This window comes from Oncorhynchus tshawytscha, linkage group LG30 (assembly GCF_018296145.1).
Source record: "Oncorhynchus tshawytscha isolate Ot180627B linkage group LG30, Otsh_v2.0, whole genome shotgun sequence".
NCBI lineage: Eukaryota > Metazoa > Chordata > Actinopteri > Salmoniformes > Salmonidae > Oncorhynchus > Oncorhynchus tshawytscha.
In genome coordinates, this window is record NC_056458.1 from 4,178,367 (window position 1) to 4,249,815 (window position 71,449).

General features: G+C 41.1%; 5 protein-coding genes across 7 annotated transcripts in view; 3 read left to right on the forward strand and 2 right to left on the reverse strand.

Moving 5' to 3' along the window:
- Nucleotides 1-2,087: 2,087 nt before the first annotated feature.
- Nucleotides 2,088-4,735, forward strand: atp5l (ATP synthase, H+ transporting, mitochondrial F0 complex, subunit g). Its single transcript, XM_024394812.2, has 3 exons — nt 2,088-2,243; nt 4,126-4,286; nt 4,553-4,735. The coding sequence occupies exons 1-3, from the start codon at nt 2,192-2,194 to the stop codon at nt 4,649-4,651; spliced, it is 312 nt and encodes a 103-aa protein (XP_024250580.1). The 5' UTR covers nt 2,088-2,191; the 3' UTR covers nt 4,652-4,735.
- Nucleotides 4,736-5,587: 852 nt separating this feature from the next.
- Nucleotides 5,588-13,631, reverse strand: ift22 (intraflagellar transport 22 homolog (Chlamydomonas)). Of its 2 annotated transcripts, none has more exons than XM_024394810.2 (5): nt 13,310-13,631; nt 7,346-7,428; nt 7,131-7,220; nt 6,710-6,912; nt 5,588-6,078 (listed from the first exon to the last, which is right to left on the reverse strand). In XM_024394810.2, the coding sequence occupies exons 1-5, from the start codon at nt 13,325-13,327 to the stop codon at nt 5,930-5,932; spliced, it is 543 nt and encodes a 180-aa protein (XP_024250578.1). In that variant the 5' UTR covers nt 13,328-13,631; the 3' UTR covers nt 5,588-5,929. The 2 variants fall into 2 exon arrangements, with proteins under 2 accessions (XP_024250578.1, XP_024250577.1); XM_024394809.2 differs by lacking the exon at nt 13,310-13,631 and adding an exon at nt 7,725-8,375.
- A 4,866-nt stretch (nt 13,632-18,497) lies between these two features.
- ftr82 (finTRIM family, member 82) lies at nt 18,498-24,232 on the reverse strand. Its single transcript, XM_024394808.2, has 7 exons — nt 23,393-24,232; nt 21,131-21,226; nt 20,591-20,824; nt 20,167-20,326; nt 19,900-19,950; nt 19,658-19,726; nt 18,498-19,420 (listed from the first exon to the last, which is right to left on the reverse strand). The coding sequence occupies exons 1-7, from the start codon at nt 23,984-23,986 to the stop codon at nt 18,900-18,902; spliced, it is 1,725 nt and encodes a 574-aa protein (XP_024250576.1). The 5' UTR covers nt 23,987-24,232; the 3' UTR covers nt 18,498-18,899.
- A 9,401-nt stretch (nt 24,233-33,633) lies between these two features.
- ftr83 (finTRIM family, member 83) lies at nt 33,634-45,373 on the forward strand. The gene is made up of 7 exons (XM_024394807.2): nt 33,634-34,364; nt 34,967-35,062; nt 35,349-35,582; nt 36,474-36,633; nt 36,826-36,882; nt 37,499-37,567; nt 41,974-45,373. The coding sequence occupies exons 1-7, from the start codon at nt 33,774-33,776 to the stop codon at nt 42,501-42,503; spliced, it is 1,737 nt and encodes a 578-aa protein (XP_024250575.1). The 5' UTR covers nt 33,634-33,773; the 3' UTR covers nt 42,504-45,373.
- An 18,155-nt stretch (nt 45,374-63,528) lies between these two features.
- Nucleotides 63,529-71,449, forward strand: part of ruvbl2 (RuvB-like AAA ATPase 2) — a 19,332-nt gene continuing 11,411 nt past the window's right edge. The window contains exons 1-5 of one of the 2 annotated variants that reach the window (XM_042309515.1): nt 63,599-63,616; nt 68,468-68,540; nt 69,081-69,135; nt 69,296-69,351; nt 69,485-69,626. In XM_042309515.1, the coding sequence (XP_042165449.1) occupies nt 68,529-68,540; nt 69,081-69,135; nt 69,296-69,351; nt 69,485-69,626 (265 nt within the window). In that variant the 5' untranslated portion in view covers nt 63,599-63,616; nt 68,468-68,528. Of the gene's footprint in view, nt 63,617-68,467; nt 68,541-69,080; nt 69,136-69,295; nt 69,352-69,484; nt 69,627-71,449 lie in introns of both variants that reach the window. The other variant, XM_024394806.2, reaches the window with a different exon arrangement.

Sequence of the window (71,449 nt, forward strand, 5' to 3'; positions counted from 1 at the left end):
TGACGGTAGATTGTTATCATATTAGATTATTGTTGTTTGATGAATGCATTTAAACTTGAATATGTTGATGCAATTTGGCCTCAACTTGGAACTTTTGTATTTTAGAACATTGAACATGGATGTTCTATATGATGCTACTTGAAACTGCTAATTAATAATGACTGCAAAATTGGAAGTGATGCTTTTATCCCCCACTATTATTTGTATTTCTCACCAAGAATGGAAATTGGCATAATACAGTGTCTTCAGAAAGTATTCACACCCCTTGACTTTTTCCACATTTTGTTGTGTTACAGCCTGAATTATCTAGATTTTTTTTGTCACTGGCCTACACACAATTCCCCATAATGTCAAAGTGGAATTATATATTTTTTTACATTTTACAAATGAATTAAACATGAAAAGATGAAATGTCTTGAGTAAATCAGTATTCAACCCCTTTGTTATGGCAAGTCTAATTAAGTTCAGGATCAAAGATTAGCTTAACAAGTTGCATAGACTCAGTCTGTGTGCAATAACTGTTCTTAACATGATTTTTGAACTTCAACTTGAATGACTTCCTCATCTCTGTACTCCACACATACAATTATCTGTAAGGTCCTTCAGTTGAGCAGTGGATTTCAAACACAGATTCAACCACAAAGACCTGGGAGATGTTCCAATGCCTCGCAAAGAAGGGCACCTATTGGTAAATAAAAAAGCAGACATTAAATGTCCATTTTGAGCATGATGAAGGTTTTCATTACACTTTGGATGGTGTATCAATACACCTAATCACTGCAAAGATACATGCGTCCTTCGTAAATCAGTTGCCGAAAAGGAAGGAAACCACTTAGGGATTTCATCAATTTGTGACTTTAAAATAGTTACAGAATTGAATGGCTGTGATAGGAGAAAACTGAGGATGGATCAACAATGTTGTAGTTACTCCACAATACTAACCTAATTGAGAGGGAAAATAAGGAAGCCTTTACAGAAAACAGAATCTCATGAAGACAAAGTGTTATGTTTGGGGCAAATCAAATACAACACAACAATAATTACAACAATTACTGAGTACTACATATTTTCAAGCATAGTGGTGGCTGCATCATGTTATGGTTATGCTTGTAATCGTTAAGGACTGGGGAGTTTTTCAGGATAAAAAATAAACGGAATGGAGCTAAGCACAGGTGGTTTTCCTAGAGGAAAACCTGGTTCAGTCTGCTTTCCACCAGAGTTACAGTTTTGACGTAAATCTGCTTGAAAACCTATGGCAAGACTTGAAAATTGTTATCTAGCCATGATCACCAGCACAGTTGACAGAGCTTTAAAGAATTTTGAAAAGAACAATGTGCAAATATTGTACATTCCAGGTTTGCAAAGCTCTTAGAGACTTACCCGGAAAGACTCACAGATGTAATCTTTGCCAAAGGTGATTCTAACCTTCACAATTTCGCAGTGGTGTGAATACTTATGTAAATGACATATTTCTGTATTTCATTTTCAATAAATGTGCAAACATAAAATTTAAAAAATGTGTTCACTTTGTCATTAAGTTGTATTGTGTGTAAAAAAAATGTAATCCATTTTGAATTCAGTCTTTAACAACAAAATGTGGAATAAATCAAGGTCTATGCATACTTTCTGAAGGAACTGTAACATAATACATAGGCCTGTATATAAATGCAAAAAACCCAAAACAATAAGCATCATTTTTTAAAATTTGGACATACAAATAATATAAGGCCAATATGCCTCACAATTGATGAATATTTCAGCTCCCCAAGCCCTGAGTGCATCCTTTCCCCCAGCTGCTCTGATATAACAAATTAAATCGGTGAAAGCAATATGGCAGAAGTCTGCTATAGTGATGTGTACCTATCCAGTGCTTTTTCAGATCAGATATAGTGGAAAGAAAGTGTGGAGATTTACCGACACTTGGTTCAATTTGTTACAGTCTGTTGTTGCCATGAAAAACAGATTGTTCACATTTGAGAAGGATTACGTGGGGGGAAAGAATAACAAGCACACACTAATTTACATCCATTCAGTGTCCATGCGTTACATGAGGCAGTGCTGCAGCTATTTATGTTCAGGCAATTCATAAGGCAGCCCCACTTGAAGGGTCCTTCTAGCTGGAGGTGACATTCGCAGTTGCAGCAGACAAGCCGGTAAGAGAAGTCGTGAAAATTACTCAAAATAAAGCATCATGGCACAGGCAGTCCAGAAACTGGTGGCCAAAGTACCTACTTTGATCGGAGGTAAGTCTAGTTATTTCGTTTGGACATTAGCTAAACCTTGACGCTTTTAAACATGCATGTTATTGCAGTCCAACTGACAGTCAAGCTTGCATGGCCTGGTTCTGCTGTCAATGTTAACTACGTTAGCACATTCTCCCGACTGCAACTAACTACTCAAACTTGATAACTAACTAGCTAACTAACAAGCCGTCCCCCCTTAATCATGAATAAAAATGTCTCAAAATGAACATTAACTATATGAGGTTACTAATTTTAGTACTGTAGTTAGTTACTAAGTTAGCTTTATCTAGCTGGCTAACGGTATAGTAAATAACTTAAGTTACCTAATGATGTAGCCTCAGATTTAATATTTGATGTAGGCAGTTAGCTAAATGTCAACCTCAGGTGTTCTGACAATCTGAGTCACCTAGCTCTCAACTGTAGTCTGATTTAATCATGCTTTAATACCAAATTTAATTGGTATATACAGCCATAAGCTAATGCCTGTAAAATTCGTGTAAATGGACGGCAGGTAGCCAAGAGGTTAGTGTTGGGCCAGTATCCGAAAGGTCGCTGTTTCGAACACCCTAACCGACAAGGTAAAAAAGGTGTTGCTATGCCCTTCAGCTCCACGGGCGCCATACTATGGATGACTCTGTAAAAGAACACATTTTACTGGATGGTGTATGTGACAGTCAAAATACTTATACCAGGGTTTTAATTGATAAAAAAAAAAACTTTTCTACTTTGTAGAATAATAGTGAAGAAATCAATTGAAATAACACATGCTCATGTCGTAACCAAAAGTGTACAACAAATCCAAATATATTTTATATTCTTCAAAGTAGCCTCCTTTACCTTGACAGCTTGGTTCATTCTTGGCATTCTCTCAACCAGCTTCACCTGGAATGCTTTTCCAAAAGTCTTGAAGGAGTTCCCACATGCTGAGTACTTGTTGGCTGCATTTCTGCATTTCCTTCACTCTGCGGTCTAACTCAACGCAAACCATCTCAATTGGATTGAGGTCTGGTGATTGTGTCGGCCAGGTCATCTGATGCAGCACTCCATCACTCTCCTTCTTGGTCAAATAGCCCTTACACAGCCTGGAGATGTGTTGGGTCATTGTTCTGTTGAAAAACAAATGATAGCCCCACTAAGAGCAAACCAGATGGGATGGTGTATCACTGCAGAATATATGCCTGGAATTCTAAATAAAACCCTTGACTGAGTAGCCCTAATAAATGCTAAACTATTCCTTACAAGCACAGGTTGTCTGTGTGGTTTGTCCTTCAACAGCTCGAAATTTGGTTTGTCACTGAGGTAAAGTTAGTTTTGATTCTCTTGTCAATAGCTATTGAACAAAGCATGCCATGAAATTGTATTTTGAATCGGGAGGATGGTGAACAATCAACACTTTTTGTTACCTTTTTTTATTCTGATTTCAATCTTCAATCTAAAATGTTTTTGAAATGTGGATTGTTCTCCACTGATTCAGAATATACAATTGTCATGGCATACTTGGTTCAATAACTATTGATGAGAACCAAATGTCCAGTAAGACGTACTTTACCCTGTAAAACCGACCCATATACCTACCGGCTCTCTAAAAGGTTGGGTAAACGATACTTTCCTGTGGATATTTTGTCCAGCAGCTGATGGACAAACCGCACAGACAACCAGTAGAGTACTTTTGTCTTTTAATTTATTTTTACATGTAATTTTATCCAACATTCTGTGTTGTAAGGAATATTTACACATTTTTGCAGGCATTAGCTTCAGGTTGTATATACCAATTTGTGTATCTCACCTGTAAAACTCTTATGCTAGCTATGTTTCTTGTCTAGCTTGACCCAAGTGTTCAGCAGAGGACACATTTCATGACATGTATATTATGTTCTTTCAGCCGCTGCTACCTACTCCAAGCCCCGTCTAGCAACCTTCTGGCACTATGCTAAAGTCGAGCTCGTGCCCCCTTCCCCTGCCGAGATTCCCCAGGCCATTATTGGGATCAAAAACATTGTCACCGGTGTCAACAGTGGACGCCTTGGACAGACCACAGTGAAGGTGAAAACTGGGAAGATTGTTTGAATAATTGCAATACTGTATAAGTAGCTAGCTATTTCTTTGTTACCCATTGGATTCTGACTGTGGGTGTTTAACAAGTAGTCCCTTCATAAACAAAATAAATGCTTCTTAAGATTGACGTAAGCCACAATCCACGAGTAGACATTAGGTCTACACCGTAACCATTTGGGAAATATGGAATTGTCTCTGAATAGATTCACGTTGTTTTAAGGTGTGACTTGCATCTCAATATGCTTTTGTTACAGGATGCATTCAGAAATGGATTGGTGTGCACTGAAGTGTTGATGTGGTTCTACATTGGAGAGTGCATCGGGAAAGGAGGCATTGTTGGATACGCTGTATAAATCGGACTGTCTTGTTGCTCTGCTCTTAACTTCCACCTCAACTGGAAATCCAATTAATAAATGTATATTGTTTAAAGAACTTTAGCACTGTAACTTGGAACATTTATAACTATCATGACACTACAGGACTGCTATCAAATATATTGAAGTTGCCAACTTTCTTCTGAAACATTTTAGTAGGAAATATACTGAACAAAAATAGAAACTCATAAGATTTGACTGAGTTTGAGGAAATCAGTTAATTTAAATGTGTTAGGCCCTAATCTATGATTTCACATGACTGGGAATACAGGTATGCATCTGTTCAGATACCTTAAAATGGGCCTCACGATCTTGTCATGTTATTTGTGTATTCAAGTTGCCAATGGATAAAATGCAACTGTTCGTTGTCTGTAATTTATGCCTGCCATAACCTCACCATGGGCCACTTTTAAATAAGTTGACAGCTCAACCGTCGGATGGACTGCCATATTCTAAAACTAGTTTCCTCTAACTTATGGCAGGGAAATGAACATTAAATTCTCTGCCAACAGCTCGTGGACATTTCTGCAGTCAGCATGCCAATTGCATGCTCTCAACATCTGTGGCATTGAGACAACTGCACATTGGAGTGGCCTTATTGTCCCCAGCACAATGATGGCCTAGCAACCTGTTTTTATTTAACCTTAACTAGGGAAGTCTTAAGAATTTGTTCTTAATGATGGCCTAGGAACAGTGGGTTAACTGCCTTGTTCAGGGGCAGAACAGATTTTTACCTTGTCAGCTTGGGGATTTGATCTAGTCGGCTACCTGCCGGCCCAGGTGTAATGTAATGGTTGTGCTGTTTAGTCAGCTTCTTGATATGCCACACCTGGATGGTGGATGGATTTTCTTGGCAAAGGAGAAATGCTCAATAACAGGGATATAAACATGAGAGCAATAAGCTTTGTGCATATGGAACATTTCTGGGATATTTTATTTCAGCTCATGAAACATGACCAACACATTACATGTTGCATTTTTCAGAATTTATAAAAGACAATTTTAAGCATTTGTCTGCACACATAATATCCAAGTGCAGTTGGTTGAAAGATTTCATTTCTGGTTACTTTTGCCACCAACTTTGGAAATAGGGTGGAATTATGTTTTGGAAAAGCACAAGTGCAGCTGATTCATTAAAGTTAGAAATACCTGTGTGTGTAAAAAAAAAAAAGTCTGGTTGCAGAGCCTTTGACTGCAGAGTATCTAGTGGAGTCTAAATCCAACCTTCGATAGATGAAGCTTTGGTTCGGGATGATCTTAAGTAATGATAGACATCTCCTCTCGCTCCCGGCTCTCTGACAGTGTTTGCACAATGTTCTCCAAGTACCTGCGGAACCCCTGCCGCACATCTTCAGGATCTTCCTCCAGGTTAGAGTGACTCAATGGTAACCTGTTCAAATGCGAAGCTACACACACGACAAAACATGTCAAAGAAATGCAACTGATAATTGTCCTCATTAGGTATGAATTGAAAAGCAGTGGTGTATGGCCTGTCTGAAGGCCCAGTGCAGTCAAATGTGATTGGGTTGGAAAAACTGAAACATTTAGTTTTAGTGTAAGGGCTGTTTGAAAAGAGCCTGAAATGTCCACCTGTTTTGGTGGGATGGAGTTTTGGCCTTCCTGGTAACATCACCAGGTGGTATAAGTTAATATACCAATAGGATTTTCAAACCTCTCAATAACAGCTAGTTCAGGTTACATATCACTCCCATTAGGCTCATCCAATTAGGTCCCTCAGACCACTCCTACACAGCCCTAGCAAATGTATTGCTTGAGCATTAGCTATTTGCTAAGAAGCTACTTTTACCATTTTATTTGGAAAAACAGTAAGGTACTTAATTGTTACCTATACATGATTTGATAGAGAACTGCTACATTGGGCCTTAAGTGGCATGATGACAAATGGCATGTACTCGCATAAGGTTGCTTTAGCAGCGGGGGCATTGGAAATATTGAAATGTCATTCAAAGGAAAGATGCTCCTACAGTGCACTAGAAAAAGATACAATGTAACAAGCTTGTTGATAATTAGTCCTACCTAGGTTGGGTCTTCCATTATCTACTCCACTGCCAGGCTTGTGGTGGGCCATCAATAGACACTGCCTGTCCTGTAGCCCCTGTGAGGAGATGAACATGGAGTACCATGTCTCTACTTCTGTTAGGTGGTGTGGCATGGCTGGGTTGAACACTATCACCACACCATTGGAGTCTTTCATCAATGCTGGCCAGCACGACTCAAACCTGCATCGGAAATGACAATTTGGAAGAATTGTAGCTTTGATTAGATTGACATAACTGCAATGCAGTACTCTTTGCTGTGAATGGTGATGGACAGAAAAGTAAATTACACTACTGAAATGGTTATTTGACTAATTCTGTTGAGCGAATCTGTGTTAGGTGTACAGTTCAGCTGTGAAATGAGTTTGAAACGTGTTTGAAAAAGCACTATTGGTCCTTACTTGAAATCTCCAGCACAGTCCCAAAGTTCCACCTCACATGTCAAGGATTTGTCCCCACTTCCCTCATACTGAGATTCAAACTCCAGTATCCTTGGAACAACACAATGGTTAAATGGTGCACAAGCCATCATTTGGAGTTGTAGACATCCGCTACCAAGCTTTTGCTGATTGACAAATCTGATGCTGGAACTGGGCGATATGAGTCCTCAATTTACCTGACACCTTGAGTAGGACAGTATTCCCCTCCTACTGCATCCACGGTGTCAGAGAGAAAGTTGGCTAGAACTGTTTTTCCAGACTGAAACACAACGGAAGATCTGTTTCATCAATTTTCACTGGAGAGATAAATGCCAATATCTTTCATTTACAACCCACCTAACCTAGCCTGGTCTCACATCTGTTTGTACTCTTGCCAACTCCATTGCTGTAATTGTCAAGTGAGTGTTTGGAATGCAAATTCCATAAGGAGTAGTCAAAGAGAGCAGAAACAGACTGGCACCCATGATACATCGTACCCAATGAATCCAAACAATTCATCATTGCTAGCCCGCCGCAAAATAAATACCTAATGTGTAAATAGCTCTTTCGTCTTACCTCACTTGGTCCAATTAAAAGCAGTTTTGCTTTGAACATCTCCCCTTCACTTGTGTTGATAGCTTGTCCAGATTAACGTTAGCTAGCTGCTAGGCGTTGCTAGCTGAACAAATCTGCTAACGTTAGCTAATTATTAGTACCAAGCTGCTAAATGCAAGCTACTCGACAATGAAAAAGGTAGATAACTATATTTTAAAACAATATGCAAACTTTCTTCTGATTCCAATACTTTATTGTTCTAGCACAATATATAGCTAACACATGCAACGTAAAACATCCCTTGCTAAATAGCTAGTGATGACGTATGTAAACATATTCGTCATCTCTATGGTTTCCAAGGCAGACGGGTGGCCCCAGGGTTGCCAGGTAATAATCAACGACCACTCAAAACCAGCCAACAAATCCTGTGAACTAGCACTTTTTTCTGAAGCAAGAGTAGATGCCACATTTTTCCAATAAACCCTTTTCCATAACGTTATCGAGCGACGTAATATCGACGTAATTTGTAACGACGTCTCCATCAAATAATTATTATTGCCAGTTTAACATGAAATTAAAGGAATTTGTCTATTTATTTACCTTTATTTAACCAGGTAGGCAAGTTGAGAACAAGTTCTCATTTACAATTGCGACCTGGCCAAGATAAAGCAAAGCAGTTCGACAGATACAACGACACAGAGTTACACATGGAGTAAAACAAACATACAGTCAATAATACAGTATAAACAAGTCTATATACAATGTGAGCAAATGAGGTGAGAAGGGAGGTAAAGGCAAAAAAGGCCATGGTGGCAAAGTAAATACAATATAGCAAGTAAAACACTGGAATGGTAGTTTTGCAGTGGAAGAATGTGCAAAGTAGAAATAAAAATAATGGGGTGCAAAGGAGCAAAATAAATAAATGAATTAAAATTAAATACAGTTGGGAAAGAGGTAGTTGTTTGGGCTAAATTATAGGTGGGCTATGTCTATGCCACGAGAATAAGATCATTCAACCTTATTACTCCCCAGACCATTTTCCATTAATGGATGTCGATTTAAAGTGGAATTGACAGCGTTTCAGCACATGAAATCTGACCATATACACCCCCGGGAATAATATGCCACTTTTCTTTTTCTATTTTTCTGACAAGTGGTCTTTTTTATTGTCATAAATTCATAGAATCAAATCAAATGGTATTTTTCTAATGTGCCGAATACAACAGGTGTAGGCTTTACAGTGAAATGCTTACTTAAAATCCATTAACTAGCAATGCAGTTTTAAGAAAAAAAAGTATTAAGAATGTATTTACTAAATAAACAATAAATAAACACAAATACAATTTAAAAGAAGAAAATAGAATGTTTGGGAATTACGTATTCTATTTTAGAACCACTTCATATAGGGTCTATGTTTTGTTTTTTTTGTCTTTAAAAAAAATTCAAAATACAGATCAACATTTTACATTCTTACATCATACAAAACAGAATGCAGGTATTAACGAGAAAATACTGGAAAAATATATATATATATATATTCTCGTGCAATTGTAATCACTCTGAAAAAATATTATTGTCGTGATTTAGGAAAATGTTATTCTTGCTATTGTTCACTAATGTTTTAATAAAATAGTTAAATTACATTTTTTTCAATTGTAATTTTGGTATAGAATTTTGGAATTTTTGTTTGTGTATGAAGTATTTGGCAAGAAGAATAAAAAAATTCACAATTTCAGTGGTCTTGTTATCATTGCAATAGTAACATATTATATATTTTTATATCTTACAAGCATTTCACTACACTCGCATTAACATCTGCTAACCATGTGTGTGTGACAAATAAAATTTGATTTGATTTTTGATTTGATGTCAAAAACATAGGTAGTGTTCATAATGGTAAATAAGTACTTTGCAAGGTTTCCCCAAAATCCTGACACAAATTTACATTCAAAGAACAAGTGAGACAAATTCTCACCTTCTTTTTCACAGAAAATGCAGATATCATTAATAGGCACAAATTTGGAAATCATAGAATTACATGGATATATCTTATGTAAAATTTTGAAACTTTGTTTGGTATACAATATTTGAAAGGCCTTAACCATGCATTTTTCCAGAATAATAATAAGTAATAAGCATGTTCCAGAAAAACTTTCTTCTCGGTGTAAGTTGGTTTTGTGAATGAAGAATTTGTCTTATATATTTATTACAACAAGATTTCTCAAGTAAGTCTATGCCTTCTGATCTGAGTTCTGGATAAAATTTGTGATCATTACCAAAGCTAAGATGAGTTTTCATTAGTGTAGTTAGAACACTGGGTACGGCTTTGATCACAGAAATAAACTCTCTGAAAGGTATTGGAAACTCTTTCAAAGTTATAAATTGTTCATATGTGAGAATATTACCTTTGTTGTCGAAAACATCAAGAACAAAGTCAATATTCCTCTCATGCCAGCTGTGGTAGAACAATGACTTATTCCTTACAGTTATGTCTGAATTATTCCACAAAAGAGCTTTAAGAATTTTGCAGGAAACTTTAATGGCCTGAAAATTTTCCAGGCCATTAAAGCTTGTTGGTGAAACCTAGCCAATTTAGCAGGTAATCGTTCAGGAATATAATTACATTCCAGTAAAAATGTAAGACCTCCCAACTTATTAAACACATTATTTGTAATGAAATACCATATTGAATCAGTATTGATCAAACATCTTTTCAACCTTTATCTTGAAAGTGTTATGTATGTCAACAAAATCCAACACTTCTAGACCGCCTTCAGCTCTTTTGTTAGAAATGACTGACTTTTCAGTTTGTGAGACTTATTTTTCAAAATGAAGTCAAGAAAGGTCTTATTGATCTTTTTACAAGTAGCAGGATTTACACATACCGATAATGAGGGGTACACAAAACGAGACAGTCCCTCTGCCTTGGACAGAAGTACTCTCCCAAGTGTAGAAAGATCTCTTTGTAGCCAATTATTGAAAATATTTTTGGTTTTCTTAATTTTAGGAGAAAAATTCAAATATTGTCTGATTAAGTGTTTTTTTTGACAGATATATTCCTAAATATTTAACAGTCCTTTACAGGAATATTTTCTATTTCTTTATCATCAGAGTCAAATAAACATAAGATTTCACATTTAGAAACATTCAGTTTTAATCCTGATGCAATAGAAAATGCAGTTATAGCATTAAGGGCATGGGCGACCTGGGCTTTGTCTCTTAAGAAAAGAGTAGTATCATCAGCCAGTTTCTTTGTTAAAAATGGTTAAGCCATACAGATTTCATTATTCAGAATATCTAGAGATAGAAGTTCCACAACCAAAATTAATAAAAATGGCGAAATTGGGCATCCCTGTCGTACACTTCTGTTGATACTGAATATTTTGGAAGTATTAAGGTTTAGTAACACAGAACTATTTATATCTTTGTAAAAACATGCAAATTTCTTTGATAAAATTTTCACCAAATCCAAAAAGTTTGAGACCTAAAGAGAAATTCATGTTCAATTGTGTCAAAGGCTTTACAGAAGTCCAAAAATAAGACAACCACATCTGAGTCAATTGCATCTGAATAATCTATAAGGTCCAAGACTAAACGAATGTTTGAGCTTATGTGACGGCCCTTCATAAATCCTGTTTGAGTCTAATTTATAATGGTATCTATTTCTTTCTTTAATCTTTTGGCATAAACCAGAGCAATCAATGTGTAATCAATATGTAATAAAGTAATTGGTCTTCAATTGTCAATGAGAGAAGGGTCTTTATTGGGCTTCAGAATCAATTAAATAAGGCCCTGTTTCATAGTGGAGACAATGACAAGCTTTTAATGCAATCTTGAAACATATTAAAAATCGGGTCTTCTAGTAACTTTTTTTTCACCTTTATTTAACCAGGTAGGCTAGTTGAGAACAAGTTCTCATTTGCAACTGCGACCTGCCCAAGATAAAGCAAAGCAGTTCGACACATACAAAAACACATGGAATAAACAAACATACAATCAATAACACAGTAGAAAAATCTAGTCAAATATACAGCATGTGCCAATGAGGTAGGATAAGATACAATGGATAAGATGCAATAGAACTCCCAAAACTGTCCATAGAATTCAGAGCCTCTCTAATTTCTTCAATTGACACAGGTGAATCGCAAACTGAGTGGAAATCATCCTCAATTAAAGGGACATAATTCTGAATGTGGCAAATGTAGCTTTCACAACCATCTTCCTGAAATTGAGAGCTGTAAAGATTTTTATAAAAGGAATTGACAAATTATGATATTGTAATGGGATCTTTGCATAAAACATTGTTAATTTTGAGTGCAGTTATAGATTTTCTTTTGTAGTTTCTCTTTTCAAGTGCAAAAAAGTAACTAGTGTTTCACAATTCATGTTCAATTGTGTCAAAGGCTTTACAGAAGTCCAAAAATAAGACAACCCCTTTTCAGTCCATTTAGTGTGTTGTTTAATTTCCAATATCCTCGAGTACCTTTTGATTTTTTTGTATCTTGTAAATTCTAGGAAATCAAGTGATGATCAGAAAAGGGAGCCAACTGATGAGCTACATCTATAACAAATTGTAACAAAAAAGGGAAAATTAGGAATAAATCTTTTCTAGATTTCTGTCACATAGATTTGTTGGTCCAGGTATAACCCTGTGCATCTGGATTAAAATAATGCCAGGCATCCTTAACACAGAGATCCTTGCATGATGTAGTGATAATATTGCTATTCTGAGGGCTTTGACTCGTTCTAGGAGGAAAACGATCAGCATATGCATCAGGTGTTTCATTAAAATCCCCTGAAATAATTAGAAAAGCCTCTGAGTATTTGTTGCTTAAATCCTGTACTTTCTTGGTAAAATGGGTCTTATTATGAGCATGTGAGCTATGTCCGTATACATTACAAATGATAAAAACAGCATTGTCAAGTTTAACAGTTACTATGACCAATCTCCGGTCTTGTGAAGATGTGGATTCTAGAAAGTCACCATTAAATGTGTGAATAAGTATCAAAACACCAGCAGATTTTTTAAATTTTAAGAACAAATTCTTATTTTCAATGACGACCTAGGAACAGTGGGTTAACTGCCTATTCAGGAGCAGAAAGACAGATTTGTACCTTGTCAGCTTGGGGATTTGAACTTACAACCTTTCGGTTACTAGTCCAACGCTCTAGGCTACCCTGCCGACCCAGAATGATTTGATCCATGACTGAAATAGACCATATCTTCCCATGTAAGGTCTGTGTTTCGTGTAGACTTACCCTAGTGTGACGTTTTGATAACAGCGCAAATCTATCTCGGACAAATTAACTTGTGTCAACATATTTGCCTATAAAATAACGTTAGTCTTTAGTGAGCTAGCCAGCTCCCCTTTCACGTGGTGACATGCTAGCTAGCATTAGCCCACCAGAGAAGCTATATTTAGCTAGCTAAATAACTCACCGTTCGTGTAGTCAGACTTTGTTCTTAACTGACTTGCCCAGTTAAATAAAGATACAATAAAAAATGGCCTGTGAAGTCAGTTAGAAATGTCAGCAGGGATGGAAATTAAGCTAGCCCAAGGCTAGTACTTTTCAGATTCTGCTAGTAGACAATGTGACACACCAACCTGACACAGCAGTGACATTTTGCCTTTACAAACCACAGATTAGGACCTGAATGTAGAAATCGTTGTCTGCTGGCCAGTGTCCAAAATCCTTGTTTACTACATCCCTGCATGTCGATTGCTTTCAGACGATCCCCGTTCTTAACTGACTTGCCTAGTTACGTAGTTTTGTAAGCTAGCTAGCCAACTTTAGCCAATAAAGGTAAGATAAACTGTTGATCTCCTAAATGACCTTAAGGCTGAGGGTTTTAACTTTCGTCTTGAGAATTAGAATCAGAAGTACAGTCATATAGCTCATGTAGAGAAATGCTATTTCTTATGCAGGTGACCAAACTATTGTTAATACAGGGCTACAACTCAAAGTAAAGCCTGTGGGGTCCCCTACAGGATAGCTCCCGCATTACACTAATTGCCAAAACCAGCGCACACACACATAATCTCCTTTGTAGCTGAACATTGTGTGCCCGAAGAGGATTCTACGATGACGGACAGACAACTGAGCCAATGGCGGAAGACTACAGACTACACCCCAGCTGAACCAATCCAAAGATCCGATCTTCCAGAATCAACCTACTTTCTGTTCTATATATAAGTGGTGTACTGATTGTAACGGTCTCTTTGCCTGCAGTTCCGTACGAACCAGCGGAGGAGCCGTAATTACGCTGTTCTAGATATCTTCACTCTGAATAAACTGTCGCTTGTCATACAATTTACCACCTTGTCTGAATCGATCCTTGACCGACTCGCCCGTCTACATATCTAATTTCTAACACTCATCACAATACTTTGCCTCTTCAGACAAATAGTACCCTAGACTGTCCTGATCTAGTTGATCATCCCAGATAATTCCTCCAGCCCAGTAGAAATGTCCCATCCACATAGTAGGATTTTAGATCTGCAGATAGACAAAAGCCCAGTCTATTTTACCCTTAGTATAGGCAACTCTGTGGGTTATGGTATTTTAATATAGATGTTACCATTTAGGTAATCAACTTTTGCTAGCAAAGTTTTTTTTTTCTTCTGTCTTTCAGATGGGAAGACCGGAAACCCAGTGACAACACTCGGGTCTGGCCCTGTATTTTCTAGAAAATGTAGCTCATCCACCATGGCAGAAGAGGAAGATTCAGACTGTCGATTTGGAAAACAAGAACAGACGATGAAAGTTGAGTGTTGAGGGACCACTTGAATTTTTAGATGCATCGACATTTTGACTTTGTCCTTTTCCCATGTTTTAGACATGAGGTGTGACATGCAGAACAGGCTCACCCCACGAGAAGCTGTGCATGATTAATTCCACCCTCAGCAAGGAGACCTGAGGGTACTCTCACTCTGGGGGTAAGACAACATTTAAGCATCACAGATATACATTTCCACTGTGCCCATGATGAAATGCACTGTGAATTGTGTTGTACTACTGAATGAAACTGAGGAGATGCACTCAAACCAGACTTTGTGATTGAACTTACGTTAACTACATTTCTTTAGTTGGCTGCTTTGAGTAACAATCTTCATTCATTATTGACTTGTTTTTCAACAATGTCAGGTACAGGCAGGGGTGACTGGGTCCTTAAGCAAGTAACACACGGGTAATAAATAATTTGAACATCACAGATATAAATGTCCACTGTGCCCAAGATCAAGTTAACTACATTACTTTAATTGGCTGCTTTGTGCAAAATGTGTTTGTAATATAACCTATTCTGTGAGCCTAGTGTGTGTATATGAACTATGTGGAATATTTTTGGACCATTAAAAACAGGTACTGTCAGGAGGAGGAGTCTGTCAGAGGTTGTCACGCTGGATGGGGATGAGAAGAAGCAGACACAAATAGGTGTTGTCAGCCACAAAACTTTAAAAAAGAAGAAGAAGCCTATTTTTTTATTTATTTTTTATTTCACCTTTATTTAACCAGGTAGGCTAGTTGAGAACGTTCTCATTTGCAACTGCGACCTGGCCAAGATAAAGCATAGCAGTGTGAACAGACAACACAGAGTTACACATGGAGTAAACAATTAACAAGTCAATAATACAGTAGAAAAAAGGAGAGTCTATATACATTGTGTGCAAAAGGCATGAGGAGGTAGGCAAATAATTACAATTTTGCAGATTAACACTGGAGTGAAAAAAGATCAGATGGTCATGTACAGGTAGAGATATTGGTGTGCAAAAGAGCAGAAAATAAAATAAATAAAAACAGTATGGGGATGAGGTAGGTAAAAATGGTTGGGCTATTTACCGATAGACTATGAACAGTGGCAGCGATCGGTTAGCTGCTCAGATAGCAGATGTTTGAAGTTGGTGAGGGAGATAAAAGTCTCCAACTTCAGCGATTTTTGCAATTCGTTCCAGTTACAGGCAGCAGAGAATTGGAACGAAAGGCGGCCAAATGAGGTGTTGGCTTTAGGGAGATACACCTGTTGGAGCGCGTGTTACGGGTGGGTGTTGCCATCGTGACCAGTGAACTGAGATAAGGCAGGGCTTTACCTAGCATGGACTTGTAGATGACCTGGAGCCAGTGGGTCTGGCGACGAATATGTAGCGAGGGCCAGCCGACTAGAGCATACAGGTCGCAGTGGTGGGTGGTATAAGGTGCTTTAGTGACAAAACGGATGGCACTGTGATAAACTGCATCCAGTTTGCTGAGTAGAGTGTTGGAAGCAATTTTGTAGATGACATCGCCGAAGTCGAGGATCGGTAGGATAGTCAGTTTTACTAGGGTAAGTTTGGCGGCGTGAGTGAAGGAGGCTTTGTTGCGGAATAGAAAGCCGACTCTTGATTTGATTTTCGATTGGAGATGTTTGATATGAGTCTGGAAGGAGAGTTTACAGTCTAGCCAGACACCTAGGTACTTATAGATGTCCACATATTCAAGGTTGGAACCATCCAGGGTGGTGATGCTGGTCAGGCGTGCGGGTGCAGGCAGCGAACGGTTGAAAAGCATGCATTTGGTTTTCCTAGCGTTTAAGAGCAGTTGGAGGCCACGGAAGGAGTGTTGTATGGCATTGAAGCTCGTTTGGAGGTTAGATAGCACAGTGTCCAAGGACGGGCCGGAAGTATATAGAATGGTGTCGTCTGCGTAGAGGTGGATCTATGAGCAGAGAACAGTTGACAAACATTTGTCTTGAAGTAGAATTACAGAAATCATTGTGGTGTTAAAACTAAACTTGAAGCTGCTTCATTGGGCATGTTGTTTATATGGATTAAACATATGTTTGAGTTGATAAATACACAGGAATATAAATTAATTTAGCGAAAAGACATGCAAGACTACTGTAACAGCAATCCTTTCAAACATGTTTTTATTATTGTAGGCTAAATAATTAATATTAGTGACTATCACTAACACTCACTCAGAATCACAGTGTTTTGTCATGTAGGACTGTTCACAGCACAAGGCCCAAATAAATCATTGTTGTGATTATTTAGGCTGTTCATGTCTCACACTAAACACTATTGAGGCCATTGTAAAAATCCGTGGGGCTTGCCTTCACTGATATTCAGCATCAAACAGCCACTGGAATGAAGCAAATAATAATCTCCTATTTGACTTAAACAGGCCATGTTAGCATTAAGTCCTTAAACAGCTTATGTAACTTTAACATCAAACAGATTCTCCTCAAGAAAAATGCCTCATTTGATTTGACAGCTCACAAACTAATCAGTCATTTAATGTAAAATAATGATGATGATAATATAAACAATTTGTACTATAATTAGCCACAACTGAAGTTCCCCTTGGGGAAAAAAATACAATTATTCTATTAAATAAAAAATTAAGGGTACACTCAGCCTTGGGTTTGCCTTGACAATAAATTGCCAGTTGATTACATGTTAGACAGATTAGGTCAAAGGCACACAAATATCAAGTCAAAGTTTATTGGTCATGTACACACATTTACAGATGTTATCGCAGGAACAGCGAAATGTTTCTAGCTTTAACAGTGCAGTAATACCCACATCAATACATTTTTTAAACCCAATGCACACATAATCATGAAAAATAATATAGAAATTAAGAAATATTAGAATGAGCAATGTCAGAGGCCGGAATATACTATATATATATATATATATATATATATATATAAAATAATCATGAGCGTCATCCCCATCGAACACCTTTGGGATGAATTGGAATGCAGCAATATTCCAACATCTAGTGGAAAGCCTTCCCAGAAGAGTGGAGGCTGTTAAAGCATCAACTACATATTAATACCCATGATTTTGGAATGAGATGTTCGACGAGCAGGTGTCCACATACTATTGGTCAGCTCTGTGCAGGCCAGTGAAGTTCTTCCACACCGATCTCGACAAACCATTTCTGTATGGACCTTGCTTTGTGCACGGAGGGCATTGTCATCCTGAAACAGGAAAGGGCCTTCTCCAAACTGTTGCTACAAAGTTGGAAGCACAGAATCATCTAGAATGTCATTGTTTGCTTTAGCTTTAAGATTTCCCTTCACTGGAACGAAAGGGCCTAGCCCCAACCATGAAAAACAGCCCCAGACCATTATTCCTCCTCCACCAAACTTTACAGCTGGCACTATGACTTGGGGCAGGTACCGTTCTCCTGGCATCCGCCAAACCCAAATTCGTCTGTTGGACTGCCAGATGGTGAAGCGTGATTCATCACTCCAGAGAACGCGTTTCCACTGCTCCAAAGTCCAATGGCGGCGAGCTTTACACCACTCCAGCTGATGCTTGGCATTGCGCATCATGATTTTAAGCTGCTTGGCCGTGAAAACCAATTCACGAAGCTCCCGACAAACAGTTATTGTGCTGACTTTGCTTCCAGAGGCAGTTTGGAACTTCAGTAATTGAGTGTTGCAACTGAGGACGGACGATTTTTACGCACTACGCGCTTCAGCACTCGGTCCCATTCTGTGAGCTTGTGTGGCCTACCACTTTTCGGCTGAGCCCTTGTTGCTTCTAGATGTTTCCACTTCACAATAGCAGCACTTAGCGTTGACCGGGGCAGCTCTAGCAGTGCATACATTTGACGAACTGACTTACAAAGGTGTCATCCTTTGACAGTGCCACGTTGAAAGTCACTGAGCTCTTCAGTTCTATTCTACTGCCAATGTTTGTTTATGGAGAATGCATGGCTGTGTGCTCAATTTTATACACCTGTCAGCAACAAGTGTGGCTGAAATAGCCAAATCCACAAATGTTGAACTTTTGTGTGTGTGTGTATATGTATGTGTGTGTGTGTGTGTATATATATGAGTAGTCATTTCATCTTTAGTGAAAATAGTTATTGTCATAAAAAGCTAACTGTTACATACAGTACAAACACATTTATTTGGCCATGTAGATACTAGTTTTTCCAAAATACCATTAGATAAAGAATACTTGGTCAGATAAAGGTTATATGTTTACATACAATGTAATTATTAGGACCTCTGCTCATTCAAATGTTTAGAAAATTCATAAAATAGAACTCTTGGATAGAGCAATGTGGCACAGTCAGTCTCAAAGAAAAACAAAACAAATGACAAATGATGCTTAGTGAACCGTGTGAAAAATAAACCAAAACGTCCTTTAAAAAACTGATTATATTTTTCACCAAGGAATAAGAGGCACATGTTAGTGTTCATTTGAGTTGACAGATCTTGACCGAGGTTCCAACTCCAAAGCCGGGATAGAGGGGCTCCACAAACATGGTTTCGAACCTGTGCAGGAGAGTCATGTGGTTGCCTATACTGAAGAAGGCCAGGACCCCTGCCGAGTGGTCTAGGTAGACCCCTATCCTCGGTGAATGGGGCGCATTGATGGCTTTATCTGCCCTGTTGTGCCAGGCTGAGTACCCTGTATCAGAACACAGCAGGCTCCAAGACTTATCATTATAGCCCAGCAGACACAGTGATCCTTTCCCCTTGCGGCTGATTCCCTTATAGGCCACCCCCATGGAGAACTCCCCGCTCCACTCGATCTCCCAGTAGAAGCGGCCACCAGACAGGGCCTCGCGGCACAGCACTTGCGCAAAGCTGTCAAACCTTTCCGGGGTGTCAGAGTAGGGCTGGAGGTCCCTGGTTCGGATCACCTTTCTGCTGCTCTCCGACAGGTGTAGCTCCTTGTAGGCTGTGCTGGGGTCCAGTCTCAGCTGGCAGAAGTCTGGGGGAGGGATGTGAAATGGGTCAACATTAGTATTATTCTGTGATACAGGTTTGAGTCAACAGGCTTATGAAGAGATAATAAGCCTGGTCTCAGATCTGGTTTGTACCATCTTGCCAACTCCTATGGTCATTGTTTGGCATGACAATGACTATAGGCATTGGTAAGAAAGCACAAACAGATCTGGAACCAGGTTTGAGAGTAGGTGCTATTTGAACATACTGTATATGTACTTACATTTCAGAAACTCTGATCTGGTCTTGGGCTCTGGTGGAGGAGGGCTGTCCACTGTCATGACTTCTATGACTAGAAGGTGAAAATAGAAGACAATGTCTCAATGTCTATTCAAATCCACAGCACTGAATTTCTTCATAGGCCTTCACCTCCCAAACCATTACATTTTTTGTTTGCTAGTGTGTTATCTAACTTTACACAACGAACAAACATCATATATACAGTACACTGATCACAAGACTCACCTCTGCTGCTTTTCTCTCTCTTTTCTGTCGTATAAACAGGGACCTCGTTCACTGTGAGGGGCAATATAAAAGGTAGTCAGCAAAACATTGTGTCTTGGCTACTGTTAACAGAATTTCAGATATACTGTGTATTGTTTTTAAGATATAAAACAAATGATGGTCAGTTAGACACTGGTTGTATATGTTCTAGTCTCACAGGTCAGACAAATGCTTCTGAAATAGGACAAGGGAAAGACTGGAAACGGAGGCAATGTATGTTGTTTTGACCTGACTTGGAGATCTTCACAAGTTCCTCTCTACCCAGCTCCTCCAGACGATCCTTGATCTCTGCCACGGCTTTCCTGGCTGCGCTGAACGAGAAGTCTGGGTTCACCGACACTCTGGGGATAAAGCCATCATCCGTGGGAGTACACAGATAGTTGAAGTTCTGTATAAAAATAATCATGAGTGTCATCAAATAAGCATGTTCAAGGACCAACAATGAACGAGCAGCAGAGGAACATATTGTAGAGATCCATGACTTTGATTGCTGCTTAATATCATTGCAATATTGAACCTTTTATAGATCCAATTTTCTTGCACTTTACAATTTAGTGGACATCCACTGACCACTATAAGTGAATGTACTGTATGTACTACAGAATATTCAGAACATACAGTATGTAATTGTATGTAGTCCTCTCAGTCTCACCTGTAGGAAGTGGATGTGGTCCTCAGTGCTGTACAGCTGTTTGAGTCCCGTCTCCTTCTTCTTCAGCTCATCTATCTCCTGCTCCAGCCTCTCCACCAGCCCCTCAGCCTGGTTGAATGCAGCCTTCTCGTTGATGCCAATCATCTTTGTCACCTCTGACCTCATTCTCTCGATGGAGCGGATCATATCCTCAAACATCTTCTCACTCTCCGCCATGGCCCTCCGGGCTGAGCTCTGGACAACACAGTTAATGATTAATTTATCTCAGGTCAAGAGGCCTATACACATAAGCTAGTTGTATATTTCTAGACAAGACACAGTCATCATTGATACATTGTGAGTTACAGGCTGCCATGCAGAAGGTCATCACACATTAATTTGATCTACATTTCTCTGATTTAATTGGGAATCAGGAATGTAGTTTAGTTTAGAAAATTATATCTACTGTTTTTTTAAACATTGAACATGACAGAGCAGTTATGAGTTAGTGTATGAAATAGACAATCATCAGACAATGTTTTCAATACATTTTCTCCTTACCTTTAGTGAGTCCACTGCTGTTCTCAGTTCTTCCAGCTCCTTCACCCTGTCCTGACATTTCTGTCTGATCTCAGCTTGAGCAACTCCCAGGAGTTTCTGTTGAGGTGACACCACAGAATCATCAACACAATACCTCTTACAAGTGAGTCACAGGCGGCACCTTAATTGCGGAGGACGGGCTCATAGTAATGGCTGGAACGGAATCAATGGAATGGTATCGAACACACACGTTTTTCATGTGTTTGTTACCATTCCATTTACTCCATTCCAGGCATCATGATGAGCCATCCTCCATTCAGCAGCCTCCTGTGAGTGAATATTTAAGGGCTGCATGTCATTCAGTTCACGATTAGTATCATTAGATTTGTTATGCCTTCCAACTTGGCCTTGATTATGTAATGTCACTGAATGGTTTATTTGTGGTTAACAGTGACAGTGTACAGCGTTATCTTGAGGGGCATTGCATGTGTTTATGTTATACTCTGCAATTAAGATCGAATGCTTATTTCTCATACTGTTATTAGTTAATAGGTCGTTTGTGTTTCTTTATGAAGTTAAAAAACATATCTTATGTGACAAAGATGTGATTATACTATGAGAGTAATAGTGTGTTTTTCCCATAACAAGCTTAGCTCTAAAGATCTACTTAGAATGGGCGGCTTTACCTCCGAAGGAGGGGGGAAAAAATAACCTCATGGAATCCTGACCATGCCAGGAATGTGAAACTACTGCTGTATGCCTGAGCCTGACTTCTAAAGAGATGTTTAAGGTGCACACATACTGGCCTATACAGTATAGAGAGGAGAGGGAGAGCTAATTCAGCCTTTACTCAAAACCTACCAGCCCATTCTTCAAGATAAGCTCAAGGAATGTGGGGAATCTGGGGAGAGGGGATAGGGGGAAGAGAGGGAGGGGAGTGTGAAAGAGAAGGAGTGAAGCCATGGGAGAGGAGAGTTAGGTTGTAAATCTGGGGATGAGAGTAACCAGTCTCCCCATTTAGCAAACAGAAAGGCTGAATTATCGCCTTTGTAAAAAGTTTTTCTTCACAGTATTACGATGATGTCATATAAATGTCCTTGATATATATTAATGTCATAGATATTGGTGATACTAATGTAAAAGTAACATACTGTATATTAGTGTGATGTGGCCCAACTGTGGCTGCTTTAAAAACTGTAGCTTTTGATTGCCAATTCTGGCAGTCCATTTGAATGGAGACTGATTTGGACGCAGTGGCTGGTCATGGTCAGGTCAATGGTTTGTTGATCATAAATAGGACATACAGTTAGACAAGGCCTTGATTCAGTCTCTGCATTCTGGTACAACTGCATTCCATTATCACCATCCCCACTACCAGGCTTAAACCCAGCCCCTGCCCATAGGTGGGTTTCAAAGTTCAGTCCAGGAAACTAGAGTCTCTAGTTTCTGCAATAATATAGCCCCAAATACACCAGGCTAGAAACCCTGGGTCTGCCCTTGGTGTATTTGGGTCTTCCTGGGACTTGAGACCCCTGTTTGTAAGCCAGGAACATGGCTATCAGATTGGGAACACTGTCTCATCAAGCACAGCTGGAACACCACAAAACTTTACCACATATTAAGAACACATTCCTCGATCAAACTCACAGCTAATCAGAGAGTTGTACTTGTTTTGGATCTGTGAGTGTGCTTGCCCGACCTGCAGGAGTGGGTGGTAAACGCTGGCTGGTTGGTGAGCTAGCTGGGTCAAAGTACAAACGTTGCAGAGGTGGTGGCAGTGGGTGGAGGAGTGGGGGTTGGGAATACTACGCGTCTGCCTAACCCCACATTCCTGTATCATCAACACGCACCACCATAATCCACTGGCCACTCACTCACATCCCTGTCCCGTATTTCCCCTCTGACTAACTACCTAGTTCTGTTCGCTCACTGAGAGAAATGTGGTTCTTTAGGAGGGAAGGAGGTGTTGGTGAATAAACCATTAGTCAGTTAACCTTTGAGTCAGTTCTAGAACACTCCCCTTAAAGTGACTGTGCCTTGTACCTTCTGTGAGTACTGATTTCTGCCATATGACCGACTGAACAAGTTATTTACATTGTATGTAAAGTATCCAGATATCCTCACATCACACTTGATTTCAGTTTAAATGATTCATATTTTGATTTCAAAATACAAATCATTCTGTGAAAAATTGTAAACCTACAAGAAGGTCTGGGCTACTCCCATAAAACTCACAGTTAAGCCTGACACTCGGATAGAAAGAAACATTTCTCTTCTCCTTACCTGTTTCTCACTCCTCTCTGCCTCGGCTGAGACGATGTCATGTCCCTTGTGTTCGCTGACAGTACAGATGGCACAGATACACATCTGGTCAGTCCGGCAAAACAGCTCCAGGGACTTCTGGTGCTGGGGGCAGATCTTTCTGTCCAGGTTCCCCAGCTCGTCCACCAGCTTGTGCCTTTTGAATGTGGCTGACTCATAGTGGGGCTTCAGGTGCTTCTCACAGTATGAGGCCAGGCAGTTCAGGCACGACTTAACAGCCTTGAGCTTCTTACCAGAGCAGTAGTCACAGGGCACGTCGGCAGGCCCAGCAAAGGTGTTCCCTGGGGGTGTGAGGTTCAGGTTGAGGTTGGCACCAGTCTTCTTGATCTTCTCTGCCACCTTGGTGAGCATAGTGTTGGGCCTGAGCACAGGCCTCTGGGTGAAGGTGATCTTACACTGGGGGCAGATGTAGATCCCTGTGTAGTCTGCCTCATTCCAGTAGCCGCTGATGCAGTCCATGCAGAAACTGTGTCCGCAGGGGATAGCCACGGGGTCCCTCAGCAGCCCCACACACAGTGGGCAGCTGAAGTAATCTGAAGACGTGGGATCAGCCATCGTCGCTACTCACTACACTACACAAACACTCCTCAGAACTGTAGAGAGAAAGAAAGGCAGACAGACAGAGGAATCCACAGAGGGATCTAACCAGTGCACTAGGGAGTCCGCCGTCCACAAGAGTGTGGCAGAGCCTGCCAGAGACAGGACCTACTTGTATTTCTGAATTCCAGAGGTTATTGATTGAAAGCAGGCTCTACCCCTGTGCTGCCTGAGAGAGTATGTAGAGCTCAGCCCAGTTCAGATAAACAGGTTGAGCAAAGGCTGTAGGAGACTTAAAGGGAGGGGGAGAGAGCGAGGGGGCGGGCTGAAAGGAGATTTTTTTTTTTATAAAAAAATAAATAGGGGATAGGCTGAGGCAGGGAGAATGAATGAATTGTATCACACAGGGAGGCACTAACTGCTGCTAAATATGCCTGCATTTTTGGGGCGTTTCAGTGTTTGGTCTGATTCTATTTTTTTAACTGTATTTGACTTGATAGTGTACAAACTACACTGTAGGCTGGATCAGTTAATCATTGTTTTGTGTGCTGATCAGAGACTACGATACAGAGATAGAGATACAGCATTGTTTTCAAATATAATTTTTTTTTCCCATTTTCACCCTCAAACTCAACTGGAAAAGTGAATAGAATTTCAGATGTCATAGGCCCTACATTAGATGAGGTTGAATAGACATAAATGCACATTTTTGTGGAAGATCAGGTTTTGAAGGGGCTGGAGTCCACCCACTGAACAAACAAACCTGCTCCCACCACAAACAGGATAGGATAGATTTCAAATTTCAGAGGGGATCTTTTTCTATCTTTTGTGACCCAAAACAAACAGCGGTACCTGTCACTGTTTGAACTGCCTGCCACAGGTGTTTTGACAAAGAGCAGTTAGAGTTCAGGACAGAAGTTATTGTATACATTTAAACAGCAGCCTGTTGAACTTGTCTAACTGCCCAACAGATGCATCCCAGGAGGTTGGGGGCACCTTAATTGGGGAGGTAGGCCTCGTGGTAATAGCTGGAGCAGAATAAGTATTATGGTTTCAAATACAGCAAGCACATGGTTCCAATGTGTTGGATGCCATTCCATTTGCTCCGTTCCAGCCATTATTGTGAGCAGCCTCCACTAGAGGTGCATGGAGTAGTAAAAGTAGATATGGTGTGTATTAAACAGAGAGAGAAAAAAATGCTCATTAGAGGCAGCCAAAAGAGAACATTGCAATCACAGAAACATGTTTGACAAAACATTCCTATCTCTTACAGGTTTATCTATCTGATGTCGATCTGAATGCTTCACATATTTTTAAGATATTGTGCCATGTAAAAATGCACATCTAGCCCATGACTTACGTCCCCTTGTTACATTAGTATTTGGTATGTACAGGATAAACATATCCTGTGTCTTTATTAGCTAGTCTAAAACCAGCAGAGTCCATCTTTCAAGAAACACACCTTGGTTTCTATATTGCCAAGTGTCATCCTATCCTCTTTCTCCCATGACAGGCTTATTTAGTAATATTACAGTAATATTACAAAGGCTTTAAAGAGTAAGCCTTTAAAGGGGCAATCTGCAGTTCCTACATACATTTTTGTAATAAAAAATTCATTATATGTACCCATTGATACTTGAAGAATATAACTTGTGAGCTTATTTCAACTGTCATACCCAATCAGAACCCCAAATATAAGCTTGTTGTACTACAATTTTTGTAAACAAAGTAAATGTAAACTAACACTATATAGCTTCAAAACATGGTAAAACTATTTTTGATATCATGGATGGTCAGTCCTTGCATCCATAGCTCTGTTTATTAATTTGTCTATGACCTGACGAAGATCAAACTCGGATCAAAACGTTGTCTTTTTTTTGTGTGTCTGATTAATTCACCATGGGAGCATACCAGAGTTGCTGACATTTCTTTGATAGATGGGCCTGGAGAAATGTCTCAGCTTTCTATGGAAACAGGGACCGGGAGGATGCTTTGTTAATGTTTCAACTGCTGGTTTCACTTTAAAGACCCATCCCACTGGGCACACACTGGTTGAATAAACGTTGTTTCAATGAAACCAACATGGAGTAGACATTGAATTAACGTGTGTGCCCAGTGGGATGGCCCATTCTCACCCTACAATTCTGGATCAATTCTGACATCATGAACTAATTATCTCATTTGCATTTCAATTTACACCTGGGTTTCCTATTGGGCCAAGGATGTTGCCATACTGTAGTGCACATTTCTCTCTCTCACTAGTTCACTAAAGAGGACCTAAATGAGAAGCTCATTACCCTGTAGCCACAAGGTAATGTGTGAGGTAGTGGACCTTAGAGATAAAATGGTTTTCTGAATTATCTTATTCCAGAAGAGTTGATAGGCATCTAAATTTACAATTATTTAAATTACAGGGCCACCGAAACAACCGGTTGCGTAAGGCCGTGTACGCAACTCCTCCCTCATTGCATATCTTACATCATTGCACTTTAGAGATAGTTTCGCCTCTCCGTATTTGGTCACGTTTCTGATAAGCCAGTTTCTCTTCCTCTTTTTTTTTGTGTGGATCAGATACCAGGAAAGTAGACCAATCCAGAGTAAAAGCAGCCCTCTGTTTTCCTTATTGATTAACGAGAGAGAGAGAGAGAGAGAGAGAGAGAGAGACAGACTATGATGGAAAGGGTCATACACTGCCAAATGCATGGTCTTGATTTATGTGAGAAAAAAAAAATCTAGTTATATAGTAACAACACACAGGTATACAAGTTAGGCTCATCTGATTAGGTACAGACACTTCCCATTTTTATGAAAAGCAATGCACAAGGCCTGCAATGTCTTGCAATGTACTTAATAAACTCAAAGACTAATGCCCATCACTCAAAGTTATTGGGTGAGGAAGCAGTTCGGTTGTCATAAATGCATAAACATGTCCTAGTTATGTCTTTTGATCAGTCAGGCATAAAACCTTACGGTTTACAAGGTGAAAGGTCAACATTCATTAAACCAAACATTCTCTTGCATCAGGTGTAGTGAGGGGTAACCGGGGGTAACCAGGAGATTTCAGTCAGGGGATGTTGTTGTGGAGAGTCAGTGAGTAAGAAATTACAAAATGGCTGTGTGAGTGTAGGATTACTTCCTAAATGGCTCCCTAATACCTATATAGTGCACTAGGGCTCATAGGTTGCTGGTCAAGGTAGTGAACTATGTAGGGAATTGGGTGCCATTTGATACGCAACCTAGAAGTCAAACACCCAGCTGTGTCTGTGTGTGATTGGTCAGAATATGGAGAGAGACAAAGTATTTACAAGTGTTGCCTTGGAACAATGGTTACCTTTGTTAGTGCTGGCTGGCAGATACACAAGGCTGGTGAGGAGGAGTCTGGACAGGGGCCAGATCACAGGGAACAGGTTGTTGCTGCACACTGCAGAACAGACCTCCACAACAAATAGGGGCAAAAAGGGACAATTGTTGATGTGGATTAAATATATATTTTTGAATGACATTTGTGTGGTACTTTGGACAGTTCACTTGGAAAAGTACCTGGAAAACAGAGAGAAATGTATTGTGCAAATGTAGGTTGTAGATTTAACATTGGCTCTGCATGGAAATGTATGAAAGCAACCAGTGAATCCATTGAGACAATGTAAGACATGGATGTTGTTTGTGTGCCATTCAGAGGGTGAATGAGCAAGACAAAAGATGCCTTTGAACTGGGTATGGTAATAGGTGTCAAGTGCACCGGTTTGTGTCAAGAACTGCAATGCTGCTGTTTTGTTTTACGCTCAACAGTTTCCCGTGTCTATCAAGAATGGTCCACCACCCAAAGGACATCCAACCAACTTAACACAACTGTGGGAAGCATTGGAGTCAACATGGGCCAGCATCCCTGTGGAACGCTTTCGAAAACCTTGTAGTAGAGTCTATGCCCCGACAAATTGAGACTGTTCTGAGGGCAAAAGGGGGTGAGGGGGTGTTCCTAATGTTTGGTATACCCAAACAAAGTACAGAGTCAATCCAACCAATAAATAAAGCATTGCTGTCTTCTGTTTTGTGTGTGCAAGATTCACAGATTTACAAACTGGATAATTGTAACAGCAAATACTGCTGTGAGTGAGCCAGCTATAAAAAATATCAAGGCTTCTCCTAAAACTGTCAGACACTGAAACCCCAAACTTAGAATTAGAGAGTTGTAAAGAAACTGTTTTTTAAATATCTAGAACTAATAAGATGAATTGCTTGGCAAATGTTGATCATGTTATAATTTCCCTGGCCCTGGGGCAATTTCAGGTTAAACCTAGATTTCAATCTCTACCTACATTCTACAACACAAAAAACTGACCAGATCACCTCATGTGCAATAATCTCTTGCAACCATCTCGTCAAACATGACACTGGACATTTTGTGAGTAGCATGTCAGCTACAGTACTTGTTCAGGATGACTTGCAGACCCTATAACAATGACATTTGGTGTGTAGAATATAGCCACTATGCTCTGACTAACACAATGTACTTTTTTAAAGCAGTTCTCTTTACACTGGTGTTATCTGGGCCATCTAGCCTGGTCACATTACATTCTTCATTTTTAACAACCCTGAAACTCCACAGAGCTAACAAGCTGACAGCCATCTTGGAATGGACAGAGGAATGTTTAGGCTGATGTGAAGAGGAGAAATGTGGAGAAAAAATAAAATCCAATTAGAATCAGGATTTGGATTGAGGGGAAATGAGTGGAAGGGAAATGGGAAATAAACAGTTGATAATTAACTGCTCTCAATCGCATAGCAGGGTGATGAACACCTATTGCAAGTCACTTCCTGTTGCTCAAGCCAGATTCCAACCAGTCAACTTAATTTATAGCGGAAGGGCAAGGGGATTCGTTTTGTCATTAGTCACTCTAAAGAAAAGTCCACAAAAAATATCTTCTTTACAATCCCCTCTTTGATTTGCAACCAGGCTTTAGCTCTCCAAGTACCAAGAGGTCAGTGTGTACCTGGACCTGAGTGGGCATCCATCATATCACTCCCCACAGCCATGCCCTCACTACAAGCTGGAGGCTATCAACCAGCAGCAATACTCTGAAACCAAACTCCTGAACTAGGGGCCACATTTATCAGTGACAATGTTAACAGATTCAGATTCATCTCGCTATGGACAATTCTTACATGCAAAAACATGCCCCCTCCCTATTCCTCCTGAGAAAAAAATATTTATTCCCTATGGCATTTGAGATATATGGTCATTGATCTTTTTCAAATCAAATCAAATTTCATTTGTCACATACACATGGTTAGCAGATGTTAATGCGAGTGTAGCGAAATGCTTGTGCTTCTAGTTCCGACAATGCAGTAATAACCAACAAGTAATCTAACTAACAATTCCAAAACTACTGTCTTATACACAGTGTAAGGGGATAAAGAATATGTACATAAGGATATATAAATGAGTGATGGTACAGAGCAGCATAGGCAAGATACAGTAGATGGTATCGAGTACAGTATATACATATGAGATGAGTATGTAAACAAAGTGGCATAGTTAAAGTGGCTAGTGATACATGTATTACATAAGGATACAGTCGATGATATAGAGTACAGTATATACGTATGCATATGAGATGAATAATGTAGGGTAAGTAACATTATATAAGGTAGCATTGTTTAAAGTGGCTAGTGATATATTTACATCATTTCCCATCAATTCCCATTATTAAAGTGGCTGGAGTTGAGTCAGTGTCAGTGTGTTGGCAGCAGCCACTCAATGTTAGTGGTGGCTGTTTAACAGTCTGATGGCCTTGAGATAGAAGCTGTTTTTCAGTCTCTCGGTCCCAGCTTTGATGCACCTGTACTGACCTCGCCATCTGCATGATAGCGGGGTGAACAGGCAGTGGCTCGGGTGGTTGATGTCCTTGATGATCTTTATGGCCTTCCTGTAACATCGGGTGGTGTAGGTGTCCTGGAGGGCAGGTAGTTTGCCCCCGGTGATGCGTTGTGCAGACCTCACTACCCTCTGGAGAGCCTTACGGTTGAGGGCGGAGCAGTTGCCGTACCAGGCGGTGATACAGCCTGCCAGGATGCTCTCGATTGTGCATCTGTAGAAGTTTGTGAGTGCTTTTGGTGCCCTCTCCACTACTGTTCCATCGATGTGGATAGGGGGGTGTTCCCTCTGCTGTTTCCTGAAGTCCACAATCATCTCCTTAGTTTTGTTGACGTTGAGTGTTATTTTCCTGACACCACACTCCGAGGGCCCTCACTTCCTCCCTGTAGGCCGTCTCGTCGTTGTTGGTAATCAAGCCTACCACTGTTGTGTCGACCACAAACTTGATGATTGAGTTGGAGGCATGCGTGGCCACGCAGTCGTGGGTGAACAGGGAGTACAGGAGAGGGCTCAGAACGCACCCTTGTGGGGCCCCAGTGTTGAGGATCAGCAAGGAGGAGATGTTGTTGCCTACCCTCACCACCTGGGGGCGGCCCGTCAGGAAGTCCAGTACCCAGTTACACAGGGCGGGGTCGAGACCCAGGGTCTCGAGCTTGATGACGAGCTTGGAGGGTACAATGGTGTTGAATGCCGAGCTGTAGTCAATGAACAGCATTCTCACATAGGTATTCCTCTTGTCCAGATGGGTTAGGGCAGTGTGCAGTGTGGTTGAGATTGCATCGTCTGTGGACCTATTTGGGCGGTAAGCAAATTGGAGTGGGTCTAGGGTGTCAGGTAGGGTGGAGGTGATATGGTCCTTGACTAGTCTCTCAAAGCACTTCATGATGACGGAAGTGAGTGCTACGGGGCGGTAGTCGTTTAGCTCAGTTACCTTAGCTTTCTTGGGAACAGGAACAATGGTGGCCCTCTTGAAGCATGTGGGAACAGCAGACTGGTATAGGGATTGATTGAATATGTCCGTAAACACACCGGCCAGCTGGTCTGCGCATGCTCTGAGGGCGCGGCTGGGGATGCCGTCTGGGCCTGCAGCCTTGCGAGGGTTAACACCTCGGCTGCAGTGAAGGAGAGACCGCATGTTTTCGTTGCAGGCCGTGTCAGTGGCACTGTATTGTCCTCAAAGCGGGCAAAAAAGTCATTTAGTCTGCCTGGGAGCAAGACATCCTGGTCCGTGACTGGGCTGGATTTCTTCCTGTAGTCCGTGATTGACTGTAGACCCTGCCACATGCCTCTTGTGTCTGAGCCGTTGAATTGAGATTCTACTTTGTCTCTGTACTGACGCTTGGCTTGTTTGATAGCCTTGCGGAGGGAATAGCTGCACTGTTTGTATTCGGTCATGTTACCAGACACCTTGCCCTGATTAAAAGCAGTGGTTCGCGCTTTCAGTTTCACGCGAATGCTGCCATCAATCCACAGTTTCTGGTTAGGGAATGTTTTAATCGTTGCTATGGGAACGACATCTTCAACGCACGTTCTAATGAACTCAAACACCGAATCAGCGTATTCGTCAATATTGTTATCTGACGCAATACGAAACATATCCCAGTCCACGTGATGGAAGCAGTCTTGGAGTGTGGAGTCAGCTTGGTCGGACCAGCGTTGGACAGACCTCAGCGTGGGAGCCTCTTGTTTTAGTTTCTGTCTGTAGGCAGGGATCAACAAAATGGAGTCGTGGTCAGCTTTTCCGAAAGGGGGGCGGGGCAGGGCCTTATATGCGTCGCGGAAGTTAGAGTAACAATGATCCAAGGTCTTTCCACCCCTGGTTGCGCAATCGATATGCTGATAAAATTTAGGGAGTCTTGTTTTCAGATTAGCCTTGTTAAAATCCCCAGCTACAATGAATGCAGCCTCCGGATAAATGGTTTCCAGTTTGCAAAGAGTTAAATAAAGTTAGTTCAGAGCCATCGATGTGTCTGCTTGGGGGGGGATATATACGGCTGTGATTATAATCGAAGAGAATTCTCTTGGTAGATAATGCGGTCTACATTTGATTGTGAGGAATTCTAAATCAGGTGAACAGAAGGATTTGAGTTCCTGTATGTTTCTTTCATCACACCATGTCACGTTAGCCATAAGGCATACGCCCCCGCCCCTCTTCTTACCAGAAAGATGTTTGTTTCTGTCAGCGCGATGCGTGGAGAAACCCGTTGGCTGCACCGCCTCGGATAGCGTCTCTCCAGTGAGCCATGTTTCCGTGAAGCAAAGAACGTTACAGTCTCTGATGTCCCTCTGGAATGCTACCCTTGCTCAGATTTCATCAACCTTGTTGTCAAGAGACTGGACATTGGCAAGAAGAATGCTAGGGAGTGGTGCACGGTGTGCCCGTCTCCGGAGTCTGACCAGAAGACCGCCTCGTTTCCCTCTTTTTCGGAGTCGTTTTTTGGGGTCGCTGCATGGGATCCACTCCGTTGTCCTGTTTGTAAGGCAGAACACAGGATCCGCGTCGCGAAAAACATATTCTTGATTGTACTGATGGTGAGTTGACGCTGATCTTATATTCAGTAGTTCTTCTCGACTGTATGTAATGAAACCTAAGATGACCTGGGGTACTAATGTAAGAAATAACACGTAAAAAAAACAAAAAACTGCATAGTTTCCTAGGAACGCGAAGCGAGGCGGCCATCTCTGTCGGCGCCGGAAGATGACATTTTTTGTTTCCATGAACTGACAGAGTACATTTAAAATTAGAATGCATTTTAGAAGAATGTGTTTAATGTTTAAAATATTGTAATAGATCGGGCATTGTTAGAGGTCTACCAATAAGTGGCAGTAATGAGGGAAATGGAATCAGCCATCTTGAAAGCCATTTTACCTGAGATTCTGTTGGCCATGTGTTTGTTTGTCACGCTGAAGGTAGACCTTAACTGATCTGCAAATCTACTTGTATGATGGAATTGTGTATACAATGTATCTAACATGTTTTGTCATTGTCCAGGTGTTGATGGATGCTTCGGGCCAGACTTTAGAACTAGTGTGAAAGATGCCCAATTTGTAAGTTTGTTTAAAAAAAAATTCAAGTAACCTCTGCAAACTGTATTGTGATTTAATGGTAAAGATTCTAATGGAATATTTAGTAATTGTGCTGTTGATAAAAAGGAAACTCCAACCAGTTTTTTTGTCCTTTGTTTTTAGTATTGAAACATGGCTGAATTTTAAAACATTTAGACAAACCACAAACCACTTCTTGTCATTTAGTGGGTTAGACTAATAGTTTACCCTTTTGTAGTGTGACTTATCAAAGAAACACTTGTGTACAACTGATGTTGGTACTTCATTAGATGTGCAGTGAAGTCCAGTGTGACACGTATCTTACATTATTAGATGTGCAGGGAAATCCAATGTGAAATTAAACTGTGTGCAGTGAACCATGTTTTATGTCACATGTTAAATAAAAATATTGCACTGCATAAAAAAACAACACGAGGGTCAAAATGTGAGCTGTGTCTGGGGTAGAGTCCCTGTTGGAAATTATGGAAACCAACCGTTATCTATATTTGTAACTACAGTATCTATTTGCAGTACTGTCAAAACATAGTTCAAACCTGAGATCACACAATTCAATCATTCCTCTCACTTTCTGTATTCACACTCCTCTTCCTGATTGACGGCTGTTGAATGGTTCCATTGACACTCTGTCCTCACCTGGCCCCACCCACGTTTTACTAGTTTCTGCTTAACCAGTTTAGTCTCCTTCCCTCCCTGACTGTTTACTTTATATAACATGCTGCGGAAGCACCTGTGGCTCACTTTGCTCAGACCTGACGGACAGGACGGACCGAAAATTTGACAGTCTGAAAATTTGACAGTCTCACTTCGTCTTTAGCCTACTACTACCAAGAACCTAACAGCACCAGGGTGCATCAGTCAATCCCCATGTCTACTGACCAGGAGAGCTGCCATCTGTGTAAGGAAGACCTGAGGGACCCAGTCTCCATCCCGTGCGGCCACATCTTCTGCTCCATCTGCCTGAAGACCTACTGGGACCACGCTGACCACACCGGTTCCTACAACTGCCCACATTGTCGGGTCACCTACAACAAGAGACCCACCCCGCGCCGCCTCCAGACCTCCCGCTCCTCCACACACTCAACCCACTCGCATCCCAGGATGTCTGAGACCTACCCTCCTCCACCTCCAGACCCAGACTACAACTACGCCGGACCACAAGATGTGGGATGTGATATCTGTATTGGGAAGAAGCACAAAGCCATCAAGACATGCCTGATGTGCCTGGCGTCCTACTGTGAGAGGCATCTAAAGCCCCACTATGAGAACCCTGCCTTCAAGAGGCACAAGCTAGTGGATGAGATCGGCCATCTGGACAGACAGATTTGCCCACAGCATCAGAAGGGTCTGGAGCTCTTCTGCAAGACGGACCAGATGTGTATCTGTGTTCTGTGCACTGTGAAGGAGCACAAAGGTCACGACATGGTATCTGCCGAACAGGAGAGGTCAGAAGAACAGGTAAAACGGCTTTGAATGATTTTTGATTCAAACTTTTATATTACGATGATTTATCTCTTTTGAAGTAGTTGATGTTCTGTATTGTTAAATGACAAAGCCATTCGTGTAACAGGGGGAAAAAAATGACTACTTTTTTTCTAGGCTTTTCAATAATTTGCCTTTTCAAAACCATAAGGTTTCTGTAGCCAATTGACTGCAGTTGTGTGACTGAGAGCGACAGGTTGATTGTTGGAATAGAGTAGCTAGTATCAGCCAAGCCCCTAAAACAAATACTTCAGGCAATCAGTTAGACCCACCCACATGAGTGATAGCAGTTACTGTAAATGTGTGTGGGCTGGGGTGGGGTGTTGCAACCTTCTATTCCAAGAACTACGATTGGCTAGATTTTATTACTGCATTGTCTGAACCTAATGCACATTGTAATAATGCATTTTGAAGGCCATTTCAAATTACATGAATGGGGAGGATGAAAAAAGATGCCACTTCACTCAGCCACGATTTTTGTCTGTAGCATTTAGGTTGATCAGTATTTGGAATATTTTGGAAACAATTGTCTGACTTGTGGGGCTATGTCACTGACGTCCTGTGTCCTCCATCCATAGCAACGTCTGGGTGCCACCCAGGCAGAGATCCAGGAGAGGATCCATGAGAGGCTTAAGCAGATGGAGGAGCTGAAACAAGCTGTGGATTCACTCAAGGTACATGTCTCTATAGCACATAAAACACAGTGGGTTGTGAAATTACACAATTACAATATACTGTTAAGTCATACTAAACATACTAAAGGTGTACTCACGGTATAAATTTCTAATGTGTGTCCTGGAGAGACAAATTACATTTTCCCACCAAGAGATTTCATGATCACAAATATCAATACATCAATAGAGTTCCATTATGACTGACCTCCTGGGTGTATTGGTACAACCCAAAATGCTTTAGAGATTTTAACAGCATGCCCATTAAGTGTGCCCCTTTCCTCTCCAGAGCTCAGCCCAGAGGGCTATGCAGGAGTGTGAGAAGTTGTTTGGCGACATGATGCGTTCCATCGAGAGGATGCAACAGGAAATGACCAAGTTAATTTCCTCCAATAAGAGGGCAGCACTGAACAATGCTGAGGGTCACCTCGAGCGTCTGACCCACGAGATCGCTGACCTCAAGAAGCGAGACAACGAGATCACACAGCTGTCACGCACAGAGGACCACATACACTTTATCCAGGTGACTAAAGGCTTGCACACATCGCACCGAATGTGGTTCTAGCGTTTGTCTTCAGTGCGCTTTGTTTTAGGAACCACCGTAAAATCTGTGAGCTCTTGGTTCGCAAATGATGTTCAGAGGTGCTAGTTCTCTCGGGCTTTAAAGTCTAACACCCCTCACCCTAAAACAACTACTATAATATTTGGGCTCAAGCCAAGGAATGACACAAGCCATTTTAAACATTGCCTTCCCACTATATATCTCATATTTGAGTGGCCCGCCAAGCTCATCACCCCAAAATAATCAGGACTCTTTGCACAATTTGGGTTAAGTGCCTTGCTCAAGGGCACATTGACAGATGTGTCACCTAGTTGGCTCAGGATTCGAACTGGCGACCTTTTGGTTACTGGCCCGATGCTCCTGCCGCTTCAATGGGGCAGAAGGTCGTGTGTTGTTGTGATTCTGGATGGCCAGATGGCAAGTAACAATGATAAGAAGCTGCAATGTGGAGACTCGTAGCTGGCTAGTTTTATCTTTATTTTTGATACCATGTCTTGTTTTGATGTCACGTCTATGCTAATATGGCAAAAATTCACTAGCTTGCTAACCAACAACTGCAATGATGTATTTGAGACAACAATTGTGCAAATGCATTTGTTTTTAAATGAACATTGAAGACTAAATAGTTACATGTCAACAATCTAAGCCAACCCAGTCTGTTTTGACCCATAGTTGCACACGCGTCGGTTTTGTTGTTAAACAACCAACCTGTCTATAATAATTCAAACCAGGAAATATGAAGCCAGGAAATGACATGAGCCTATTCAAATGATGAATGTGTCATTTGAAAAGAGGGCGTGTCTGTCCTCATCCATTCACACAGCTAACTGTCTCTTATCCTCTCTGTTGTAGAGCTACCACATGCTAATCGCTCAGACAGAGGCTGAGGAGCTGCCCACAGTCTCAGTGAACCCCTACTTCTCCTTCGGACCCGTCACTAAGGCTGTCTCTGAGATGAAGGTCCATCTCCATGACATCAGCAATGAGGAGCTGGTCAAAGTGGCCAAGACTGGTGAGGCAGTGAGATAATGCACTGTAACTTCAGTTAGTTACTGCCATTGCTGAATGAATGATGTAGAGCCAAGACCTAGATTAAACCCCAGGCTTTTGTCCTTTTTAAAACCATGGACTTGGAAATGCTTCAGTAATATACAGTATATTCTTATAGAGAATATTTACTCAACCAGAACTTTTCCTGTTTCAGTGAACAAAATGCCTTTCTGCCAACTGGATGAAGCCAAAAGGAGAAATACTGTGAAAGGTGAGTCAATCAACATGAAACTCCCCACTGATCTCATTCTGGAAAATACTTGGAATGGTATTAGTTCAAAAACAAGAATATCGACCCCACAACTCCACCAGGCCTCCATCAAACCCCCAAACAACATTGTTAGGTGGTTGCTGAGGAAATATGGGCTTGCCTTGTGTTGTAGCTAAATTCCAGTAATAACATTTTCACAGGACAATCACGACATAATCTGAATTTCAAATGGCTCCTTGAGTGATTATAATTTCCTTATTGCTCTGCTGTGTGTAAGAAAACAAAATGGTTCCTCTAGTATTGTTGGAATAGTAAAGTAGTCTGAGCACCTTGATTTTTATTAGAGGGCACTCAAAGGTCAGGTGGTGGCTCAAGTGGCCCTGAATATTTACATTGGCTGATAAGTTAACTCTCTTAGAACACCACACACGCATCAAGCAATTCTACACAAACACACACTCATTAAAGTTGGATTTTCTGGGGATATCCGAAACACTAATAAATCCCAAGATTGTAAAGTAAATTTCCATGCATGCAGTATCAGGCTATATTGTACAATCCAAATACAGTGTTGTGTATGTTTTTTGTTTTCTTTTGCATTTCCTTCTCTTTGTAGCTGATGCAGTTGTTGCCGTGTACAAGACACCAAGCCAGGAGCCCCAGCACAGAGAAGACTTCCTGAAATGTACGTCTATTTAATGATTCACCTTCTGTGTCTAAACTTACCAAATCAAATACTATAGGACTGAGGGTTCATTCTAGTGCCATTTAATTATTCATACTATTTGATCATTTAAGTGTGAACTACTGTTCATAAATTGCGTTAAAACCACTATAAAGACAGGAGTTAGTCTAAAATACTACCTGGCACCCAGCCCACATGGAAACAGGCTAGTGCTGTGATGGGAGTAGTCTTACCACATTCCTTAGATACTAGGTTTGTAAGTGGGCATGCTCAATGAACTTTATACCGGTTTACTGCGGTGAGTGGGAGTATAGGTTTGTAAAAGGGTTATACAGAATGACATCACTGTTGGCAAATCTTTCTAAGCTACGTTACTTGACTACTACAACTATTGGACACTACAGCTTCGGCAAGTTTAAAACCTACTCTGAATAGGACAATCAAGGTATAGAATAGAAGTGCGTACTGAGCATGCGGAAAGGGAAACATCGGTCACAAGCAGATTTGAATAACTGTGGTCCGAGCTATACATGTAAATAAATGGCTCTGCCTCCGGTGGTATTCCAGATGATAGGCCAAGTGGTCGATCTTCCAGACCAGATGGACCGAGTGGTCGGTCATCTCGTCCTAGCCGTGGCTACAGAGAGTACCACCAGTTCTGACCTGGCTGAGGGGGTGCAGGCGCGCACACAGCAGCACAGCCAGGTGAACCAAGTCTATAGTACATGAGCTACTGTAGCTGTTCTACTCTACCTGCATACTGGTGCACACCTGTCCTGCAGGGTCACAAGTTTTTATTTCAGAATTTTTTTGTTTGGTGGTTTACAGGTACAGTGTCAATTCATATATTCAGTTTATATAACATGTACCTATGGGCTCCACAACTTTTTTTTAAAAGTAAGAAATACATGCAGAAATAATTATTTTGATCAAAAAGGATTTTGTAATAGTACAATTGGTATGTAACCATGTTTTCCACCCCGTCTAGCAACACAGGTTAGTTGTCAGTGCCCACTCCCCTAAACATCCAAGGTTCCTTGTCAACTGAGGATGCTTTTACATCCTCCCTCCCTTCCCATTTCCTCCCAGAGACCAGAGAACCCTCCCCATATCATGCCTTCCCCCTGCCAGCAGAAATCATCTGAGAGATTCAAGGAGCTATCACCATTAAGTAATATAACATAGCAGATTGAACATTTACATTCATGCACTTTGAAAAAAAATGTGTAACTTTGTCCCAGAAGCATTTAACTGCAGTTCACACCCACATTATATGAAGGACTGTGCCTACCTGATTTAGGGCACACAGTGAGGCATGGGGTTAGGCATGGGGCCAATTTCATCATATAACTTTCCTTGGTGTTAAATACAGTTCAAATAAAGTGTAAATTGATGGCTCAGATTATGGGATGTCAAGGTCATATTTTTCCATACTCTGTTCCAGTTAAAGGGTTGTTCAGATTCACTTGGATCTGAGGACCATAGCTAGCTGGCTAGCTCAGAACATGAGCTTTCTAAAAGTTGTTTATATGCAGTGTAGTCAGAAAGTGTTCAGACCTCTTCCGTTTTCCACATTTTGTTACATTACAGCCTTATTCTAAAATTGATTAAATACAATTTGTTCCTCATCTATCTACACACAATACCCCATAATAACAAAGTGAAAACAGTTTTTTATAAATGTTTGCAAATGTATTACAAATAAAGAAAACTGAAACCTTATTTACATAAGTATTCAGACTCTTTGATATGAGATTCTAAATTGAGCACAGGTCCATCCTGTTTCCATTGATTATCCTTGATGTTGGAGTCCACCTTTGGTAAATTCAACTGATTGGACATGACTTTGAAAGGCACACACCTGTCTATATAAGGTCCCACAGTTGACAGTGCATGTCAGAGCAAAAACCAAGCCATGAGGTCGAAGGAATTGTCCGTAGAGCTCCGAGACAGGATTTTGTTGAAGCACAGATCTGGGAAAGGGTACCAAAACATTTCTGCAGCATTGAACGTCCCCAAGAACACAGTGGCCTCCATCATTCTTAAATGGAAGAAGTTTGGAACCACCAAGACTCTTCCTAGAGCTGGACGCCCGGCCAAACTGAGCAATCGGGGGAGAAGGGCCTTGTTCAGGGAGGGGACCAAGAACCCGATGTTCACTCTGACAGAGCACCAGAGTTCCTCTGTGGAGATGGAAGAACCTTCCAGAAGGACAACCATCTCTACAGCACTCCACCAATCAGGCCTTTATGGTAGAGTGGCCAGACGGAAGCCACTCCTCAGTAAAAGACACAGCCCGCTTGGAGTTTGTCAAAAGCAACCAAAAGGACATTCAGACCATGACAAACAAGATTCTCTGGTCTGATGAAACCACGATTGAACTTTTTGGCCTGAATGCCAAGTGTCACGTCTGGAGGATACCTGGCACCATCCCTACGGTGAAGCATGGTGTTGGCAGCATCATACTGTGGCTGTTTTTCAGCAGCAGGAACTGAGAGACTAATCAGGATCAATGGAAAGATGAACGCAGCAAAGTACAGAGAGTTCCTTGATGAAAACCTCCTTCAGAGCGCTCAGAACCTCAGACTTGGGCAAAGGTTCAACTTCCAACAGGACATCATCCCTAAGCACACAGCCATGACACGCAGAAGTGGCTTCGGGACAAGTCTCTGAATGTCCTTGAGTGGCCCAGCCAGAGCCCGGACTTGAACCCTCTGGAGAGACCTGAAAATAGCTGTGCAGCAACGCTCCATATCCAACCTGATAGAGCTTTAGAGGATATACAGAGAAGAGTGGGAGAAACTCCCCAAATACAGGTGTGTCAAGCTTGTAGCATCATACCCAAGAAGACTCAAGGCTGTAATCACTGCCAAAGGTGCTTCAACAAAGTACTGAGTAAAGGGTCTGAATATTTATGTTAATGTGATATTTCAGTTTTAATTTTAAATAAATTTGCAAACATGGGGTATTGTGTGTAGATTGAGGGGGGGGGGAACAAATTGCATCCATTTTAGAATAAGGCTGTAACATAACAAAATGTGGAAAAAGTCAAGGGGTCTGAATACTTTCCGAATGCACTGTATGTCATATCTTGTTTTCATTAAACCATTTCCATCATTACCCACCCTTATTCATCAAGTCTGCTAACTTAATTGTAATGTTCAGAATTGTGAACTTATTTATGTTTTTTAAGACAAAATATGCTGCTGAAGAGATTCCATATATAAGGCTGCGGCTACAACTCTGTAATTATAGTGAGGGGGTGTCAGGGAAGGGGGAATGGTTTTACAGAGGGTCTCCTGGGGGCGGGGGGGGGGTTCCCTGTCGGTCCTGCTTGTTATTTTACATCCATGGGCATACCAACACTAAAGACAATTGTCTTTAAAAAATATTGTAATAATTGCAAGTCATTATTGCAACACTAGTTATTGTCTTGTGGAATTTGAAAAGCCTTAATAGTCCTATCAAATGTGTAACAAAACTAATGTGTAATCATAATGATTTATAAGAACCTCAATTACCATTCTTGGTAAAGGCAAAGATCAAGAAGGCAGAAGCACTTTCCTGAAATGTATCCATAATTGAAAGAAAATTACTTTTATTACATCCATAATTGAAAGAATATTGCTTTTATCAATGTCTATGCACCAAATATATATTTTTTAATTCTCTGAACAGTATATTGTCTGAATTAACTGAATTCCAAATGGATATTGGGACAGACATGAACCCCATACTGGACATGCAGGACAAATCTAATAAGATCAACTACAATCTTGCAGGGTCCCATTAATCATAGCCTAGTGTCCTGGTCCCAGATCTGTTTGTCCTGCCTTGCCAATGCATGAGGATTACCAGAGGAGTTGGCAAAACAGCACAGACCGACCTGGGACCAGGCTACGTTACTCGCCCTTAGTTTGTCTGGTGAAACTCAAGGTCACTTTGCTAACTTGAATGACTGGTAGCATTTGCAATATTATGTTTGTGGTAATTCAACTAACTACGTCTGACATTTTGACATTTCAGATTGGAGATGTGCTAGACGATAGGGTACTTAAATCTGGGACTTGGGCTGTGTTTAGACAGGCAGCCCAATTCTAAAAAAAAATCCCACTAATTGGTATTTTGACCAATCACATCAAATATGTTTTAGAGCTGATCTGATTGGTCAAAAGACCAGTTAGTGAAAAACATATCAGAATTGGGCTACCTGTCTAAATGCAGCCATTGTTTTGTATAATTGTGTATAGTATTGGTTTTAAACAACCTTTTACATTCCATAACTAACCTTGTTATTTTTATTGTATGGGTATAAGGGTTAAATGATCAAGCCCACAGGAAAGAAGAGCATTTAGTTCACACAGTGGCACTCACTCATGACATGCCTTCTCTCTCTCCTCTCTCAGATGCCTGCGCTCTCACCCTGGACCCCAACACAGCCTACCGCCAGTTATACCTGTCTAGAGGCAACAGGAAGGCAGCCCTGAAGAGAGAACCGCAGGACTACGCTGACAGTGCCTCCAGGTTTGACTGCCTGCCCCAGGTTCTCTGCAAAGAGCCCCTGTCTGGAGGTGCCTACTACTGGGAGGTGGAGTGGAGTGGAGAGGGGGCCTCCGTGGGCATCACCTACAAGGGCATCAAGAGAGTAGGCTACGGGGACAGCTGCCGCATCGGCTACAACCGCAAGTCCTGGAGCCTTTTCTGCTCCGATTCCAGCTATTCCGCCCGATATGGTAAAGACCAGGTGGAAATCAATGCACCCTACTCCTCCAGGATAGGTGTCTTCCTGGACCACTCAGCAGGCACCCTGTCATTCTACACTGTGGGGGACACCATGTCTCTCATACACCGCTTCAAGGCCTCCTTTGCTGAGCCTGTCTACCCAGGCTTTTGGGTCTGGTATGAGTCAGCGGTCACCATCCGTCAGCTGTCATAATATTATATTACCTATGATTAAATTACGATTGTCCATGTATCGGTCATCATACGTATTGTGATTCAAGTAATATAATTGCATTTGTAATTTGACTTGTTTAGTATCCCCTTTTCTCAAATTGTAGTGGTGTCCTTGGCCATGTTTTACTTTGTTCTATTGAGGTTTGAATTCATGTTTTATACTGTATATAAATCATCAGCTAGAAAGAGATATCTCCGACCAATTGGGTTTGGTGAGTAAAGGAATAAACATGTTATCTATAATGTTTTCATAATCATGAAGGATCTACTTTAGAATAGACTGAAGTGTCAACTAATATATTTGATAAACGAATATACTCTATGGATCAGATGAATAAAATACACCTGAAGTTGTATATACATGTATCACACAGAGAAACTGGAATGTGTAATACACGTTTATTTTATATTAATATAGTATTTCTGTCGCGTGTGCATTCAACCCAATAATTGATTTGGAATAATTGTAATAGGAACTGTAAAGCTAGGATGACCCTTACTGCCATAATGGAAGACCTGGAAGAAAGGTCTTTATATAAAATGTTTTCCATAAGGGCCGGCCACTGTTGAAATAGCCGACTCACTGTAAACCGGCTACTTTTTCCGCTTCATATAAATGTTCATTTAAGTTTCAATTCGATAGTCAGTATAGCATTCTTCCGCTAAAAGGAACGATATGCATCTTCTAGTGATAGGACAGACGCCTGTCCGTCACAAAGCGAGAAATAAAAATAGGTATATTAATTGCCTTTGTTTTTATTGATCTAATATATTACATAGTTTTTTTTCTCACTTTCTAGCATTCAAAATAATAGATACTGGCTGCAGTCCAAACATGTCATTTTTACCCCCTCAGCCCTTGCGCTAGCCACTTTCCCTCTCGGGAATCCCAGTCGAAACCAGATGCAGTTTGATTGCCATCTTAAGTAGAAATCCAATTCACTTACGTTTCCACCTCGGCCCTCAATTTATCTTGAGGGAGCGGGTGTACAACTTGCAGGGTTGATATGACACACAATTCAATGAAAACTGTAGTCACATGTCAAACTTGTGGCCGTGAAGTGTCAAATTTAATCAACAAGGCTGTAGTTTCGGCATGTCAGGAAAAAATATGAAGCTAGCTTGCTAGAAAATTTATATACACATTGATTTTAGCATTGGCAAATTGGCTTACTCTTGTAGTGAGGAGCCTATAAAACGTAGCTAGATTTCTAAACATATTTTTTGGAATTTTGAAATTTATTAGAATAAATGACTATAAAACTAGCTAGCCAGCTATAGGAAACTGTAGCTAGCTACCTGACAGGAGTGCTAGCTAGATATGTTATACATATTTTTCTTAGCTCAACTTCAATATTTCCACCAAGGACATTGCCTCTCCAATCATCACTCTCCCTCGCTTGGGCAAGGGACATTTAACGTACACTCGGATGTAACGATGTAAAACTGGGGGTTTAGGGCCGAGGGCTGTCTATTTTGAGTTTGAAACGCAGCCACTGTATATATGCCTAAATCCCCAAAACATGTCACTACAACTCAATTACAACACTACTGGGACAAGTCAATTTGCTTAGTCATTAGTACATTAAACAATGCTTAAACAAAGTTTTACAGTATAAACCCATGGGGGGAAAAAATATATTTAAATATACTTAAATCATACTTCATTAACGTATTTTAATTATATTTCAAATTATCTAAATTGGAAGAATTTAAATACATTTAATGTACATTTTATTTGTATTTTATTAACATTTTAATGTATATTAAATACATTTAAAATTATCAGAATTTGAACTTTTTATGTACTTTTGTATATTCTTGGTATATTAGACAAAGAGCAAAACAAATATACTTTGAATACACCTTAAATACATTGTATGTATATTTGTCATAAATTAGAAATATACTAAAATTGTATTTATAGTCTCCTCACTACAAGACTTAGCAAATACACTTCTACTCATTAACCACATTAGCTATTGGAATAATAATCTTCTCAGCCGATGTTAACATTCTATTTTTATTCTGTATATTTGTATTATTCTTTTCACTCAGTCATTTAAATTGTTATTGTGGAGTCACTACAATGTTGTTGTTCCAACCTTAGTTTTCTCCTATCACAGCCATTTAACTCTGTAATTGTTTTACAATCACCAATTGCTTCATGGTAACATCCATATGCAGTTTCATTCCTGTCCTGCAGCTCATTTCAGAAGTATTTTTGATATTTCTGGGTGGTGTAATACATAATCCACAGCATAATTATTCACTTGACCATGCTTACAGAGATATTCAATGTCTGATTTGATATTGTTACCATCAATCACTGCCCTTTTATGAGGCGTTCAAAAGGCTCTCTGGTCTTTGTCGTTGAATCTGTGCTTGAAAATCAATACTTGAATGGGCGCCTTACAGATGTTGTATGGGGGACAGAGGAAATGTTAATCATAAAAAAATAATGTCAACCCCTATTACTTCACACATAGTCCATGTAGCATATTATGTGATTTGTTAAGCCACATTTGACTAATTTAGGCTTGCCGTAACAAAGGGGCTGAATTCGTATGCAATGGTTATATTTTAGTTATCTAATTTGTATTATTAATTTTTTACTTTGACATTACAGAGTACTTTGAGTTCATTGTTGACAACAAATTACAATGAAATTAATTTTAATCCCACTTTTTAACACAATAACATTTGAAGAAATACAAAGGGTATGAATACCTTTGCAAGGCACTGTATACTTATAGTGTACTTGATCACTCACAAGCAGAGTTTCATAAAAACAAAACTGTGTCTTTTGAATGACTATAATAAATTACAATTAAAACAATTGAAATTGAAGTATAGTTTTAATGAGTGTGTTTAAGGTGAATGATAGTGAGCATATAGTATACTTTAATGAATTTAAAGTACACTTTTAATAAGTATACTGAAGGTTGATGATAGTTTATTTATAGTATATTAAAAGACTGGAAAAATGATTCATATAAAGTACACTTTTAATAAGTGTAATGATATTATATTTATAGTAGACTTAAGAACTTGCATTATGTTTTATTATTGATAAACAGTGCAATAAAAACATATGATGAGAGACAGAGAACAGCAGGTCATAAGTGAGTGAGAGAGAGAGTGCATGTGAAGGAGTGACAGAGAGAGGGGGAGAGTGAGTGAACGTGAGTGAGAGACTCCCACTCTCACTCAATCTCTCAGTCACTCACTTTCTCTCATTCTCTCTCACTCACACTATGTCACTCACTCATACCCTCCTCACTCTGGCAGTGTGAGCAGTGGCAATTTTATCATGTAAATCTTGGTGGGGCAAAAAATAAATAAAGTGGGATGCATGCCAGCAAAGCCACTACACTACACAACATAACAGTAAACTATACATTAATTGCACTATGATGGTGACAAACCGTGACCACAAACTTTTAGGACCTACTTAAAGCTGTCCCAACAAGCAGAGTCCCAACAGCAGTCCCAACACCTTACCACTTCTACACCTGGCTATCAGCGGAGCCTTGTCTGGCAGCGAAACAGTTCATTCAGCCTCATTTACTGACTTTCAAAAAACATAACTGACTTGCTGACTTGCTAAACAAATGTGGTTTCTTGGAAAAATTCTGTATGGAGGAATGGTCTAAGATCCCTCCTAATGGGGTGGCAGGTAGCCTAGTGGTTAGAGCATTTTACTAGTAACTGAAAAGTTGCAAGATCAAATTCCCAAGCTGACAAGGTAAAAATCTGTTGTTCTATCCCTGAACAAGGCAGTTAACCCACTGTTCCTAGGCTGTCATTGAAAATAAGAATTTGTTCTTAACTGACTTGCCTAGTTAAATAAAGGTAAAATGTTATCTTGACTTTAACATTAATCTGAAGACTGTTATTTATCTAATTACCTAAATATGTTTAATTGTTGCCCAATTAAATTAATAATGTAACAATTAACTCATTAGTATCTGGTGCACTATGAGCGCAGTTCTTTAAAGAGTTAATATCTCCCGAATTAAACTCTAAAGGTCTTTACCTATCACATCTATAAACAGTCAATTTATTAATTATAACCTTGTAACATCAGTTGTAACCTCCTTGTATCTGCAAAACACATAGGATGGACACTTCAGACATGTAGTTGGTATACTTTCCAAGTTACAGTATTTCCTTTATAACATTCTTAATGACATCACAAAATAACAAACAAAATTACATTCATGTTCTATAGATCGCCTCTGACCATTCCCCATGTTCTATGCTAGAAATATTGTTCCAGTATTCGCTTTTGAACGTTTTTATTTCATTTATTTAACCCTTATTTTACCAGGTAAGTTGACTGAGAACACATTCTCATTTACAGCAATGACCTGGGGAGTAGTTATAGGGGAGAGGAGGGGGGATGAATGCGCCAATTGTAACGTGTTAGAGTTTTGGCGGGAAAAGTCTCTTGAAACAAAGGCACATTCCTTTGGTGGATTTAGAGAGGGAGACCTGAATCTTCTCTCCTCGATTTACAACAGGGCATGAGTTGTTCATCCCCACCAGTTCCCTCCTCCCCCATCTGTGGGTGAGAGGGGGTCTGGTTGAAGTTATTCATTGAATACCTGATCTGACCTATTTGGATCCTCACACCTTGTGACAATGTGTGATTCTGTCACTATCAATTGATGTTTGACATTTCAACAGGCTCTTAAGCAACATACTAACTCTAAATCAGTCAAAATGAATTATTTAGTGTGTATTATTATTATTTCAAGCTATAGCCTGCCTTTTAAGAAATCAGTTGTGAAGCATTTGTGGCATGCAGGAGCACTCAGCATTTCAACAACACATCATCAACAGCACTTCAACAACATGCCTATACATTTCACTTTTAGGCTGCTTAAAATTGTATATATTTTTTTAATTACTTAGAATTAAATTATAATTAAACAAAAAATCCCTTGTATGTCTATACAGTCATTCTACAAACTAGGCATGCATACTCGGCAGGCATACTCAAGCAATTTGTTGTTTAATGTATTCTATTTTATTACATGATATTGTTGTTCCGAAATAGATTTGTGTTGACTGTGATAAGAGCATCTGCTAAGCTAAATGAACAAACTAGGCATGCATACTCCACTGCATGCATACTCCACTGCATGATCCTCAAACTAAAGACTGGGCAAACTTGGTGTTTCTAAAACTGAATTCAGTTTTAGCAAACACAAGTTTGCCCAGTCACGTAATAAAATAGAATGCATTAGGAAATTATAGTTTCCCAAATGACAAAAAAGTTACAAGTGCATATAGACCTATCTGATGATATGCAACTTCTGTGTTAAACAACAAATGGCTTTTTCTCGAATGAATTGACGATCAGATACTTCCGTTGTAACTGGTTCTGTAATGTTGCGCACATTTTTTTTTTACAGTAGATAGACAACTTTAGCACTGCTCCAAACTTAGACTATCCTCTTTTTGTTACATTAGCCTGTTTAGAAATTAAACGTCTCCGGTGCTGCAGCATGCGCTCATTCGTTGTTATGCTCTATTGTGGTATTACAAAATATTCTGCTTGTCTCCAGTCATGTAAAATGAAGTAGAATGGCATGAGAGTTTTATTATTTTACGGATAGCCAAGGACACATTGATGACATAATTGACAAACAAAGCATTTGTGGCAGTAGGGATGACCAGGGATGTTCTCTTGATAAGTGTGTGAATTGGATAGAAAAAGATCTGTCCTGCTAAACATTCGAAATGTAATAAGTACTTTTGGGTGTCAGGGAAAATGTATGGAGTAAAAAGTACATTCTTTTTTAGGAATGTATTGGAGTAAAAGTAAAAGTATTCAAAAATAGAAATAGTAAAGTACAGATACCCCAAAAATCTACTTAAGTAAATTTTGAAAGTATTTTTACTTAAGTACTTTACACCGCTGGTCGAGGCCCATTTCAGACAACCTTTGAATGAGTAACGGGACAGTCAACAGTATCAAAGGCTTGGATAGGTCTATAAATATGTCAGCACAGTGATTCCTATGATCTAAGCCAGGTATTCCCAATTGGGGTACGCGCAATGCCGTCGGGTTTACTTTCACTGCCCAAAATAAAATTAAACCATCCACCAATAATTCAGAGAAATAACAACACAATGTCAAATATAGGTAGCGTAGTCAAATAATTAACATCCAATCACATTAACCATTATTCTCTTGGGCCGTATGGGCCGTATGTAGCCAAACGTAGCTGCTGCTCATGTTGGTATCTGTACTGATGGAGCAAAAACCATGACAGGGAGACATAGAGACATGCAAGTAGTTGCTCCCGACGCCACTTGGGTACACTGCAGCATCCACCGAGAAGCCAAGGGAATGCCTGACTTGAAAGACGTTTTGGACACTACAGTGAAAATGGTTAACTTTGTTGAAGCAAGGCCCCTGAACTCTCATGTATTTTCTGCACAATGCAATGATAAAGTGACCATGTAATGCTTTTACAACATACAGAAGTGCGCTGATTATCAAGGGGCAAAGTATTGACATGTATTTTTAAATTGAGTGACGAGCTAAAAGTTGACGAGTTTCTCACAAGACTGGCCTATCTGGGTGATGTTTTTTCTCGTCTGAATGATCTGAATCTAGGATTCAGTCACTCTCCGCAACTTTATTCAATGTGCGGGACAAAATTGAGGCTATGATTAAGAAGTTGGAGCTCTTCTCTGTCTGCATTTAACCATGACAACACAGGTCTTTCTCATTGTATAATTTTTTGTGTGTAAATTAACACAAGTTTACAGACAATGTCAAATGTGATATAGTGAAGCACCTGAGTGAGTTGGGTGAGCAATTACACAGGTACTTTTCCAAAACAGATGACACAAACAACTGGATTTGTTATCCTTTTCATGCCCTTCCTCAGGTCCACTTACCGATATAATGAAAAAGAGAGCCTCATCGAAATTGCAACAAGCAGTTCTGTGAAAATTGAATTTAAATCTTCCCTTGTAAAATAAAAGGTGAAATAAGAAAATGAAAGGAAAACGTTTTTATATATTTTTTCGTTTAGCTCACATAATATAATTAAAACGTATACATTAAGCTTTCTGTACTGGAATAAATGTGGTAAAAACAAAGTGTGGACATTAACAAATGCATTTCTATAGTTTCTAAAATATTTTTTACAACGGTGGGGGAGTACCAAGTGGGAGGCACGGTGGCATCAAAACAGTGCCCGATGAGTCATCTAATGTATATATAAATCATTGGAATAAATCAACTAAATCAAATGTTCTGTTTCAGTTTCAAGTGTTAATGTCACGTGCCAAGTACAGTCGTGGCCAAAAGTTTTGAGAATGACACAAATATGAATTTTCACAAAGTCTGCTGCCGCAGTTTGTATGATGGCAATTTGCATATACTCCTGAATTTTATGAAGAGTGATCAGATGAATTGCAATTAATTGCAAAGTCCCTCTTTGCCATGCAAATTAACTGAATCCCCAAAAATGTCCACTGCATTTCAGCCCTGCCACAAAAGGACCAGCTGACATCATGTCAGTGATTCTCTCGTTAACACAGGTGTGAGTGTTGACGAGGACAAGGCTGGAGATCACTCTGTCATTGAGTTCGAATAACAGACTGAAAGCTGGTGCTTGGAATCACTCCACCTCATCAATCTACCTCTGTTAAACATGGTTACCTGCGAGGAAACACATGCTGTCATCATTGCTTTGTACAAAAAGGGCTTCACAGGCAAGGATATTGCTGCCAGTAAGATTGCACCTAAATCAACCATTTATCTGATCATCAAGAACTTCAAGGAGAGTGGTTCAATTGTTGTGAAGAAGGCTTCAAGGTGCCCAAGAAAGTCCAGCAAGCGCCAGGACCGTCTCCTAAAGTTGATTCAGCTACGGTATCAGGGCACCACCAGTACAGAGCTTGCTCAGGAATGACAGCAGGCAGGTGTGAGTGCATCTGCATGCACGTTGAGGCAAATACTTTTGAAGGATAGCCTGGTGTCAAGAAGGGCAGCAAAGAAGTCAAATCTCTCCAGGAAAAACATCTGTAACAGACTGATATTCTGCAAAAGGTACAGGGATTGGACTGCTGAGGACTGGGGTAAAGTCATTTTCTCTGATGAATCCCCTTTCCAATTGTTTGGGGCATCCAGAAAAAAGTTTGTCCGGAGAAGACAAGGTGAGTGTTACCATCAGTCCTGTATCATGCCAACAGTAAAGCATCCTGAGACCATTCATGTGTGGGGTTGCTTCTCAGGCAAGGCAGTGGGCTCACTGACAATTTTGCCTAAGAACACAGCCACGAATAAAGAATGGTACCAACACATCCTCCGAGAGAAACTGCTCTCAAAATCAAATCAAATCAAATCAAATCATCCAGGAACAGTTTGGTGACGAACAATGCCTTTTCCAGCATGAAGGAGCACCTTGCCATAAGGCAAAAGTGATAACTAAGTGGCTCGGGGAACAAAACATTGATATTTTGGGTCCATGGCCAGGAAACTCCCCAGAACTTAATCCCATTGAGAACAGGTGGACAAACAAAAACCCACAAATTCTGACAAACTCCAAGCATTGATTATGCAAGAATGGGCTGCCATCAGTCAGGATTTGGCCCAGAAGTTAATTGACAGCATGCCAGGGCAGATTACAGAGGTCTTGAAAAAGAAGGGTCAACACTGCAAGTATTGACTCTTTGCATCAACTTCATGTAATTGTCAATAAAAGCCTTTGACACTTATGAAATGCTTGTAATTATACTTCAGTATTCCATAGTAACATCTGACAGTAGTATCTAAAGACACTGTTATGCGCATGCTCTGAGAATGTGACCTGGAATACTGGCCCCCGGTCTTGTGAGTGTTGACCTGGTTAAAGACCTTACTCACATCGGCCTCGGACAGCGAGATCACCCAGTCCTCCGGGGTGGTGGGGGCCCTCACGCACGGCGCAGTGTTGTTATTTTCGAGGCGTGCATAAAATGCATTGAGTTAATCTGACAGAGAGGCATCATTCACCAGATGACAGCTGGGTCTTCCTTTGTAATCCGTAATGGACTGTAGCCCCTGTGTCGGAGCCTGCCTAATATGATTCCACCTTATTCCTAGATTGTCCTTTTTTTATGTCTATGCCGTAGCGGGACTTCATGTACTTATTCCTGTCCTCAGCCGTAGCCGCAGGGTTGTCTGTGATAGCCCTCTCTGCGGTAGCCCTGTCCTTTAGTTCAGCGCCAACCTCTGTGTTAATCCAAGGCTTTTGATTGTGGAAGCAGCAAACCTTCACTGTGGGGACAACATTGCCTATGTATTTCCCAATGAAGCCGGTGACGGAGGTGGTTAACTCGTCGATGTTATCAGCAGAGTCTCTGAACATATTCCAATCAGTGCTAGCAAAGTTGTCCTGTAGCATTAATCTCTTGATTCTGATTACCATTTCTCAATGGAGCGAGTCATGGGTACTTCCTGTTAACAAGCAGAAGCTCAAACAGGAAGCAGGAGTATGAAGTCATGATCTGATTTGCCGAGTGGGGGACGAGGGAGGGCCTTGTATGCTTTCTTGTGGGTAAAGTAACAGTGGTCTTTATCGCCTCTAGTTGCGAAGGAGACGTGTTAATGGAAGATGGGCATCACGTGTCTTAAAATCGGCGGCAACAAGGAAAGCAGCCTCCGGGTGCAAGATTTCAAGCTTGAAGGCCAGCATCCTGGAGTTGTGGGTACTATTTAATGAAGCTGCCAGTTGAGGACTTGTGAGGCATCTGTTTCTCAAACTAGACACTAATGTACTTGTCCTCTTGCTCGGTTGTGCACCGGGGCCTCCAACTCCTCTTTCTATTCTGGCTAGAGCCGGTTTGTGCTGTCCTGTGAAGGGAGTAGTACACAGCGTTGTACAAGATCTTCAGTTTCTTGGCAATTTCTCACATGGAATAGCCTTCATTTCTCAGAACAAGAATAGACTAACGGGTGTCAGAAGAAAGTGCTTTGTTTCTGGCCATTTAGAGCCTGTAACTGAACACACAAATGCTGATGCTCTAAATACTCAACTAAAGGGTTTTCTAATTATCAATTATCCTTTAAAAATGATAAACTTGGATTAGCTAACACAACGTGCCATTGGAACACAGGAGCGATAGATGCTGATAATGGGCCTCTGTACGCATATATAGACATTCCATTAAAAATAAATCTGCCGTTTCCAGCTACAATAGTAATTTACAACGTTAACAATGTCAACACTGTATTTCTGATCAAGTTGATGTTATTTTAATGGACAAAAATGTGCTTTTCTTTAAAAAAACAAGGACATTCTAAGTGACCCCAAACTTTTGAACGGTAGTGTATGCTGAGCACTTGTTTGCTGCTTTTCTGTCACTCTGTGCTCTTTGATAAAGCAAGATACTGTTCCTTTGGTTGCCTTGATAAAAGTCAACACTATCATGTTTAGATAGTGGGCACATTACTCTGCCCAGGCATTGCTGAAGCATGCCAGATCTTACAATGCCCGGATAGGAATTTTAAGTTGGGGTTGAAACCAAAATGATTTGCTAATCGTTTTGCTCTGAACACAACCATTATTTTTTTCGTTCAATTTTTTCTTTCCATTTTCCGATCAGCAAAAAAAGTTCTGAAAAGTTCTGGTTATATCATTATTTTCTGTTACTTTTTTAAACCTCTAAAATCATAAAAAAATATATCTTACCTTTTTTCAATTATTAAATCCAACTATAGCATCCTTAACTAATCCAATCTTCTCTAATAAAACATCTCTCTCCCTAATTTCTGAATCACGCTTGTAACATCAATAGGTGTAACGAGTGCGCTGAGAGTCGGGAAGCAAATTCAGGGAATGAGTGTTTTAATACATAAAACAACCACAACCCACAAACGCACCGACATGAAAACAGAGTCAATAACACCTGAGGAAAGAACCAAGGGGAGTGACAGATATAGGGAAGATAATCAAGGAGGTGATGGAGTCCATGTGAGTGTCATGAGGCGCAGGTGCGTGAGACGATGGTGACAGCTGTGCGGGATAATCAGCAGCCTGATGACCTAGAGGACAGAGAGTGAGTATACCTGACAATAGGCTACAGTAGACTATGCTTTGGAGGGAGTGGCGCAGCGGTCTAAGGCACTGCATCGCATTGCTAGAGGCGTCACTACAGACCAGGGTTCGATCCCGGGCTGTATCACAACCGGCCGTGATTGGGAGTCCCATCAAATCAAATCAAATCAAATCAAATTTATTTATATAGCCCTTCGTACATCAGCTGATATCTCAAAGTGCTGTACAGAAACCCAGCCTAAAACCCCAAACAGCAAGCAATGCAGGTGTAGAAGCACGGTGGCTAGGAAAAACTCCCTAGAAAGGCCAAAACCTAGGAAGAAACCTAGAGAGGAACCAGGCTATGTGGGGTGGCCAGTCCTCTTCTGGCTGTGCCGGGTGGAGATTATAACAGAACATGGCCAAGATGTTCAAATGTTCATAAATGACCAGCATGGTTGAATAATAATAAGGCAGAACAGTTGAAACTGGAGCAGCAGCACAGTCAGGTGGAAGTTGAAACTGGAGCAGCAGCATGGCCAGGTGGACTGGGGACAGCAAGGAGTCATCATGTCAGGTAGTCCTGGGGCATGGTCCTAGGGCTCAGGTCAGTTGAAACTGGAACAGCAGCATGGCCAGGTGGACTGGGGACAGCAAGGAGTCATCATGTCAGGTAGTCCTGGAGCTCAGGTCCTAGGGCTCAGGTCCTCCGAGAGAGAGAAAGAAAGAGAGAAGGAGAGAATTAGAGAACGCACACTTAGATTCACACAGGACACTGAATAGGACAGGAGAAGTACTCCAGATATAACAAACTGACCCCAGCCCCCCGACACATAAACTACTGCAGCATAAATACTGGAGGCTGAGACAGGAGGGGTCAGGAGACACTGTGGCCCCATCCGAGGTCACCCCGGACAGGGCCAAACAGGAAGGATATAACCCCACCCACTTTGCCAAAGCACAGCCCCCACACCACTAGAGGGATATCTTCAACCACCAACTTACCATCCTGAGACAAGGCTGAGTATAGCCCACAAAGATCTCCGCCACGGCACAACCCAAGGGGGGGGCGCCAACCCAGACAGGATGACCACAACAGTGAATCAACCCACTCAGGTGACGCACCCCCTCCAGGGACGGCATGAGAGAGCCCCAGTAAGCCAGCGACCCAGCCCCTGTAATAGGGTTAGAGGCAGAGAATCCCAGTGGAGCGGGATAGGGCGGTACACAATTGGCCCAGTGTCGCCCGAGTTAGGGGAAGGTTTGGCCATCATTGTAAATAAGAATTTGTTCTTAACTGACTTGCCTAGTTAAATAAATAAATAAAAACGGTTCCATTGCTTTTAAAATGATGCTTCTGTTCCGGAACTGTATAGAACACTTTCGTTCCCGGTTTTGATTCTGTTCCTTGAAAAATTCTGTTATTTTCAGATTTCAGTTCTGTTCCCTGGACTTTCCAGAAAAATTATGACTCAAAACCCAGCCAAAAGGCCTGAAAAGTAGCCCAAAAAACATGTTCACAGCAAAAGAGAAGTTGCAATATTTCTACAAAAACAGGGGCGAAAATCTGATATCAACTTTGGAAGGGACAATTACATGACATTTTCTCAATATCATTTCCTGAGGGGGACACCAAAAGTAGTGCTGTAACACAACCTACATTGTTAAATGTATATTTAGGAACCATAATCACTACTACTGGATAATTGATAGATAGTTAACTGAAGGGCTGTCCCAACTTATTCAAATCATTATAATACTACTACTACTAATAGTTATAGCAGTGTTCCTTATCAGTCCAGTATGTGTGAAGGTATGTATTTTACAACCAGCAATACCAAGAAAGGCCAGTAGGTGGCAATGGTACTGTACACTGTATGGGTGCAGTTTTCGTAAATACAATGAGCATAGTGCGATCTCATCTAAAAGAATCTCCATTGAGAACCATCACAAAGTTGGTCTCAGTATTAAATCAACCTTTTTATTAGACTTTTTCTGATACATTTATATAGTCATTAAATATGTGCCACTGGCCTGAGTCTACTACAATAGCTTCACAAGAACAAAAAGATCCAAATAAGTACAGTTCTAAAAGCGAAAGAACTACTTCAATGAATAATCCAAATGAATCAAACAAAATATCCTTCAAAAATACTTATTCATACTCATTCATACTTATTCTCAACTCTTCAAACAACAGCTATGTACAAGTATGTCACACAAAGTATGACATTTTAAATAAAATAACATAAAACAAATAATTAGTAAGTGTACTGTCACGTAATAAAAACTGAAAACGACTAAACAAAAGAACAAATATCATACTATACACCAGGGGTTCTCAAACAGGGGTCCGTGGTGTAATTGCAAGGGGTCTGTGAAATAAAAAGTGTAATGAACATATTCAGCACCACATGGTTTCCAGTAACTTTACATATGATATAGAGGGAGTGGGGGGTCCCTAAGGACCGCTCAAAACCTTGCCTGCCTTGCCTCAAAATATGCAGGGGTTCCAGTACCCAAAAAAGGTTGAGAACCACTGCTATACACACTACTGAACTAATGAACAAAAGAACCAAACATATATTTGCGGGTTTCAATGAATCCAACAAATTGCTGGCAGATATTTTCCCTCTTCATGTACATTACAGCCTCTCTTGGCCCATGCTAGCCCGTAGCCAACACTGATCTAGAGACTCCAACTCCCCCGTGAGAAGTGTTCTTTCCAACTTTTGCAGGACGTTTAGACTACCTCGTTCAAAAAGGTCGCCAAACTGAACCTCCACACCATCCAACATTTAAAAAAAGTATGCTCTGATCCACTGCTTTGCCAGAAAATCATATTGATTGTGTCTCAATAGATTCAATCGATTCAGTGGTCAATCAATGTAGTTGCTTTCTCATACAGTGCAAGGTAGCTTTCGTCATTTCTCTTGCCCCTAAGAGATGACTGCACACACTCGACTTCAGCCTGCATACCAGAGACAGTCTGAGTTTTCTTCTGCAGTGAAATGTTTAGGCGTTCAAGCTCTCCAAGAACATGAGAGGCAAGTGTGAGGCCCAACACAGTCTTGCCTTTGCTGAAGTGCTCAAATAAGCCACTGGCAGTTGAAGCTGTCTTGCATGCAGTTTTTGCCATCTCCTCTAGGCTGCTTAGTACCCGTTCATACTGCCCTAGCACAGCTCTAATAGCAGTATTCCACACAGTCCACCTTGTTGGACATAGGGGTTTCAGGGTGGTCAGATGTGTATCTTCGGACGTCCTGTGTAATCAGATTTACACAGTGTGCTCCACAATGCACATAGAGGGCTAATAGCTGCTGCCTCCTCACAATTGCCTGTGCACCTGTGTATTTTCCCATCATGTTTGAGCACCATCGTAACTCTGCCCACGTAAGCCAGACATGGGCAAATTGAGCCTCAACAACACATCAGTTGCCACTTTCGCAATGCCCTCGCTTGTTGTCTCCGACACCCTGTATAGCCCAATAAACTCTTCGTGAGAGACAAGGTCATGGTCAACGTAACGCAGGCAGACACTCTCCTGTTCAGCACCAGAGACATCTTGAGTACCATCAACAATTACTGAAAATTGTACAATCAGAAGAGACCTTATCTCAGCTGCAATGCCTCGAATGACTGTATTGGCCATGATGTTCAGAATTTCATTCTGTGCTTTGGGGCCTGTGTACATTGTGGTACGCTCTGTTAACCACTTCAGTAAAATGGGATCATCCTATTCTGCACTAAGTTTCAAAAGCTGGTATAAATTCCCACTGTCATCCGTGTGGCCTCTAAAGGCTTGTCCCTGTCTTGCTACATACTGCACCAAACTAACAATTTTCATCAAGCAATGCCTTGCGTCCTCCTGCTGTTTACCCCACGCGCTGGATAACTGAGCACTGATTGAATTTAGCTAGTGTGATGTTACAGTTACAAAGTAGCGGTGGGTTTGGCAGTTTTGATGTGCTGTGAATTTGACAATGGCTTTTCTCCAGTTCCTAAATACTGTACTAACGAAGGCAGCATCCGGTCTTTGGCCAAAAGATGGCTGGCTTGAAAACCCTTGGCTACAGTGAAAACACAACACTCCTTTGATGGATTATAATGTAGCCAGGGGAAATCGCGAAACCATTTCCATTGAAACGTCAACACACAGAGTTTGCGGTTTTATACATTGTAGGTGTGGCTGATATGGTTTTGTGACATCACTGAGGTAACTGGACAATGCTGTGCCACTGTCCCCTATACTGGTGCTGCTGGCAACAAGGTTGACACCTGGTTCTGTCGTGGCTGTGACACTGTCATCTGAAGTCTCTATCCCTGGCTCTTTCCCTTTCACTATACTCACTGACTCACAGTCTGTCTCCTAGAAAATAAATAAGGTGTTTGCCGTACTCCTAACTACCAGTACCCAAAACTACACAATTAATCACAACAGCAATGCCGTTGCCTTAAACAAATCTTGATTCAGTCACCAGTTTAAGTTGAGAGTGGGGGTATCCATGGCATTGTCCAATTATGTCCCTATTTTACAAGTCTAAAAAAGAGAGAACCATAATGTTGACAAACAAAGACTCAACAAACTTACCTGAGACTCCTTGTCTCTGCCAGTCTGTCCCTGCCTATCTGTTCACAGCTCTGCTGTCTGTGTGCCATCTGTTGCCTGTGTAACCGTATAGACTTTAGTCCGTCCCCTCGCCCATACCTGGGCTCCTCTGCACAAATCAACAACTGACACACACAAAGCATCGTTACCCATCGCTCCACAAAAGCCACGGCCCTTGCAGAGCAAGGGGAACCACTACTTCAAGGTGTCAGAGCAAGTGACGTCACCGATTGAAACGCTATTAGAGCGCACCACCGCTAACTAGCTAGCCATTTCACTCACCCCCCTTTTGACCTCCTCCTTTTCCGCAGCAACCAGTGATCCGGGTCACGGCACCAATGTTTTTATTTTATTTTTTATTTCACCTTTATTGAACCAAGTTGAGAACAAGTTGTCATTTACAATTGCGACCTGGCCAAGATAAAGCTAAGCAGTTCGACACATACAACGACACAGAGTTACACATGGAGTAAAACAAACATACAGTCAATAATACAGTATAAACAAGTCTATATACGATGTGAGCAAATGAGGTGAGATAAGGGAGGTAAATGCAAAAAAAAGGCCATGGTGGCAAAGCAAACACAATATAGCAAGTAAAACACTGGAATGGTAGATTTAATTATTTACAAATAAAAATAATGGGGTGCAAAGGAGCAAAATAAATAAATAAATAAAATAAATACAGTAGGGAAAGAGGTAGTTGTTTGGGCTAAATTATAGGTGGGCTATGTACAGGTGCAGTAATCTGCGAGCTGCTCTGACAGTTGGTGCTTAAAGCTAGTGAGGGAGATAAGTGTTTCCAGTTTCAGAGATTTTTGTAGTTCGTTCCAGTCATTGGCAGCAGAGAACTGGAAGGAGAGGCAGCCAAAGAAGGAATTGGTTTTGGGGGTGACCAGAGAGATATACCTGCTGGAGCGCGTGCTACAGGTGGGTGATGCTATGGTGACCAGCGAGCTGAGATAAGGGGGGACTTTACCTAGCAGGGTCTGGTAGATGACATGGAGCCAGTGGGTTTGGCGACGAGTATGAAGCGAGGGCCAGCCAACGAGAGCGTACAGGTCGCAATGGTGGGTAGTATATGGGGCTTTGGTGACAAAACGGATTGCACTGTGATAGACTGCATCCAATTTGTTGAGTAGGGTATTGGAGGCTATTTTGTAAATGACATCGCCGAAGTCGAGAATTGGTAGGATGGTCAGTTTTACAAGGGTATGTTTGGCAGCATGAGTGAAGGATGCTTTGTTGCGAAATAGGAAGCCAATTCTAGATTTAACTTTGGATTGGAGATGTTTGATGTGGGTCTGGAAGGAGAGTTTACAGTCTAACCAGACACCTAGGTATTTGTAGTTGTCCACGTATTCTAAGTCAGAGCCGTCCAGAGTAGTGATGTTGGAAAGGCGGGCAGGTGCGGGAAGCGATCGGTTGAAGAGCATGCATTTAGTTTTACTTTGTATTTAAGAGCAATTGGAGGCCACGGAAGGAGAGTTGTATGGCATTGAAGCTTGCCTGGAGGGTTGTTAACACAGTGTCCAAAGAAGGGCCAGAAGTATACAGAATGGTGTCGTCTGCGTAGAAGTGGATCAGAGACTCACCAGCAGCAAGAGCGACATCATTGATGTATACAGAGAAGAGAGTCGGTCCAAGAATTGAACCCTGTGGCACCCCCATAGAGACTGCCAGAGGTCCGGACAGCAGACCCTCTGATTTGACACACTGAACTCTATCAGAGAAGTAGTTGGTGAACCAGGCGAGGCAATCATTTGAGAAACCAAGGCTGTCGAGTCTGCCGATGAGGATGTGGTGATTGACAGAGTCGAAAGCCTTGGCCAGATCAATGAATACGGCTGCACAGTAATGTTTCTTATTGACAGTTAAGATATCGTTTAGGACCTTGAGCGTGGCTGAGGTGCACCCATGACCAGCTCTGAAACCAGATTGCATAGCAGAGAAGGTATGGTGAGATTCGAAATGGTCAAAGACCTTAGAAAGGCAAGGTAGGATAGATATAGGTCTGTAGCAGTTTGGGTCAAGAGTGTCCCCCCCTTTGAAGAGGGGGATGACCGCAGCTGCTTTCCAATCTTTGGGAATCTCAGATGACACGAAAGAGAGGTTGAACAGGCTAGTAATAGGGGTGGCAACAATTTCGGCAGATCATTTTAGAAAGAAAGGGTCCAGATTGTCTAGCCCGGCTGATTTGTAGGGGTCCAGATTTTGCAGCTCTTTCAGAACATCAGCTGACTGGATTTGGGAGAAGGAGAAATGGGGAAGGCTTGGGTGAGTTGCTGTGGGGGGTGCAGTGCTGTTGACCGGGGTAGGAGTAGCCAGGTGGAAAGCATGGCCAGCCGTAGAAAAATGCTTATTGAAATTCTCAATTATGGTGGATTTATCAATACTCTTGTTTATTCCTGACGCTCTGTCGAAATGCAAATGCACCACACTTGCGATACGGTTTTGGATATCTTTGGAACTTTTATATAAGCGAGAAATAATATTTCAAATACAAAAGAGGTTGAGCACATTCTTTGATTTTAGGCCACTCAAATTGAGAAGTCTTTTTGGTGACTGACAATGCTAAAGTCAGATTACTCTATTAGAAAAAGTTGGATTCGTTCAGTGCTTTCCTGGGTTTCTTATTTCACCAGCCCAATCTTCTTGTGCAGTGGGCAGCTGGGAGGAGGTGTTCTTGTTCTCCATGGACTTTACAGTGTCCCAGTTAGTTAGTGTTGCAGGAAGCAAATTTTCTGCTTGAAAAAGCTAGCCTTGACTTTTCTAACTGCCTGTGTATAATGGTTTCTAGCTTCCCTGAACAGCTGCATATCACGGGGGCTGTTCGATGCTAATGCAGAACGCCATAGGATGTTTTTGTGTTGGTTAAGGGCAGTCAGGTCTGGGGAGAACCAAGGGCCATATCTGTTCCTGGTTCTAAATTTCTTGAATGGGGCATGCTTATTTAAGATGGTTAGGAAGGCATTTAAAAAAAATACCCAGGCATCCTCTACTGACGGGATGAGATCAATATCCTTCCAGGATACCCCGGCCAGGTTTATTAGAAAGGCCTGCTCGCTGAAGTGTTTCAGGGAGCGTTTGACAGTGATGAGTGGAGGTTGTTTGACCGCTGACCCATTACGGATGCAGGCAATGAGGCAGTGATCGCTGAGATCTTAGTTGAAGACAGCAGAGGTGTATTTAGAGGGCAAGTTGGTTAGGATGATATCTATGAGGGTGCCCGTGTTTAAGGCTTTGGGGAGGTACCTGGTAGATTCATTGATAATTTGTGTGAGATTAAGGGCATCAAGCTTAGATTGTAGGATGGCTGGGGTGTTAAGCATGTTCCAGTTTAGGTCGCCTAGCAGCACGAGCTCTGAAGATAGATGGGGGGCAATCAGTTCACATATGGTGTCCAGAGCACAGCTGGGGGCAGAGGGTGGTCTATAGCAGGCGGCAACGGTGAGATACTTGTTTTTAGAGAGGTGGATTTTTAAAAGTAGAATTTCAAATTGTTTGGGTACAGACCTGGATAGTAGGACAGAACTCTGCAGGCTATCTTTGCAGTAGATTGCAACACCGCCCCCTTTGGCAGTTCTATCTTGTCTGAAAATGTAGTCGTTTGGGATCCTAAGCCAGGATTCAGACACAGCTAGAACATCCAGGTTGGCAAAGTGTGTTAAAGCAGTGAATAGAACAAACTTAGGGAGGAGGCTTCTAATGTTAACATGCATGAAACCAAGGCTATTACGGTTACAGAAGTCATCAAAAGAGAGCGCCTGGGGAATAGGAGTGGAGCTAGGCACTGCAGGGCCTGGATTCACCTCTACATCGCCAGAGGAACAGAGGAGGAGTAGGATAAGGGTACGGCTAAAAGCAATAAGAATTGGTCGTCTAGAACGTCTGGAACAGAGAGTAAAAGGAGGTTTCTGGGGGCGATAAAATAGCTTCAAGGTATAATGTACAGAAAAAGGTATGGTATGATGTGAATACAGTGGAGGTAAACCTAGGTATTGAGTCATGATGAGAGAGATATTGTCTCTAGAAACATCATTGAAACCAGGAGATGTCATCGCATGTGTGGGTGGTGGAACTAATAGGTTGGATAAGGTATAGTGAGCAGGACTAGAGGCTCTACAGTGAAATAAGCCAATAAACACTAACCAGAACAGCAATGGACAAGGCATATTGACATTAAGGAGAGGCATGCTTAGTCGATTGATCAAAAGGGTCCAGTGAGTAGTGAGGTTGGTTGGGGTCACGGTGATTTAGACAGCTAGCCGGGCCATCGGTAGCAAGCTAGCATAGGATGGAGGTCTGTTATTAGCCACCTCGTGCGTTTCCGTCGGTAGGATTAGTGGGGTTCCGTGTGGTAGAGGGGATGAATCCAATTCACACAAAAAAAATGTAACCGTATAGACTTTAGTCCGTCCCCTCGCCCATACCCGGGCTCAAACCAGGGACCCTCTGCACACAGCAACAACTGACACCCACAAAGCATCGTTACCCATCGCTCCACAAAAGCCGCGGCCCTTGCTGAGCAAGGGGAAACACTACTTCAAGGTCTCAGAGCAAGTGACGTCACCGATTGAAACGCTATTAGCGCCCACCACCGCTAACTAGCTAGCCATTTCACATCCGTTACACCTGCTCTGTTTAATGACATCATTATGAAACATTTCCATTAGCATTTCACTCATTTCTTATTTTATCAACTAGTCTTTGAGATATTAGGCTACTAGGGTTCGTTGCATTTTGGTGTACTAAGGAAATGCTCTCATGTCCGTCTTCTTTATTTTTTCTGCCATTTTCTACCTGGCTGCACACGCACTTCTATCATCTATTATCTTCTATCATTTTACAATGGGCTTCGATCTACCAGGTAGCTAGCTAGTGTTGATGAATTAGTATATGAGAAACGAGACCAAGTCGAGACGCTGGACAAGGCGGATACGGTATAGTAAAGGCCGTTTATTCAAGAGTAATGATATCTGGCAATTACGTGCACGGCTCCGTTTCGTCAAGTTCTCAAGCGAACCATTGGAAAAAAGAGAGACCGGTCACAATCGTACAGTTCATTTTATACATTGAAATGACGTAGGTAGATTCTGGTAGTCCTGGCTCCTGGTAGGTTGTTCGTAGATGATAGACAGTCTCCTCCAGCCTGGTGTCAGTATCCCATTGGTTCTCGACAGAGTTCTTTGTCTTTGGAGCCCATCCAGAAGGGGAGGGGCTGCGTGTGTGTAGGTGTGTGCGTTCCTGTCTGGCCCTACCATGTTTTACTGTGAAAATACGTTGCTATGTGTTGTCTCAGTTATAGCAATGCAATAGCAGTAAGCTGGTCATTTGCATAGGAAATAGCACTTCATTACACTAGTCAGATAGCAAATGTGAAACAGATTGCAGTGACAAGGGTTGACAGCTGTATGAGTTCACCATTTACACAATGTAAGCTGCAAACTTTTGTAATTTTAATATAGTTTATGTTTTCGTTTTATATTGGCTGGCTTCCCACAATAGCTGAATTTGCAGAGCTTAGCGAGCACCAATTCCATTTCTGTGGTGTTTGCTATAATATTTGCTATCGTCAGTTTATTCCAAGATTGGCACACAGGTGCTTCAAAGTCCCCTAACAACAATTTAGCTTTTGCTACGAGACCATTAAACATATTTAAGACAATGGTAGAAGAGTGTAGTTCTGTTCAGTTTATCTCTAACCTTATCACAGGGACTTCGAAGTACTACAGCTGCATGCTGATTGTGAAATAAACTGATGATAGCAAAGATTATATATTTGACGATGCCACATAAATGGAATAGGTGCTAGCTAGCTTACTAGCTAATGTTTGCTTTAGTTTGCTCCATTGGTTTGCTGGCTAGCTCTGCAAATTCAGCCATTGTGTGTGTGAACCCTGCCAACATAAAACAAATTCGCTATGGTGCGATTGACTGTATTAACTTCATGTTAGCTACGTGAACTGAGTGCCTTTCAGAAGCTAGACACGAACACTCTGTCACCTTGCCAGCTAAGGAACACTACATTACATTGCTAGCTTTTCTCATTGACTCAAACTCAAACCATTGTGAGGCAAATGTTGGGGGGGAGGGTGGGGGGATCGCAATCTTTTGAAACTTAGAAACACGCTATTAATTGTCTACAATCAGCACAAGTGCTTTCATTGCATATTATTAATATTATTGAATGTACATACTTATGTTTACAGTGATATATTGGGGGGGACAAATCATATTTTGGGATCCCCCTGGGATTTACACCTATGTACAAAAAGCCCCATAACGTTAGTGAGACAATTAAAAAGGAATATCGTAGTAACTTGTAACGACATTAGAAGCTAAATGTGGTTTTCCTCAAAATAATAATTATTGCATGCTATCACATGACGCAATAAGATTATTTGCCCTTATTAAACTCAATAGATCATTTTCCATCAATGGATGGTGATTTAACTAGTTTGGCTGCTATGATTAACCAATAAGGCACAAGGGACTTTGGTATATGGCCAACATACCACGCCTAAGGGCTATTCTTATGTGATGCAACACATATTGTCTGGATACAGCCATTAGCCGTGGTATACAACTTAATTGAGGAGGACAGGCTCATGGTAATGGCTGGAGTGGAATGGTTAAAATACATCAAACATAGGTTTCATGTGTTTGATGCCATTCCATTCACTCCTTTCCAACCATTATTATGACCCGTCTTCCACTCAGCAGACTGAGTGACAATCCAAATAGCCTACCTACAACTGGTCTCCTCTCGCTCACGTGACTCAGCCAATAGATGTAGTGCTCTCTCAACACACATAGTTACACACACCCCTCCGGCCCTCCCTACCACTCACTCACTCACTCAGCCAGAGCCTGCCTCATTGCCTGACAGACAGCAGCAGGTCACAGTGAAATATATACAGTACCAGTTAAAAGTTTGGACACACCTACTCATTCAAGGGTTTTTCTTTATTTTTACAATTTTCTACATTGTAGAACAATAGCGAAGACATCAAAATTATGAAATAACACATATGAAATCATGTAGTGACCGAAAAATAAAATATTTCAGATTTTGAACTCTTCAAAGTTCCCACACTTTGCCTTGATGGCAGCTTTGCACACTCTTGGCATTCTCTCAACCAGCTTCATGATTAATGCTTTTCCATCCATCTTGAAGGAGTTCCCACATATGTTGAGCACTTGTTGGCTGCTTTTCCTTCACTCTGCGGTCCAACTCATCCCAAACCATCTCAATTGGGTTGAGGTCGGGTGATTGTGGAGTCCAGGACATCTGATGCAACATCTCGAGACATCAGTTAAAACTTGATAGTAAATTAGTCTTCCAAATGGACAATTACCCCAAGCAGACCCATTTGTGATCAAGCTTTAACTTCCTCTGATGTCTTGAGATGTTGCGTCAATATATCCACGTAACTTTCCTCCTCATAATGCCATCTATTTTGTGAAGTGCATCCTGCAGCAAAGCACCCCCACAACATGATTCTGCCACCCCCGTGCTTCACTGTTGGGATGGTGTTCTTCGGCTTGAAAGCATCCCCCTTTTCCTCCAAACATAACAATGGTCATTATGGCCAAACAGTTCTATTTTTGTTTCATCAGACTCCGGACATTTATTCAAAAAGTATGATCTTTGTCCCCATGTGCAGTTACAAACCGTAGTCTGGCTTTTTTTTATGGCGGTTTTGGAGCAGTGGCTTCTTCCTTGCTGAGCGGCCTTTCAGGTTATGTCGATATAGGACTCGTTTTACTGTGGATATAGATAATTTTGTACCCGTTTCCTCCAGCATCTTCACAAGGTCCTTTGTTGTTGTTCTGGGATTGATTTGCACTTTTCACACGAAAGTACGTTCATCTCTAGGAGAAGGAATGGGTCTTCTTCCTGAGCGGTATGAGAGCTGCATGGTCCCATGGTGTTTATACTTGCGTACTATTGTTTGTACAGATGAACGTGGTACCTTCAGGCATTTGGAAATTGCTCCCAAGGCTGAACCAGACTTGTGGAGGTCTACAAACTGAGTTTGAAGGTAGGCCTTGAAATATATCCACAGGTCCACCTCCAATTGACTCAAATGATGTCAATTAGCCTATCAGAAGCTTCTAAAGCCATGACATAATTTTCTGGAATTTTCCAAGCTGTTTAAAGGCACATTCAACTTAGTGTATGTAAACTTCTGACCCACTGTAATTGTGATACAGTGAAATAAACTGTCTGTAAACAATTGTTGGAAAAATTACTTGTGTCATGCACAAAGTAGATGTCCTAACCAACTTGCCAAAACTATAGTTTGTTAAACAAGAAATTTGTGGAGTGGTTGAAAAACAAGTTTTATTGACTCCATCCTAAGTGTATGTAAACTTCCAACTTCAACTATATGTGTGTGTGTGTATATATTTATGTGTGTGTGTGTGTGTGTGTGTGTGTGTGTATGTCTGTATATATGTACGTGTTTGTGCGTGTATATGTATGTGTGTGCGTATATGTGTGTGCGTATATGTGTGTGTGTGTGTGTGTGTGTGTGTGTGTGTGTGTATATATATGTATGTATGTGCGTGTGTGTGTATATGCAGTGGGGAGAACGAGTATTTGATACACTGCCGATTTTGCAGGTTTTCCTACTTACAAAGCATGTGGATGTCTGTAATTTTTTATCATAGGTACACTTTAACCGTGAGAGACGGAATCTAAAACAAAAATCCATAAAATCACATTGTATGATTTTTAAGTAATTAATTTGCATGCTTTGTAAGTAGGAAAACCTGCAAAATCGGCAGTGTATAAAATACTTGTTCTCCCCACTGTATGTGTGTGTCCAAACTTTTGACTGGAGAAATATCATGCGGCTGTGGTGCAACTTAGAAATAGCCCCAAAACCCACCACACACGACCAATACATGTTCACCAGTATCCCAATTTGTCTAGAAAATCGCAAACATAGCAACACTGCCCTGAACTGGTTCCAACCCCTGACTTTAAGCATACTGAAGTGTGTAGGGGCGGAGCTAATGATTGACAGACACTGCTCCTCCCACCTCTGTGACTGTGCACTCCTCGTAATGAAAAGCTCAACTTTCAAATTGAAGAGACACATTTGAGTCATTTAACAGATGCTCTTGTCCAGTGGTGGAAAAAGTAGACAATTGTCATACTTGAGTAAAAGTAAAGATACCTTAATAGAAAATGACTCAAGTAAAAGTGAGTCACCCAGTAAAATGCTAGTTGAGTAAAAGTCTGAAAGTATTTGGTTTTAAATATACTTGTAATTAAATATACTTGTAACTTAAGAGTACATGTTATTGCAAAAATATACTAAAGTATCAAATGTAAAAGTAAAAGTACAAATCATTTCAAATGGATTATATTAAGGGAACCCGACGGCACAATTGTTTGAATTTCCCTTTATGGATAGCCAGGGGCACAATCCGACAATCATTTTCTCATTTACAAACAAAGCATTTGTGTTTAAAGAGTCCGCCAGATGAGAGGCAGTAGGGATGACCAGAGATTTTCTGTTGTTGAGTGTGCGAATTGGGCCATTTTCCTGTCCTGCTAAGCATTCCAAATGTATTGAGCACTTTTGAGTGTCAGGAAAAATGTATGGAGTAAAAAGTATGTTGTTTTCTTTAGGAATGTAGTGAAGTAAAAGTTGTCAAAAATATAAATAGTACAGTACAGATACCCCCAAAACTACTTACAAAACTAAGTAGTACTCTAAAGTACTTTTACATAAGTGCTTTACACCACAGCTCTTATTCAGAGCGTCTTATGGCGCTATTGTCACGTTGAGAAAAACTGGGAGCTCGGAAATTTCCGACTTCCGACTTCAGTGGTTTCAAGACAACTGGCAATTTAGGAAAAAAACGTTTTTTAAACCATTGAAGTCGGAGTTTTCCGAGTTCCCAATTGTTTTCAACGCAGCATTACAGTTGAGAGCGCATACATTTTTTTTGTAGCCTACATGAAGACGTTAACGCCCGAATATAAACCCCGTAGCTCGAATGTGATATGTGCAGCCACATAAACATTGGCATTATTAGCCTTGGCCTACTCAAGCAATGCGAAATGTTATTGGTGACATACACGTGTTTAGCAGATGTTATTCGAGGTGTGTTTATGTTATTTGTATTAACTACACAGCCCATTACTGGCACCAACTCTTTATTATACGACGTGTGAATTATATAGTCGAAAATAGAATACAAAAAATGTTTTATCGCCTGCTCCAATTCGTGGTTATGCACGCGGAACCTTTCTTATCGATTCAGGTGGCACATCGGATGAAATTTCTCTGCGCACTCACTCAGCAAGCGCCGCATTTTTGCAAACATGGCAGCACAGGTGAGTCGGCATCATGCATTTGTTAAAAATAATTAGCAATGTCCTCCCCTCTTCTTGAGACCGTAAACTATAGCAGTGTTACATTTATTATGCGAATATGTTAGACTTCTTCGCTTTCTCAGATCTTGCCTTGAACAGGATGATAGTGTTGGGAAGTTATATGAATGAAGCTAGCTAGCTACCGTTAGCTAGCTAACGTGCAACCGTAAGCGTGCTAGCAAACGGTATTGTACCTTTTTTAGGAGTCGACATAGGAAACGTGTACTAATTTAATGGCGCAGATAATGTTATTTCTGCAAAGTTGACTACCAGCTTGAGATGCAATGTAATGTTGACAGTTGGCTTAGCAAAGCTAATGTTAGTTATCATTGAATGGCCAGCGGTTTACGTTTTGGGCGAACTTTGTTGACCTGTCACTATGACAACCAATTGACCGACTGAACATATCTAGTTAAGCTCATCGTTTCTATACTTAGCGTTAGTTTACTTGCCCAAACTTACCTCAATAATCAGAACTCAAACATTATCACAATGAAACAGATGGCGACGACGAAGGTTCCAGAAGTCCGTGACATCACCAGGATTGAGAGAATCGGTAAGGGCCACGAAGTAACAACGTTAGTAAATTGAACTCTGCTAAGTCCAGAGATGTGTTTTGCCTTGTATTTAGACAAGTATCTAAATCATCAACTCAATTTTTCACTGTTTTTCCACCTCTTACCTGATGTGACTACATTTTTGTATTCCCCCTTTAGGAGCTCATTCTCACATCCGTGGGCTTGGGTTGGATGATGCCTTGGAACCTCGTCAGGTGAACAACCAACAATCATAATCAGCCTTTCTCAAACTACTGTGACAACACTCAGACACTGGGCCCATGTTTTGTTGTCCCCCTTACATCATCTGACCTGCTTCTCATTCTCTTCCTCCTCTCCCCTCTCCAGGTGTCCCAGGGGATGGTTGGCCAGCTGGCGTCCCGTCGTGCAGCTGGTCTCATCCTGGAGATGATTAAAGATGGCCACATCGCTGGCAGGGCTGTCCTGATTGCTGGCCAACCTGGCACTGGGAAAACTGCCATCGCTATGGGTATGGCTCATATTATTATGTTAAAGATGCACTATGCAGAAATCACAATGCTGTTTCCTGGTTGCTAAAATTCTAATAATAGTTAGCTTCATTTCAGTTTGTGACTAAACAAGCAAGTGAAGTGTAGAGAATCATTGTACTATCTAAACCGCTATGAAATATATTTTCGTACCCAAAAATAATGTATTTTCAGCTGTTTTGAAGCTGGTGTACAAAACTGAAAGTAAAAGATGCAAAAACATTAGAACGTGAAGCATAGAAATAGTGCACATAGAAAATACACTGGTCAAAAAAATAAAGGGAACACTAAAATAAGACATCCTAGATCTGAATGAATTAAATATTCTTATTAAATACTTTTTTCTTTACATAGTTGGATGTGCTGACAACAAAATCACACAAATTATCAATGGAAATCAAATTTATCAACCCATGGCGGTCTGGATTTGGAGTGACACTCAAAATTAAAGTGGAAAACCACACTACAGGCTGATCCAACTTTGATGTAATGTCCTTAAAACAAGTCAAAATGAGGCTCAGTAGTGTGTGTGGCCTCCGCGTGCCTGTATATGACCTCCCTACAACGCCTGGGCATGCTGCTGATGAGGTGGCAGATGGCCTCCTGAGGGATCTCCTCCCAGACCTGGACTAAAGCATCCGCCAACTCCTGGACAGTCTGGTGCAACGTGGCGTTGGTGGATGGAGCGAGACATGATGTCCCAGATGTGCTCAATTGGATTCAGGTCTGGGGATGGGTGGGCCAGTCCATAGCATCAATGCCTTCCTCTTGCAGGAACTGCTGACACACTCCAGCCACATGAGGTCTAGCATTGTCTTGCATTGGGAGGAACCCAGGGCCAACCGCACCAGTATATGGTCTCACAAGGGGTCTGAGGATCTCATCTCGGTACCTAATGGCAGTCAGGCTACCTCTGGCGAGCACATGGAGGGTTGTGCGGCCCCCCAAAGAAATGTCACACCATGACTGACCCACCGCCAAACCGGTCATGCTGGAGGATGTTGCAGGCAGCAGAACATTCTCCACGGCGTCTCCAGACTCTGTCACGTCTGTCACATGTGCTCAGTGTGAACCTGCTTTCATCTGTGAAGAGCACAGGGCGCCAGTGGCGAATTTGCCAATCTTGGTGTCCTCTGGCAAATGCCAAACGTCCTGCACGGTGTTGGGCTGTAATAAGCACAACCCCCACCTGTGGACGTCGGGCCCTCATACCACCCTCATGGAGTCTGTTTCTGACCGTTTGAGCAGACACATGCACATTTGTGGCCTGCTGGAGGTCATTTTGCAGGGCTCTGGCAGTGCACAAAGGCAGAGGTACAGGTCCTGCTGCTGGGTTGTTGCCCTCCTATGGCCTCCTCCACGTCTCCTGATGTACTGGCCTGTCTCCTGGTAGCGCCTCCATGCTCTGGACACTACGCTGACAGACACGGCAAACCTTCTTGCCACAGCTCACATTGATGTGCCATCCTGGATGAGCTGCACTACCTGAGCCACTTGTGTGGGTTGTAGACTCCATCTCATGCTAACACTAGAGTGAAAGCAACGCCAGCATTCAAAAGTGACCAAAACATCAGCCAGGAACCATAGGAACTGAGAAGTGGTCTGTGGTCACCACCTGCAGAACCACTCCTTTATTGGGGGTGTCTTGCTAATTGCCTATAATTTTCACCTGTTGTCTATTCCATTTGCACAACAGCATGTGAAATTTATTGTCAATCAGTGTTGCTTCCTAAGTGGACAGTTAGATTTCACAGAAGTGTGGTTGACTTGGAGTTACATTGTTGTTTAAGTGTTCCCTTTATTT

Coding starts and splice junctions, on each gene's coding strand:
- atp5l (XM_024394812.2), top strand. CDS start 2,192: ATGGCACAGGCAGTCCAGAAACTGGTGGCCAAAGTACCTACTTTGATC. Junction 2,244..4,125: donor AGTACCTACTTTGATCGGAG/GTAAGTCTAGTT, acceptor ATGTTCTTTCAG/CCGCTGCTACCTACTCCAAG. Junction 4,287..4,552: donor TTGGACAGACCACAGTGAAG/GTGAAAACTGGG, acceptor CTTTTGTTACAG/GATGCATTCAGAAATGGATT.
- ift22 (XM_024394809.2), bottom strand. CDS start 7,763: ATGTTCAAAGCAAAACTGCTTTTAATTGGACCAAGTGAG. Junction 7,429..7,724: donor TTTTAATTGGACCAAGTGAG/GTAAGACGAAAG, acceptor GTTGTGTTTCAG/TCTGGAAAAACAGTTCTAGC. Junction 6,913..7,130: donor GACTGTGCTGGAGATTTCAA/GTAAGGACCAAT, acceptor TTTCCGATGCAG/GTTTGAGTCGTGCTGGCCAG.
- ftr82 (XM_024394808.2), bottom strand. CDS start 23,986: ATGGCTGATCCCACGTCTTCAGATTACTTCAGCTGCCCACTGTGTGTG. Junction 20,825..21,130: donor CAGCAGTGGACTCACTAAAG/GTAAGGAGAAAA, acceptor TGTGTTGTCCAG/AGCTCAGCCCGGAGGGCCAT. Junction 19,421..19,657: donor CAGATCAGAGTTTCTGAAAT/GTAAGTACATAT, acceptor TCCCTCCCCCAG/ACTTCTGCCAGCTGAGACTG.
- ftr83 (XM_024394807.2), top strand. CDS start 33,774: ATGTCTACTGACCAGGAGAGCTGCCATCTGTGTAAGGAAGACCTGAGG. Junction 35,063..35,348: donor AAGCTGTGGATTCACTCAAG/GTACATGTCTCT, acceptor TTTCCTCTCCAG/AGCTCAGCCCAGAGGGCTAT. Junction 36,634..36,825: donor GGTCAAAGTGGCCAAGACTG/GTGAGGCAGTGA, acceptor TTCCTGTTTCAG/TGAACAAAATGCCTTTCTGC.